The following is a 53,137-nucleotide window of genomic DNA, read 5'->3' as shown; positions in this document are numbered from 1 at the left end:
CGCGAAAGAAAACGCGGCAGAAAAAGTAACCTTGCGCGCAAAATCAATTTTGGAAGTGCGATTTTCGTTTTTTTTTCGTGCTGTCTATATACAGTGTCTATAGCTGCTCAGTTACGCCTTACGGTTGGTTACGGGTGGTTACGGTATGGTTTATAGATACTTGCCATACATAATCGTTAAATTAATAAATTTTAAAATATAATATGTAGTTAACTATAGAATTAAATTACTTAAATAGATTTGGACTGAACTTAATTACTTTTTACATTTAAAAAAAATTGCTTTTTCTGTAAAAGACGACCTCTAAGCTATAGACTAATCAGCGCATGTGGCTCACCACCCTCACCACCCACTTTTGATATGAACAAATAAGCGTACAAACCTTTTAAGCGTACAAAACGGTGGTACAAGGGTGGTACAAATATAACTTTATTCCAACATTAACATTTAATATTGTTTGTAAGGGTCATAGTTGGTACATGAATTCAAAGTCTATAATAATTCTTGAAATCATCCGCTCCAGATGCAACTCTGAGACTATCCTCACTCCTCAGACATGAGGGACTGACAACACACAATTTTGGTTAAACTTGGTTAATTTTCCTCAAACATGCACAGGTATTATAGGGTAGGGAGTTGAACAAATTAAACACATTTATAGATACGCTTATATTTATTTAATATCCTGAAAATTCAAACTTGCTGAATTTTACAAATAGATTAAACTAAATTGTTTGTAAAACTGCTGTCGAACTAGACTACTCGAGCTTAACAAAAATTCATTATAACCCAATTTACCGCCTAATATACAGAACACATACTAGAATAAAAATAATTTATTTTTGGAACTAAACCCTACGAATAGCATCAATAAATAAGATGACTTCATTGTGGATCTCTTTGGGTGAATCGATCGACGCGAGCCAAAGGGAAAAATTGAACTACATAAAAATAATATTAACAATTTTAATTATATCAAGTTAGGTATTAAATATTTACAAACACTAAGAAAATAAACCCACGACCCACAATAGATTATAGTTACACTAAAATTAAAAATATAGGTGCTACATCGCACGTTATTCGATAGAGCTTATAATAAAATTAGATAATATGAAAAAATTAGGTTATATTGCTCAATTCAGCGCTAGGCGGACAATGCTCAGACGTCAAACAAATTTGCGACATAATTTTTCCTCTATACTCGTAACTAATACTTCATAGCAAGTGTTTTAAAGATAAAATTGGAAGCCGAGGAGGTAATTACTTATAAAAATAGTAAGTAAAATGTATAATAATTTCCTCTGGCGCTAAAGTCAAATATTTTTAAATGTAAGATTAAATATGTATTATAAAAATCACCGATAATTGTATTGAAATGTAAGAAAATAAATTTCTATTGCAATTGAAAACTGAACTAAATAATTCTACACGTTTATATACGTATATATACAATATAACGATATTTATATCGGTAACCTCCATTCGTGATATACACTTATTATACCTATGATTCCTGATTATGCTTCGTATAATGCAATTTTTACTCAAACTTACGTAAAAATATAACTTATATCTAAGTTCGAACTGCACATAACCAATCTATTTCCACACGATTCTTATTCTCTTTACAGTGAGATGTCTTTACGTGTACAAAAATATCATTAATTATCATTATATTATATTATTATTTCTATCTATATTTCAGTCCCTACGCCACAGTAAGGCTAGAAAAACGCACGCAATCATGAAAAATAATTTCAAGTAAAACTTAGATCATCAATAATTAATTAAATGATAAACTATGATTTTATAATTCATTTAATATTTGTTTAATATATGAGTATCATTGATAGAAATAGCTTTAAAATCTTAATCTAGAAGCATTGGACAATAAACTAGATTTGTGGAACTTTTTAAACCTAACTAGAATTCTTAAAATACGTTACAGTATAGAATTATTTTAAATGATATATTGCTTAGTATACAAATACGTGATAAACTAAAAGTGATCAAGGTCTTCATAAAAACCTTTATTTGTGAATATTGTGTAAAAATACATTTATCGATATCGATAGCTATAATTTTAAGACTAATAAGGCTAGAGTTTATGGTCCGGGAGCCAGAAGCAGATTTTATGACCAAGTTCCTCTCAAGCGGTAATTAGTAAAATGCATCAAAGTATAGTATTATGAAGCCTCGTGAACGTCAGCTGGAGCTCGGTTGGGGGGGTGAGCGGTTGTAGCCTCCCACGCACGTAAGAAAAAAAAGTATATTCATTCATTTCCTCTCAGCTAAAAATTTGTCAAATTGTAGCTAACTCAATATCTCAACGAAAAATAATAATCAGCTGGTTACAGCATGGTGTATTATACGTCAGCTGGTGTCTCGAATATAATGAGACATTAACAAAATCATCGAGATACGTGGAATTCCATCAACATAAGTCCCCGTAAAAGTTAAGTAATAACTTTATTAATTATATATAATACTATTATTTTTTTAATAATTATAGTTAACTAATGTTCTTAGTGGGTTATTTCATATTTGTTACACTTTTAGGTAGTTATGTGAATTTGATGATATGATAGTTATTTTTAAATGCAGTTTATAATATTTGTAAAAACATGTTTACCGATGTGGCTGAATGTACGTAGTACCCCGATCATGCGCACAACTAACCACCACCAAGTACCTTATTACTGTCTATATTATGCTAGCGTGTGTTGCTTGAATTTTTAAAAATAACTATAATAATTAAAGATACGTCATTTCATCTCAGATGAAAATTTGTGAGCTGATTGTTAATATACTGATGCGATAAATAAAAAAAATCAGCTAGCAATAATTCGAGGAAAATCTAGTCAGTTGATGCATATAAATTGGCAATAGATGCTTCTGTCTAACTCCTATGTCGTATCTTTCAAAGTACCAGACGGTTTTTCCACCAACATACAGCCAGCTGACCTATATATATATCCACAGTTACATATAAGCTATTATCAGGTAAATTTTTGTTTGAGAGGAAATCACGGAAAATAATTTTATTTTTTCATGTTCGAGACACCAGCTGACGTATAATACACCATGTTGTAACCAGCTGATTATTTTTTTTCGTTGAGATATTGGGTTAGCTACAATTTGACAAATTTTTAGCTGAGAGGAAATGAATGAATGTATTTTTTTTTACTACGTGCGTGCGAGGCTACAACCGCTCACCCCCCCAACCTAGCGCCAGCTGACGTTCACGAGGCTTTATAATACTATACTCTGATGCGTCTGACGAATTATCTCTTGAGAGGAAATAATTAACCAAATTTGCACCTGGCTCCCTAACCATTAGGGGTGGATTATTTAAGAAAATTCATTTGTCATAGTTTGTTAATTATTGCTTCAACGTATCTAGAAACTATATCGTATTGGTTAGATTCTCATACTTTAATAACTCAGGCCCCGGAACCACAGACACAATAGAAAATCTATTGTGTCTTGGACCGATCGGGCCGCTTGGGGCTCAATGGGTTAAAGGCGTTATTTCTTGTTAGATGAAGACCTTAATCAAATATTTGCAAATCTAACGCCTGTTGCAGTCTTACATCTATCTATTCCAAAGTGAACAATAATAAATATTACGCAGTCATTTTATTGTAATTACATAAAGTACTCAGACTATTTTATCAACAATTTGGATTTAAGACGCATGAGAACAATCTAACATAAAATCTTTATACAATTTTAAACAATGTTACAATCACAAAAAAATCACATTTGTAAGTCACCACTGTGGATAACTATGTAACAGTGCCACAAGCGTTAATTTTACCAGAACATCCATTAGAAAAGCACATAATACGATACATACAAACATTTGTATATAATTAAATAACCCAATTATTATACACATTGAATTTTAGTTTAGAAATCCCGGGACCGGCATTTTAAGCCGTGGAGTTACTCGATAATCGTTTGAAAATACGATAAACGAAATATTTAAAGAGTCATGGATAGAACCTATATTTAATATTGTACTATAGTATTTCGGGCGGCAGCATTGTATTTAGAGCCTGTAGTGCTATTATATTGAGAATGCATATGAAAACACATCTACATACCATAAAATATGTATGAACCTTACAACTTAATGCATTTGCGAAATATTTAAAATACATAACGTCTGAAATGAAATGGCAAGACAATATTTACAAGTGGAAATAATTATAACCTAAACAATGATTTTCAGAAATATTGAAACTAAAACTACCTACATTCGATACATTTGTATCATTGTGATCATTTATCTTACAACTAAATCCTATTTTATATTTACAGTATTAATATCCATGTTTTCACTTCCGTAAACCTTAACGTATACAATTATTTTCACCATTTTCGTAATCAATTTGTTTGTCACTCTTAAAACTTTGTACAGTATTCATCTTTTCATATTTATTTATATAAAAGGAAACCACATAATTAGATATGACAACTACATACCTAAATAATAATAATCGTCAATTTTAAAATACGCAGAAACTGAGTAGATTTATATGCAAATTGATTTTACTCTTTAATTACAACACAATCGAAGAAAATATAAAATTTCATAATTTTCTGTAAATATTGTTCAACTGTTTTAATTCACTTGACCCTTGAAATAACTTATTCTTTGTACATAATATGGTATTTATAACAGGATAATTTATATGAATAATATAATTCATTCACAAGTTTATACTATACTTAAATTATTATCCTGTTAGTATGATGTACAAGGTATTTTTGCAGGAATAAGTTATTATTTCCTACTTCTTAATCTTAATTTCAATAATGAAAGATTTATCTTAATAGAAAAAAAGCTTACCAAAGATTCTACTGATTTGAAATATGATCATTGAAAATACGCAATATATTCATCATCTTCTTTGTAGGTTACGTCTGCTGATAACTATGGCTTGGCGAGGCAATGTGACGAAAATTTCAAGTTTCAGCTCCTAAAAACAAATTATTAATATTTCAACTGATGCCTTTCATTTCACATAATACTAAATACTATGTATCTAGTATTATGTGATATATATATATATCATTCATTTATATACACGTGTGAAGGTGTAAAATTAATTTATAATTGAAAATAATGTTTGACAAAAATGTTTCAAAGCATGCATGTTGTCTAGATATTAGATGTTCATATTTGTTGTGTATTTTTCGTATCTTTATATTTACCTTGTAATGTGTTAAGGAATAAACAAACATATATATTTGAAAGAAAGAAAACAAGATTTTCTTTCTTCTTATTCATAATAACACCTCAAGATATTTGATACGAATGTCTATGTATATGTTAAGGAATATGCATATATGTGGTGTGTTAATAACTCAGGCCCCGGAATCACAGACACAATAGAAAATCTATTGTGTCGTGGACCGATCAGGGCGCTTGGGGCTCAAGGGGTAATTCGAATATCTATGTCAATGTACACGTGTGTATGTATTTATGTATGTATGTGTGTACGTGTGTATGTATTTATGTATGTCTGTGTGTACGTGTGTATGTATTTATGTATGTCTGTGTGTACGTGTGTATGTATTTATGTATGTCTGTGTGTACGTGTGTATGTATTTATGTATGTCTGTGTGTACGTGTGTATGTATTTATGTATGTCTGTGTGTACGTGTGTATGTATTTATGTATGTATGTGTGTACGTGTGTATGTATTTATGTATGTATGTGTGTACGTGTGTATGTATTTATGTATGTATGTTTGTACGTGTGTATGTATTTATGTATGTATGTGTGTACGTGTGTATGTATGTATGTATGTATGTGTGCACGTGTGTATGTGTGCAGTCAGCGGGTCTCACATCACTTGGCGGCCTTCTGCTTGGGCGGCGTGGTGGGCGCGCCGCCGAGCTCCGCGGACGCGCCGATCGACACGCCCTCGCTGTCCACCTCCGTCTGGAATACACATTATTGTGTCAAGCGTTTTTCACGCTTTACCGTACCGTGCCGAGAAACAAAACAATGTCTATCGACTTTTTGCTTGCTCTGACATAAATAAATAAAAACAAAAAATTGTGTGCGTGTAGTAGTGTACACAGGTAAGAAGTGAAACTTCTTTATGACCTTATTTTTCAAAAAATAATTTACTATATGCAACTTTTCAGAAATACGTCGAATCACGCGTGGTAGGGATAAGAAAAAGATGGCGCGTAACAAAAAAATGTTACGCTAAATTTTTTTCCAACCCCGATAAGGAAGTTTCACTTTAAAAATTGCAACGCCGTGTCCCGTCCGTGCACGTCAGACATAAATCACTTCATACAAAAAGTTTAAGTACAATAATGTTTAATCGTGCCTTGGGACGGAAGGGACAAGGCCCGGCCGCGACACGGTGTAGCGTAAATCATCCTTATTATTGTGTATAAGGTGGAATTTTATAATGCCACCTGGAGAGTACTCTTCAAACTGTACGTAGCAAATTTTACTGTATAATATGAAACATTCCATAATTTTTATAAAAATTTATATTGTTATTAAAGAGACTTACCTTTTCATCTTTAGCAGTGGTGTTTTTTGGAGATCCAGTACCATTATTACTGCTATTGTTCTCTTCATTGTTTTCATTTGAATCTGTGCTTGTAGTACCTATAATAACACTAGATTTTAAAGACAAACGTTATATCGGAGATATACTAATAAAATTATAATACATATTTACTGCATGATAAAGTAGACAAAAAATAAGTTTAAACTACAATAGTACAATAGTATCGAATTAAACAAGAGTCTATACTAGATCTGTACTTCGAAACTAAGAAAAGTGCTAAAAAAAATACTTGAAAAAATACTGTCCCTCACGCCTGTACGATATATGACGAACTTGCGCATTAAAATTTTTTGTAATTTTTTTTACTTTACAATTTAATGTACCACAGCAAGATATTTTCAGATTATTATACTTTTTATATATTTTTGTATACTCACCGGCCTGTATATGCGCGCCGCGGTCGGCCTCGTGCTCGCGCAGCACCGCGTCGAGGTTGTACCGGCGGCGGTACGAGATGAAGAACGTGCGCACGTGCGCCTCCGTCTTCGTGCCCAGCATCTCCGCTATGGCTTGGAAGTCTTTGCCTGTTTAAAGCAGTTTGAATTGTTAATTCATTTCAATTTTTCACTAGGGATAAAGCCTTGCCGAGCATCTCGGCTATCGCTTGGGAGTATTTGCCTGTTTTAACGAGCATTTTTTTTTATGAATGAATGTAATTTTTAATCCTTCCCTTAAAAATAAGCTTTATCGCTCTAGCCTTCATAATATCTCCAAACATAAAAATCATATCAAAATATCACTCATTGCAATGTGAAAAAAAGAGAAACAAGAAAACACATTTTCGCATTTAAAATATTCGTAAGGATATACATACACGTAACCAAACTTATTCTACTTACTTTCACTACTATCAAAAAGCAAATAATTATGAATGGTATATAAGAGAAAATAAAATGAATTATTTATCTCGTTTTATAATGAAATATAAAACGAGATAAATTATATATTTAAAAAATATTTAGACTTGTTTTAGTGATTATTAAAGTCAACAGGAAATAAACTAAAACGTACCATATTTCCGAACAGCTGTGACGGCCATCAGCAATTCCTCATTTGTCCAGCGAGAGTTGATTTTAGCTGGTGGTTCACCAGGCCTATATTCTTCCACTCCAGTGTCGCCGACTTTGCGTTTCATCGCACTTAACTGCTGCTTATTTTGTTGTACCTACAATTACGAACGTTATTACGACGATTGCAACGCGTTGAAATAATTCTATCGAAAATAAAACCACTATGATGAAAAATAAGGATATGTGCATATCTGGATTATCCAAAATAAGAGATCGCAGCCGGGACTTAACTAGATGCATTTAAGCGGATAAACAAAAATAATAAATACAAGGCATGTGTGCAGAATATCGTAATACCTAAAGTATTAGACAATGCGAAACGACCTCTCCACACTGGTACATAATGTTAAAGGCGTAAATGTATGAGTTACTAATAGGGTTTGGCGTATCGCGTCTTACTTGTCGCTTTAGTGATATAATCTCTCTGTCCATCGACTTGAGCATCGCTTCGCCCTGGTTAACGAGGCCGGGCTGCGGCGGGTCGCCGGGCTGCGGGCCCGTCGCCATGGCGACCAGATCGTCGTGGTTGATGTAAATGCCGCGCGGCAAGCGGTGCTTGTAGCGCACCCGCTTGGAGCCCGGCCCGCGCCGCCCGGCCGGCCCGCACAGGGGCCTCATGCTGCCCGTGCGTCTGTCACATCATCGCCACGTCAACATGTTCCTGCGCCTCTCTTCACGTCGGGCCAAGCGCCCAAACCTGACCTAACCTTCTACGGAAACCAAACTGGCTACGAAAGCGAACTCTAGTGCCGCCCGTTCCCTTCACACGTCGGGGGGCGCCCGAGCTGGAGTCGTTTGGCCCGACGTGAAAAGCAGGCTCTATTTTTAATGAAAGACATGCAAAAATTTTCTATAGATTACGGGACTCATACGACGCCTCGACAAGACGCAACTTTTATTTTTATGAGAGCTTTTAATTCGGATATAAAACTGAATCGACCAACACCCGGTACGGTGTCATCGGTTCGATGTTACGTGGCCTGATTCGATGCAAAACTTGTATGCGAGGCGAATTATGAGCGCAAATTTGATTTTACAAATGAGTTTAGTTACCGACCTGGCGTGCACGAGGCATGCCTGGCAAAGTTTCTGCGAGTTGTGCGGCGTTGTCTGGGAGCAAAGAATGCCGCATACGGTACACCATTTGCCCGCACCCTCACCGCCGTCGCCCTAAACCCCAATTCAACACTTTACTATCCTCCACAATCTATAACCATGACTCCTCACATACTTCATTTAAAAACCCATTAGAATATCAAAAATATTCTGCACACATTTAGAACAAATCCAAGGGTCTGTTAAAGGAAGCATGCGGGGAAGGGTAGATAAGAAGGATAAGGATTGGAAGAACAAAAATTAAATAAGGAATGTTAATACTTATTACTTCATTACATACATATATTAGAACATTGGATTTCATGCAATACACATAATATTCAATAGTCACGAATCACGATGTGTGAGATTGTTATTGTGCACTTATTGAATGATTTGAACACACCTGCTTTATGCATGATATAGTGCAAAATAGAGGTATCACATTTCCCACATCTTGATGATTTTTTTTATAAACATGTTTAAATATTAATACATGAATATGGCTGTAGACATAGTTTGTAGATAAAAATGCAGAGCAGGTAAACTTAATGAAGCAGAATCAATAAGCCAGCGAAAAAAAAAACTAAAAATGAAATTATTTAATGAGATATTTGAACAAACACAGTATGATATCAGCAGATACTTAATATGTAAATTGTTCATATAATCATTAAAATTCAATGTAAATAAGGTCAGATAAAAAGCAATATTATAACTGGAATGATTAAAAAGAATATTCATAAATAGTAACTAAAATTTTTGTATTGAATTACTATATTATGCTGCTTAAATACAAGCAGGATATTGAGCTATCTTCTTTCAGAACAATTTCTGAATGTTTGCTGTTTAGACTTTAGGCAACATTGTAACTTACAATATACATAATATGTAAATATTATTTTAGTTCTCAGTTGAATTTTAATTTATTCTTTTATTCAGATTCAACCACATCTATAAGAAATTAAAAACATTTTGTTTTGATTATAAGAACTTTTGATAAAAAGTTTTCTTTGTTCAAATAACTAAAGCTATGTGCAAATACAATGACATACAAATTAGAATGAAAACATTGAAACAAAAAAAAGGAATTACTCATAACACTACCATGATATTTTAACAGAAAATAATGAGGATTACATGATAAAATAAAATACAAAAATTATATGGAGTATGACTTGCTTTGGGGTTGAGACGAACAATTTCAATACAATAACATCAAAATATTAATGATATCACACCAATAAATAGATAAAGTGTGGAAATGGAAGAAGACATTTAACATCCAATCAATATTATTCATACTTGTGGGAACACCCACCTCGGCTTGTTGGCCGGTGCGAAGCGAAGGCCCGCCCGACGGATGGGACTTGCCTCCGCGGACAATACCTCGGTGGTAAGTCCACTTCTGTCATCGCCAATACAAATTGTATCCATCTTATTATAATTAAATCAAAATATCTCATGATCAAACTACACTCAACCTCACATATGCAGAGTCCTAAACTACAAAAAATATTGATCAAAAAATTTACAAAAATTTTGATGAATCACTTGACACAAGATAAAAATTTCAACTTCAGGTAGATTAAAGTTTTGACAAATTGCATTAATGTTACTACATGTATTTAAAAATTAGCTCAGATGTTATCTACTCTGCATTTCTATTTACCAAACAATAGTGTTAATACAAACTATATAACATGATTATTTATTGGACAATCCAGATACACAGATTATTAAAATAATTCAGTTTCCTATAAAAACGGGTAGATTTACAAACAAAACATACAGGAAACAAGCATGATTATGGCAAAACACATACCTTTTCATCATTGTCAGAATCTTTATCTGAGCCACCAGGTTCTGAATTAGCCGTGGAATCTTTTTTACCAGTACCAGATGCTGTAGCGTTTCGCCCATCACTGACTACATCCATCAATGAAGTTCTTGCTCTTGTCTTTTTCCATGAGTAGTAGTATTTAACCAATGAGGCTATCGATTTATCTGGCAACTAATACAATTTAATTATTATAAAATATAAACTATAAATAAACATACAAATAATGTTAGATACAAACCATCTGTCGTATTCTGTGAAAACTTTTTCCATGAAACTGGAAAGCTTGCTCAAACAGGACCTTATCTTCAACTGTCCATTCATCAGGGAAAGGTGTAAAATTTGCCAAGTCCATAGATGCCCTGCTGAGATCATGCTTGTGCCAAAACAGCATACCTAGTGCTTGCTCCCCATTATATCCATATTTTTCTTTTGCTGTGGTTATGTATTCATCCACTAAAAATAATCAATTAATAATTACCCTATAATATTTTACAGAATAAGAATATTTAAATATTACTACATTTTGGAATAACTTACACTTAGTGTCAGATATATCAGACGTTGGGGACCACACCAATAAAGCTCTATCTGATATTTGATCAGGTTTTCTTTGTTCCACTGGCTCTAGCTCAGGACACACGGCCTGATAGTCTCGTCCAACTCTTATTTTCTCAGCTGCAAATGGCACTACTGCTTGGTTTTGTTTACATGATGATTGATGAGATGAAGAGCAGCATGAAGGCGAATGATGAAAGCATAAAAAATAAAGCATGATATGAGTTCGCTGTAAGTATGACGTATTATAGCGGCGCATAAATCAAGCTGTTCACTCGAGGTAAACAAGTGGTTAGTAATTTATATCTAGGAGATAGTCACTTCTGTCATGCATAAATGAAAAATTGAAGACTGTTCTTTTAAAAGACTAAGGTGGAAGTCTTACCATTTTCTTCTTCGGAACTTGAATCTGGACTTCCGTGCCCATTGGGGCTTGGTCCTCTCGAACGCTTCCCGTTACGAACATCATTATTTCTCTCAGCTAAGACCATGGTTGTCACGTTCAACACTTATTATCACAAAAATCACTTATATATTACACACTTAAAAACAACACTCATCTATTACGATGCTTTAAGTAAAAACAAAGGACAATTAATAAGAAATGCGAAGCTTCGCACTTCAATTCAAACGTGATTCAAACCACCGCATCAATACTTTGACAAACCAGCTTCGGACTGCAATGAGTCTTTTGATGGCGTCTGTAAGTTGCGCATTCACTTTTCCTAATTTGAAAAAACAATGATAAAAGTTTAATGAACATGGAAAGTCATATAATAATTTATATATGATAAAACTGAACTACTTTTACATTTTTATAGTTTTTAATACATTAGTTTTATCGAGTTACTTTTATTTTAGAATGGCAATTATTACTATACAGACGTTTATGAATGATCCGAGTTATATTCAAAATTTTAATTGCCCTGTTATTGTCCCTCAATATAAACCTAATTAATAATGGAACCACTTTATAAGTATAACTTTATCTGGTGTTCATTTTAAACATACATGTAAGTATTAAATATCAACTATTTATAATTTGATATCTTCAAAAAGTAGAGCAGTGGTGGCTCAGTGGTGAGACCTCGGACTTCGAATCGATAAGTCCGTGGTTTGAGACCAGGCGAGCGCGCAGGAAATAAATTGATTTTTCAATTTATCTGCGCATGTTGTAACATCACCACTGCTCGAACGGTGAAGGAAAACATCGTGAGGAAACCGACATGTCGAAGAATTAAAAAAAAAAAAAAAGTTCGACGACATGTGTCATCCGCCAACCCGCACTTGGCCAGCGTGGTGGATTATGGCCTGTACCCTCATAGGAGGCCCGTGTCCCAGCAGTGGGAACGTATATGGGCTGATGATGATGATGATGATCTTCAAAAATGTTGTTTTGATCTTAGTCTACCAGATGGCGTTATTTATTTTATCAGTAGAAATAATTTTCCCCGTTCAAAATAAACGATATCTCATTTATTTTATCTTACAGAAATCAAACAACGATTTCGCTGTTTTTGATGAGCAGTAGATTATAACAGCAAAGGGTACTGATTTTCTCTATTCATAAACACTTTAGCATTTATTGGGTTGAATCATATAACCACGCCTAAGGAGCGAGCGCAAGTTCACACAGCAAGTTCACTTGCGCTTCCGAACACACCAAAGTCCAAACAAGTAATATGAACACACGGCAACGCTCATTATCAAATATTAATTTGAATTTGAATTTGAATTTGAACGCGGCCTTAGAGTGATGATATCTTCTTTAATATATAAAAATCTCGTGTCACAATGTTTGTCCTCAATGGACTCCTAAACCACTTAACAGATTATAATAAAATTCGCACACCATGTGCAGTTCAATCCAACTTGAGAGATAGGATAGGTTTTATCCCGGAAATCCCTCGGGAACGGGAACTATGCGGGTTTTTCTTTGAAAACGCGGGCGAACCGCGGGCGGAAAGCTAGTAATATTATAGTTATAGCCTCTAACTTTCATCGTTAAATGCTCAGAGCAATAAACCTAGGTTTATTGCTCTGAGTTTAAATGTCTATCCTTGGTGCTATCTAACAACGAAAAAAAAAAGTGCGTTCAAACAAACAAACTCATCAGCTTTATAATATTAGTTTAGATTTCCCAAAGAGGCTTATTTAAAAGAGAAATGGATAATGCAACGGGACGAGTTAACTGGATGCCGACAGCATTAACAAAAGCCACCGATACTTCAAACCTACGGCAGTTCCAAGATTTAAAATAATGCATAATGTACTGTTAAGCTATCGGCGTTTTTCTGATGAAATACATCCGTAAACAGCACAATTTCTAACCATTTTCTACGAAAAACGATAATCACAAATCCAAAATAATAAAATTACTTTATGTTGTGCTTTAAGTCAATTTGATTAATGTTGTCCTTGCATTTTTTTTTTTTTTTTTTTTTTTAGGTGTTTCTCAATGTTAGCCTTGTGTTAGCCAGAAGGGCTTTTACATTTTAACGCGGACGCGGGGGTGAACTGAAGATTCACCCTGGTAGCGACATGCACAAGGGCGTCCCCCCTTGACGGGGATCTCGAACCTCGGCTTGGGCTGTCGCTTGAGTGGAGGACGCCAGAAGGGCCCTATTAATCGGACGGGAGTTGTCCTTGCAGAAAAATGCGGACCATTTATTTCATTTATTCATTTATTGAGACATTCATTGTACTAACAGTTAAAAAACCAAAGCATACATTGAATGATTATATACATAGTTATAAATTATAATACGTTAACAAAAATTAAAATCAAAACGAACACACTATGAACGGCCAAATACATCCAAGCACCTGCTAAAGAGGTGCAGGACAGAACTTGCACCGCCAGCAAAAATATCAATAATTGTGGCATCAGAGGCCAGCACACGATTCAGCAGATGAAAGTTATATATTATAACTTATCGTGCGGGGTGAGGTAAGTGTTTAATTTTGGCGGGAGGCGGAGAGTGTCCGTTCTGTAGCGTTTAGCTTGTGGTTTAGCTACTATTATGTATTCTGTGCTATCGGTTCAAATGTGTAGGTGTTGTGGTAGGTGTGGTGTAGGTTTGTTGACAGTAGTTTTCATACTAATTACCATGGTGTATATTATGACATTATAGCACTTCTATTTGTTTTACTGTTCTGTGCTCGCACCGCTGCATAGCAGCATTGGTAGAAACCTTAGAGCGTTTTCACATTATCCGATCGGATATCGGATATCGGACGCCGATAGCCGATATCCGATATCGGAGGGAAGTGAAATGTATGAAATATGTACCTGTCTTTCACATTGTCCGGTCCGATATCCGATATCGGAGCCAACACCGATAATATGTCAGCGGCTATTGGACGATAATGTTCAGTGTTGCCAACTCAATTTTCGAAAAGGCAGTATACCAACAGCAAAAAAGCACTAGTTTGTGTATTTTCAGTCTTTTGGCGCTAAATCTTTAAAAAAATTATTTGCTTTACGTAACAAGAAACCCTTTCTATTAAAAGAAACCTTTTTTTATTAAGAAAACACACATTTAAGTATTTATAGGCATTAAAAATACGATTTATACGGCAGCTATTTTAATTACCGTATTAAAATATACGGCAATTGGCTGAACTGAAGTAAACAAAAATATATTGCGTTCTTAAATTCAAATATCTATCTTCGAAAACATTAGTGTCTATCATCTTTATTTTAACTCATTCTGCCTCGCTCCTCCTCCTACGCTCAAGAGTTGTGCTGTTTATTGTATTGTTGTCATTGAGTGCTTTGGTTTTAACCGACTTCAAAAAAAGGAGGAGATTTCACACCGATTTTATTTTTATTTTGAATTTGCAACAAAGAATACAAAGTTTGAAAACTCTTAATTCTAAAATAATTGCAGACAATAAAATAATTTATGTATCTTTACTTATAGGAAATTACAACTATCATATTACAAATATATTTGAACGGGTTGACAATATTATTTAAGAATATTACAGTGTATTATGAAAAAGAAAAGAAAATGTGAACAAAGATTGTATCACTTAATACATTTATCACAGGTACTACATGAACTTTTATAAATGTATATTAAAGTGAAAAAATGACTAAATGACTAGGTATGTCTTGCTAAAAATACATTTAATCGATTTTGAAAGGTATTTACTATTTACTAATATATTACTAACTAGTGATTCGCCCCGGCTTCGCCCGTGGTACATATTTCGCAATAAAAGGTAGCCTATGTCCTTTCTCGGGTATCAAAATATCTCCATACCAAATTTCATGCAAATTGGTTCAGTAGTTTAGGCGTGATTGAGTAACAGACAGACAGACAGACAGAGTTACTTTCGCATTTATAATATTAGTAAGGATTTAGTAATCTAAAACTATTAACTACTACCTAGGTACTAACTAGGTTGTAGTAGGTATTGATATAAATTTATTTAATTTATAATGTGTTAACAAATACTATACAAATGACCGTTAGCAAAACTATTTAGTAAATTATAGCACATATAGCACATCTAAATATTATGCAGTAATTAATGACATCAAATCTTTTTTACATTTTACTTTTCTTTTTTTGAAGTTGTTTTTTTTTAACGTACCTAGTTATTTTTAATGTATGTACAACTATGATCTATCTAGAATTTTTTATAATTATATACCTTTTTTAGCTTTTTATCAACTGGCAATTTAGTTTAGTTTTCTCTAAAAATTCTGGCAACACTCATGATGATATCGGAACGATCTAAGAGCAATTAACCTATAGAGTTCTTATATTAAGACAGAACAAAATACATATTTTCTAATCTACTTACTCTTAGTCAATAACAGCATAAGCCAGATTGAGATAGCGATAGAGTATCTGCACTGTCTTCAAACGTAGCGCGCCGGCAGTCAGTTTGTTTTCCAACCAGCTGGTGGGCTCAGTGCGTCAAGTGTTTTTAACGAAATATTTAGAAAATATAAAGTGTACAGTGTTTCTTTTTATTTGTCAGTGTGCTAAAATAACTATTGTATGTTTAGCAACCGGCTATCACTAGTCGAATGGGAGTTTTGGATAAAAACAATGTAAAAATATCTTTCCATCGGTAAGTGATTTTCAGCAAATTGATAAATATTTATGTTTTAAACCTATTTGAAGGTTTTATCAAGCGCTTTTTTGTAATTTTATGTTGTAACTGTAACATTTACCCACTTTATGGGGTTGTGGAATATAAAATAATGAAATAATTTTTAAAAAACGTCACAATAATATCACGTTTGGCATTTTGTTTACCACCGTAGTGTTGTAACACATCTAGCGTATATTATCGATTTATGACAAAAAATCTATTTCATATTAACGTTGATTTATTTATTTTGTTTCTTATATCAGATTTATATTATGTAGTTGTTGTTGCAAATAATAGATGTAAATTTTTTACCGCAGGAAAATAAAACATACCACGTGGTTGTTTTATTTGCCTTATGTGTTTTAGTTTTCGTTCGTTGTTTATTAATTTCTCTTTCAGATTATTAATAAATTCATTTTGTTTTAGATTTCCAGAGCTAAATAAAAAATGGGTATAAAACATGAGACCTGAGTTGATTGGACGCCGCCACAATTTGCTATATTGTGTTCACTGCATTTCGAGCCTGCGTGTTATCAAGATGGATACTCTAGAAGAATTGTGCAATCTTACGCTTACGTTTTTTTTTGTTCCTGTAGTTAGATAATAAATACATTTGATTAAAGAGAGTGAATTTTTATTTTGAAAATTTTTACACATAAGTTACTTTAAATGTGTAACTATGTGAAAATTAAACGGTTGATTAAATGACAGTTCTCATAGATGAGAAACTACTATTGAAATACATACTTAATATACATGCGTTTTCAAAGAAAAACCCGCATAGTTCCCATTCCTGTTGGATTTACGGGATCAAAAGTAATTTTTCCAAATTTCATTGTAATCGGTTTAGTAGTATTCGCGTGAAAGAGTAACAAACTTTCGCTTTATTAGTAGGATGTTAGGAAAATGTTTTCACTTTTCATTAAGACTGTCCTTTTATTAACTTGTTAAAATGCTGCATGATTCCTTCATGCTGACTGTGGCTTTCTCCTCACTCCTTTAACTTTATCATCATTTCCTTCTTTATTTTAAATTACATTACAAGTTTTAAAATTTCTTTTATAATATACTAGCTTTCCGCCCGCGTTTTTAAAGAAAATCCTGCACAGTTCCCGTTCACGTGGGATTTCCGGGATAAAACCGAACCTATGTGTGTATGTACAAAATTTCATTGTAATCGGTTCCGCAGTGAAAGAGTAACATCTATTCTCACATAATTTCGCATTTATTATATACGTAGGATTAAACAAATAATGTATTCAACTGAAATTAATTATAAGTTTTGTTTTTTTATTATTTATTATTTCACGAAACCGTAAATGCAAAATACATTCACGATTTTATCGATTGAAGCACATCCCATCACTATCACCTTCTATCTATCTAAATACGTACCTATAGTAAAAATGGTGCCATGACTATGTTGAAACGTAGCTTGTTGTCTATAGCTGTCTCATTCTTTCATACGACGTTTTCTTTAGATAGAGAGAAACAAATATATGTAAATTGTATACGCTCGATACAAGTACTCTATAGGTTAATTGCTCTTAGGGAACGATTTTATCGGACAATGTGAAAGGGCAAATTGTATCCGATATCGGATATCGGCTATCGGCGTCCGATATCCGATATCGGATCGGATAATGTGAAAACGCTCTTAGGTGGAAACTGGAAACGGTCACATAATTTCATAGCATAGCTATAGCTATTACATTTTCAGAACATTGCTACATAGCACATCTGTGGTGGAAAAGCACCCTTAAAGGTATGTTACGACGGGACCTGTGGATGCAACCATTCATTTTATAAAAATGTGGCTGACAGTAAGTGCAAAGCGTTCCGTATTTTTGTTCGCGGCTTAGGTTCGCAGCACAGTTCGCAGCATAGGTTCTCAGTGTTTATCGGAACACACCGATAAGACGTCATTATGACAGTAGACAAATGACAACTTGATGTGAATGACGAATGTGTCACTGGCATTGTGGTCAAATGACAATAATGTCACACAGATAATGTCATTTCTTGAATTCTTGATTCATAATTGCTACAGAACGTGAGGGTCAAGATTTTTCGTTATTTCTTATAAATAATGTTATCAAAATAGATAAAGATAATGTCCCTCCACGTATTTAAAAAGGGCCAACAGATATGTTAGCTTTACTTATAACAATATTGATAAACATAATCGTAGAAACAATGGTGATGTCGTGAACAAAACCGCATTGTCAGGTCTTATTGTTTTGCACAAAATAGTGATAAAGTTATGTAACCTATGTTGGTTTTGTATTAGTGAATAAAACAAGGACGCAAAATGAGGACGGTCGCATTGATCAGCGGTGGCAAGGATAGCTGCTACAACATGATGCAGTGCGTTGGTGCCGGCCACACGATCGTAGCACTGGCCAACCTCCAACCTCTCCATAAAGGTTATTACTGTCACGTTCAACTATACATAATTATATATATCATATTTCATAATTTGCGTTGTCGTCATACATAAAACAACAATTATTTGCAATGTAAATAATTAGAATGATGATAACAGCTGGATCTCTATAAACGAACTACAGTACACTGACGAGATAAATGCTAATTTATCTCAATTTAATATCATAAATTGAGGTTTCATATGCATATTGTTTCATATAAATTATAAATCAACTTATTGCAAAATATGTTTTAGATGAATTGGACAGCTATATGTACCAAACAGTTGGCCACCAAGGTATTGAGCTATACGCTGAGGCTATGGATCTACCGTTGTACAGAGAGGCAATATCTGGTGTAGCTGTTGACCAAGGAAGGAATTATAAGCCAACAGATAATGATGAAGTGGAAGATCTATACAGATTACTTGCGAGGGTCAAGGTATGATCTGTTTTTAGAAGTTTTATAGACACCTTATGATTAAATATTGTCCTCTATCTATTTGTGACTGTCTTTTCTTCTTTCATTATTTTAAATACATACCACATTATGTCAGAATTAAAGTATACAAGTCTCTATTAAGTGTCAGATAGGTATTTTTTATATGTAGGACTAGCTGTGCTCCATCTTTTTACCCACAGTGCTCTGCTCTTGTTGGTCGCAGGGATATGATATATAGCCTATAGCCTTCCTCAATAATTGTGTTATCTAACACCGAAATAATTTTTCAAATCGGACCAGTAGTTCCTGACATTAGCGCATTTAAACAAACAAACTCTGCAGCTTTATAATATTAGATTTAGTTTCAAATAATAGAAGTTTATGTAATGTGTTGAATATAACACCATAATCAGGTTAGGATTAATAACACTTACATAATTGTTGCATGTTGTGTTAGAATTTGTTAAAAGGTTTACAATTTATACAAATGGACAATATATTAAAGATCTATCTATACCTGTATAATATCAGCTTCATTTTAAGCTATTGCATAGCTTCTATCGCGGGCCTTGAGCGCGGAGACCGATTCCAGAAATTGTGTAACGAAAAACCTCACGCTCCCCAACTCCAACGGGCGGAGGTGTGGCTTGAAGGCATGCTATGCAATAGCTTTACTGCGGCAGTCCCCGAGTGCCACACGTATTTTTTTTATTGTTGTATGCACTAATTGCAGAAACTAGCCCATTTATTGAGGAAGGCTAATATTCACACTAAGACCAATAGGAACAGAGCAATGTGGGTAAAACCGCAGGGAACAGTTGGTTTTTGTTGTAATTATAGAAAGAGGATGATACCTCCATATTTTTAAAAACCATGAAGTGATATAGTGACTTCTGATAAATGCTGCATATTAAATAATAACAATTATCAACATTTAATTTGAGATAAGAAACAATCACCTTATCCCCTGCTCATAAAGTTAACATGTTTAGAATTTTTTTTGTTATTTTTCTACACCTAATCACTAATAATTGTTATCACATATTATGCAACATTATTTAAATAAATAATATTAGATTAGAGGTTTTAATGTTCTTAGTAACAACATTTTTTTGCAATAATTGAAATACTTACATAAACATTACATTGGCATTTAAAAAAAATCGTTAAAAAATTCTAATTACGAGGAGGGACTTGATACACATGTTTTACAATGCTGCCTTAAAGATGTTTTTTTTTTCAAATACATATTTGATGAAATGAATACTTAGGCCGGTTGCAGAGCTTAACCGACCATCAGTGCGTACGTCAGTCGCGCTTGTCATATGTATGGAAATACGCGTGCGTATGGTCGGTCTAGCTATGAACGGGTTTATGAATTTCCATACATATGACAAGCGCGACTGACGTATGCACTGATGGTCGGTGAAGCTCTGCAACCGGCCTTATAGCATTAATGAAATTGAAAATGAAACTCATGATAACTGTGGTAGGAAATTATCTTCTGCTTGCCTACATTAAACTACATTAATAAATAGGGAATCTAACAAAACAAAAATATTGTCATAAGTATGAACATCACACTCAAAGTGACAGAAAAAAAAATGCAATGTAGATAGGGCATTTATTTTAACATAACATAAGAAAATTTAATGCTTATAGTACTCTCTCTTATATATTTTATTCTGTTTCTTAAGAGTGCACTGGATGTAAATCCTTTGCTTACATTTAATTTCTAAATCAGATTATGTTTTTAGAGTGAGATGAATATTGAAGCTGTATCATGTGGCGCTATTTTATCTGATTACCAAAGAATAAGAGTTGAAAATGTGTAAGTAAATGAGTTTCTATAAGAGTTTGTGAATTATAACTTCAAAAGGAGAAAGAATTCCTAAATATATAGAGAATTCAAATAACTAGTATTAAAAATAATAATTTTATTTATTATTTCTAACATATTTATTTAGAAAAAAAAATAAAAAAGCAAATATTTCATGATTATTTCCTTCCTGTTGTAGTTAATAATTAATTTCAATTTAAGGTGTCAAAGGCTTGGTCTTGTATCGCTTGCATATTTGTGGAGAAGGAACCAAAAAGAACTCTTGCAAGAGATGATAGCTAGTGGAATTGAAGCTATCATTATAAAGGTACTTAAAATTTGTATTGTGTATAATTTATATTATACTAGCTTACCGCCAGCGGCTTCGCCCGCTTTGTCTAAAACCTAATAAATTATATATTAAACCTTACTCTTGAATCACTCTATCTATTAAAAAAAAAACGCGTCAAAATCCGTTCCGTAGTTTTAAAGATTTAAGCATACAAAGGGACATAGAGACAGAGAAAGCGACTTTGTTTTATATTATATACTATGTAGTGATAACTTTAACTTCTCAAGTATCATAATTTGATCATAATAGATATAGTGTCTCTTGAGATACAATAATGCATTGCAATAAATGATTTTCTTTAATTCTATGATTTTATTCAACATTATAATGCTATAGGATATTCATGATTAATTAAAGTTACGAAAATGTATGTATGCAATATTGCCAACATTGCTTTTAAAGGTTGCAGCTCTCGGATTAGATCCAAGGATACACATAGGAATGACAATAAAAGATATACAACCGCATCTTCTAGTCATGCAGGAGAAGTATGGACTCAACGTGTGCGGCGAGGGTGGGGAATACGAAACATTCACCTTGGATTGTCCTCTGTTTAGGAAACGGCTAGTCATGTAAGTATTAACTTTAAAGTTAAATATACCATAATTTTGCAGTCATTATCTCAAAAGATCAGTGTGTTGACGGTTTTAGTGGAACAAAAGATGCATAAATGTTTTCATATTTACAGAGATGACAAAGAATTAGTGATACACACGGAAGATTCGGTGGCGTCAGTTGGCTATTTAAATTTAAAATTGCACCTTGAACCAAAAGAAAACTTTGATGGAACAATAAATCTACCTCCAACTGTAAAAAACTCACTTGATTTTATTAAAGATTTGAGTGATACAGTGTTTAGTGATATTAGCGATATAGACGAATCAGAGATAGACTCTATTGAAAAGTTAAAGATCGAAGAAGAGAAGAAACAGAAAGTACTCAATCCTCTTATAAGTTACGAAGGTCAGGCAGATAAGAGGGAAGAAATGGTCAGTCAAAGTGAAGACGAATTAGAAGAAGACGATTATTACTATGATGATGTGCCTGTTGAAAGTGAAAAGTTAACTGTGGTAGATCATAGATCTATTTATGGCAATAGACACGGGTGGTATTTTATTGGCGGCATTGTCGGTGAAGGCGTGGACATGGCGGTGGCTACGGATGATGCGATGAATAAATTAATTAGTAGGTAAACTTGTTCAGGAGCTTTATTATTTCATTTTAAGTTGCATCAATCTTTAATCATTATTTGAATAGTTTAATGTACCATTTCATGACTGATGACTGTAACTTTGCATATATTCATTTGAATTTTAATAACTAGTTTAATTTAATAACTAAGGATATCTAATTTTGATTTATAGTTTACATTTTGATTAACAATTCTACTGTCTTATTCTCATCTCATACCATAATAAAGGGGAATAATATTTGGTAAATAAAATAACAAGCCACAATAAAAGACATACTGCGTCTAATAGTTTTACTTTTTTTAAAAGATTTGCTTGAATCGGAAAACCTCGAGCTTCCTCACGTGTGTTCGGTGAACATATACATGCGTGACATGGAACAGTATGCGGCTCTCAACGCTGTGTACGTGAAGACCTTTGATTTCCCCAACCCGCCTACTAGGGTGTGCGTGCAGTGCCCGTTGCCTAGCGACGTGGGATTAATTATGGATGCTGTGAGTGTACTTTTGTTAATAAACATGTGTTTTTAACAAAAATTGGAGGTAGTTTAAAAAAATATGACAGTCCATTCGCGTTAATAAAATAGTGAGTCATCAATGCATTTGCAGGAAAACGCCTTTTTTCGCAGTGAAGTGAAAATTTTATAGAGATAAATAAATAGAGTCTCCAGTTACATTATGAAAGAATTTTGTTCTGCAAGTACATGCTACTACGTTAAACAAATTCCAAATCTAATTATTCGCGTACCACATGGTCGCATCGCTTCTTCCAACTATTAGCGGCTATTAACGCTATTGCGTCATCAAATACCTTATTTTTTGCGTCATCCATTTTGAATTCTTGTATTTATTGGCACCCACATAAATTTTAATATAACCCACACAAAAATTCAATTCGATTCAGTTTTCAAAGGTAAAGCGGAAGTCAAAAAATTCTTATGCTATTACTTTTGGCAGTATCATCTATTAAATAATGGTATGTCAATGAACTCCTAACGTTCTAGTTGTCTCGGGGCATGGCTAGGCTCTGCAGGCAACCATCATTAATTGTTTTCTTAACATGATTGGACCATATTACAATAAAAATATTTATATTGAAATTGTTGGAAAAATAATAAAAAAATGCTAGTTTTTTTATGATTTTTCTATTTTTACGAATTCAAAGTTTTATGGTTATATTTTTAGCGTTTATGACAAAATTAAAGTATTAAACTGTTTATTTTAGGTAGCACATAAACCTGTACCTGGCAGTACTATGGAAGGGGAGGGTGCGATGTCAAAGGAACGCGTTACGATGCATGTGCAAGGCATATCGCACTGGGCACCGGCTAATATAGGACCTTATAGTCAGGCGATTAAGGTTGGTATTACGTTTGAAACAATTAATTACTTACATTATTAACTTTGTTTCAATCTCGATAATTGCTGATATGGAACACTAATGTTGCATTTTCCTATCTTTGTTATCATTTTGTATCTATTATCAGTACAATTTATTTTTGTTAAAAATAAAGTTGCAATGTTATTGCAATAAAATCATTATGGGTCAATCAATTTTTAAAGGTCCCGATCATAATTTTCTCGTATTTTTTTTTTTACTTAATTTTCAGCATTTTACTATTTCATTTAGAAGATAATTCTTCGTAGATTAAGATTATATAAGCAGCAGTGATGTTGATTAAATACATTTGTGGATTTAACTTCACGAACCGATCTATTCACGGGAAATAATGTCCTTTGGACAACTTACACAATAGTACTTTTTTAAATGTTAAATTCCCTTAAGAATTAAAACAAATTCTTCTAATATTAAATAATAAATAATATTTTGATATTTGTTCTATTTACACCCAAAATACGAAATATTTTTATTAAAATTGAAACGAATGATGTCTTTTGAACAACCAAATAATGTTTCATATATAAAAAAGTTTCAGTAAAGCAGAAATAGTGATATTTTTTACAAAAAAACTATTAAGGCGAGGTTGTTACGTATCGTATTATTGATTTTACTTAATTAAAATGAACTGATTCTCGATAAAACTGAATGAATGAAGTATAATGTGATTTTCATATGGGGACATCTTAGTTGTAGTAGTAGCGTCTTGATTTTTGAAATGTTAAAATTACAATTAAACTAGACATAAAATCGCGTAATAAAAATGTGTTCCCGAAACAGCCGAGTAATAAACAAAACATGAACTATTTAACTGTTAAAGTATAAGTTTTATATAATTATTGTCCTAGGGACAACCAAATTGTCCATGGTACAACCACTTTGGTTGACCAAGTGACTGGTTGTCCGCGGGACATTTTTTAAATTTTGAGCCGCCAAGCAAATACTATTGTTATTTTATATATTAATCTCAGCTCACACTAAAATATAGACGAAAGCGCATCTCGTGTAGTATAATTGATAACAATGCATCAAGTACTTACGTTTTAATCACAGTTGTCTGACGGACTGACAAAAAAGCCACCCCACACTCACCAACAACGCTCGGACGACTGTTGCCGTGATTTTATACAAATCAAAGTGGCGTTTGAGCCCGACAGTTAATTATTGTGTTTAGCTTGTTGTTTAGGAATCTACCGCGCCATATGTGTTTTGGTTTCATAACTAAATTACGGTTGTCTGTGAGACCTGTGTCATGTAGGTGATTTATGGGGACAAAAGTAAAATGCCTGAAAATCGTATTATATCCAATAAAAAAAAAATGGTTTGTATGTTTGGATGTCAATAATTATGTACTGAAACAAGGAGTGTATTTGGTATTTATGGTCGTGATAGTATGTGTTCGTGATGCGAAGTTTGTTAATGCATTGTGGCATGGGGACAAATGTGATAGTACTGGAAAATTGCATTTAGTCCCTCGACAACCATGAAACAACGCACAAATTAATAAAACAAGTAAAATATTGTTCGCAATAATGCTAGAAAATATTAGAAGGAATATAATTAAAACGAATTTAACTCTTTATGATTTCATGTTTATTAATTATCCTTCAGGGACATGATCCGTACACGTCGGACCAATAAAAGTTGATCGACCCTTATATCAAATCTGAGGAATAAGGATACGGGCAAAGAAAAAAAAAACATATTTTTCTAATATAAAGTAATTTATTTGATTAGGTACACAATTTTTTTAATTATTATAAACGCATTATACACAACATGATGCAATTATACATTCAAAGCATTTACTTATATTAAACAATTTTTAAGTAATCTAATACAATATTTGTGTATTAGAATTGAAAATCACACACTAATTTTTATTTTTAATCTGAATATCTTAACTAAAATTCTAAAATTGTTAACTAATAAAACAGATCGGTGAGGTGGTCGGCACATGCGGGCAGATAGCGTTAGTGCCCGGTACGATGAAGCTGGTTGAGGGCGGTGCGCGCGCGCAGTGTGCGCTCTCCCTTAGGCACCTCACGCGGGTGCTGCGGGCGGCTCATCCTCGCGCACACATACGCAGCGTTGTACAGGTTGGTCGGTTAAGGCTGATTACATACGGCGGGTTTGGAAATTTAATAAATATTTTTTTATTAAATTTTGGATTTTGACAATAATTATTATTATAATGATGAGAATAGATTGAATATCAGGAAAATATGTTATGTTATGTTAGTAAATGAACAGGGAGGGATGTTAATTTTCTTACATTACAAATTGTATTATTTTTAGTAGTAGTATTAAAACAATCCTTTATTTTTGGCAGCCTGGAAGAGATCGCTGTTATGCGATAAGGTTGCTTTATGTGCTACGAATGTTTTCTTTTAATGTTATGATATCATTGTAAATTTTGTAATGGTGCATAAAATTGTTAAATAAACAAATAGTATAAAAATAGTTTTTGGTAACTAAATTTTTTATATTATTCTTTAAGGTAGTAAGGGGCTATCCATTAATCACGTGAGGCTCGAAAGGGGGGGGAGGGGTCCATCAAAACATCACGAAATATCACAAGGGGGAGGGGGGGTAAAGTAATATATCACGTGTATTTATTTTTCGACAAGCGCGCGATACTCAACCAAAAAGCGGCGTTACATGTATTTATTTTTAGTCAAACGCGTACAACTTGTTCGCTTATCTTTCATTATTTTTATGTCATTCGAAAACAAACTGCAATCTTTCTGTCTACCTCTGAACGTTTATTATAGTAGTCTTTAACTTACTATAATAAAATTAGATGAAATTTATACCAGTATTTTTTTATAAATAAAAAATTGATTCTTTGCAGGTACGAAAAAATACACGTGATATAGGGGGGAGGGGGGAGGGGTAGTTTTAAACCTCACCACGTATCACCAAGGGGGAGGGGGGGTCAAAAAATACCAAAAAAAAACATCACGTGATTAATGGATGGCCTCAGGGGCCATCCATTAATCACGTGATGTTTTTCTCAGGCCCCGGAACCACAGACACAATAGAAAATCTATTCTTGGACTGAAATTCGTGGACCGATCGGGCCACTTGGGGCTCAATGGGTTAATGTGCTAGTTTAGTGTTGTACACGTTCCAGAGCGTGTGCTACGTGCGTTCGGTGGGCGGTGCGCGCGAGGCGCGGCGGCAGCTGGAGCGGCGCACGGCGGGCGCGATGCTGCAGTGCGCGGTGGTGGACGGCCTGCCGCGCGCCGCCCAGCTCGAGTGGCACGCGTGGGCGCACACCGACAACAACCGGTTCGAGTGTACGCGAGTATTATTCATTCATTTTATACTAGCTTTCCGCCCGCGTTTTCAAAAAACCCGTTCCCGTAGAATTTCCGGGATAAAACCTATCCTATGTCCTTTCTCGGGTACCAAAATATCTCTATACCAAATTTCATGCATATTGTTTCAGTAGTTAAGGCGTGATTGAGTAACAGACAGACAGACAGAGTTACTTTCGCATTTATAATATTAGTATGGATTTGACTAGCTCCACGGTTTCAGCCTTCCTCGATAAATAGGCTATCCAACACTGAAAGAATTTTTCAAATCGGACCAGTAGATCTTGAGTTTAGCGCGTTCAAACAAACAAACGAACTCTTCAGCTTTATAATATTAGTATAGATTTTATAATTTTATACATATTTGATAAAAATATATGTTCTTACCACAAAACAATCTAACTTAAAATCAGGGATCTGTCACTTTAATATGTGTCTATGTGAAATACGAGAAAACCAGATTGAAGAGAACCTGCGCTTAAACTTAAACCCTTTCTAAAGTTTTTTGTGGTAAGACAGACAGATTTTACACTGTAAACGCAAACATTTAAAAAATAAATGTTCTTTCTGCATCAATCCGGCTAAGAATTTACAGGTGAAATTCACAGTTAAAAAATTTCTAAATTTATAGATGAGGAAACTGGATGCAATGTAGGTGACTATAAAGTGGCTATAACACGCAGATGGAACTACGAAAATACGGTTGCTGCTATCGTATGTTACGTTTCAACTGGTAAGTTATAGTAAATTTATTAAAATAAATATATAAAAAATAAAACAGATAGAAAATGTAAAACATGAAAGATTAAATTCAAGGAATATAATAAAAAAAGAATTAACGAAATCGGTTCAGTTGTTCTCGAGTTATGCGCTTACCAACACATTTTGCGATTCATTTTTTTTATTAGGTATAGATTTAGATAATACCCTTTTTTCTATGACGATTTTCTGGTTTGATTTTTTTTTTATTATTTAGTCAATTAATTAAATTATTGTCACGGTGAACAGTACGAATAGTCGTCAAATTCCCTACAAAAAGTTCGAAACGTCCCGTCGATATTATGTTAGTGCGCCATTTCGTACGTTTTACAGGGACTATTGCTACTGTTCATATATTTTTACTGTGGTTAAAACTCTAAGGCTGGTTGCAGAGCTAGACCGACCATCAGTGCGTACGTCAGTCGCGCTTGTCATATGTATGGAAATTCATTTAACCGTTCATAGCTAGACCGACCATACGCACGCGTATTGTCATGCGCACGTGTCATAGTCATACAATTGTTGATGCGTATCGTCAGGACCGACGGTACGCACTGATGGTCGGTCAAGCTCTGCAAGTCTGCAACCAGCCTAATCCACTGACCTGTATAACTATACGCTGGACATGCTACTGCTGTCATTTTTTGTGCCTATTTGAAAATCGCCATTTTGGCGCTGACGGCAACGGTGAGGCCAGTGAGGGGGAATGGAACTAATACTTGTGATGTAAAACAAATGGTTTATTATCGATAAAAACTTTTCTGATATCAACTACAATGATAGAAATATTACCGACACTATTTTTGATTCAGACTCAGATTATCCAGAGGTTGAACCTGTGTAAACAAAACGAAGCGACGAAATTTGTAATCTTATTAGTTCTCAGAACATTCACCGGGGGCGCTTTGAATCGGCACAGCAAATAGCTGTCATTTTGTATGGGATAGCCAGTCCAGCGTATAGTTATAGAGGTCAGTGGCCTAATCTCAATCCTCTCGGTACAGGCTCGTCCCCGTCCAGCAGCCAAGTGACCCCCGACGCCGCGTCGCTGGCGGCGCACCGCGGGCGCGCGCGCCGCGCCGCGCCCGCCGAGCTGCGCGCCGCGCTGCTCTACGCGCTCGACAAGCTGCTCAGCGACTGCCGCAGGCCCGCCGCCGCGCCCGCGCTCTCTGTTAGGATATTCTATCAGGTATATACTTGTTATATACTGTTTTTTACTGTCATCACGAGGATAACTTTTTATAAAAGATCCAGTTCATCTATTTTATATAAAATAGCTTCCGCCCACGACTTTGTACGTGCATCCCCGTTCCCGCAAGAATTTCGGGAAATCCTTTCTTAGCGGATGCCTACCGTCCTAACATCGACCTGCATGATAAATTTCAGCCCGATACGTCCAGTGGTTTGGATCGTTGATAGATCACTATATCAGTCACCTTTGAGTTTTATATATATAGATATTATTAAATTTTCTTAGCTTTTTAAGTTTCATTAACTAATAATTATTATGACGTCAATAGTTAATTCACACTTTTAGTAGATATTCTAGGGCCTATCTTAAGAAAGGAAAAAACATTATGTGTTAAATTAATTAAATTTAAGTAAATAGAAATATGGCTATCATGCGTTAAAGCGAACTAACCTTGTAATATTTTGTGTATAACAGGCAAGCAGCGCACCAGACAGCACTACGCTAACGGACGCGATGCGAGAGGCCGCAGCGAGCGCGGGCGGCGGCGCGGGCGCGCGCGTGGCGTGCAGCGCCGTGCCCGTGCGCGCGCTGCACCACGCCTACTGCTTCCTGTCCATCTGCGGCCTGCGCCTCGACGAGTGAACTAGCGCGTGCGTTGTGTAAGCCTGCTTTACACTTTGATTAGTGCGAGTGCAGGTGATTAGTGCGAGTGCAGGTGTGTAGTGCGAGTAGTGTCCAATTCAACTGCGAGTGCAGGTGATTAGTGGGAGTGCAGGTCAATGGTGCAATTCGCGACGCTACACACTACGCTAAACACTAAACACTCGTGTCCAGACGTGTTTAGGCAGGCACACTGCGAGTGAGGGGGAAGGGAGGGCGCGCGGGACGTGGCTTTACACTTTGATTAGTGCGAGTGCAGGTGTGTAGTGCGAGTAGTGTCCAATTCACTGCGAGTGCAGGTGATTAATGCGAGTGCAGGTGTGTAGTGCGAGTAGTGTCCAATTCACTGCGAGTGCAGGTGATTAATGCGAGTGCAGGTGTGTAGTGCGAGTAGTGTCCAATTCTTATTTAGTTCATGTTTTAGATACTCCTGCACAAATTTATAGGTTGTGTCTTCGGTCCACTTTGCCATTTTGTACAACAACAAGCGTCTGACGCTACACGCTAAACGCTAAACACCACTAAACACTAAAGACTCCTGTCCAGACGTGTTTAGTGGCAGGCACGCTGCGAGTGAGGGGGGAGGGAGGGCGCGCGGGACGTGGCTACTCGCAGTCACTCGCAAAAAAATAGAACACGCTTCTATTCACTTTACTACACAGCCTACTAATCACTTGCACTAATCAGTCGCTGGCCACACCTAGTCACTAATCACCTGCACTAATAACCTGCACTCGCACTAATCAAAGTGAAAACCAGGCTTAACTAGCAGTAGGGATGCGCACAGAGCGCGCAGTACGGCCAAATGTAACGCGAAGCGGCTCGGTCAAAGGCACACTCGTTATTAATTAATTTTTATGTTTCTCCATTATTGCCTTATGATAATTATAATATTAAATATTAATATAAAAAATAACAGCTGTCACATTTTAAAGGAATTTATGAATTCCGGAGTGATATTTGAATCACTCCAGAATTCAATCATGCAGTATAAAATAGACTATATAGTATATACCCTCTAACCTCCAGACCCAAAAAATTTAGCATTAAATAAGCTCCGCTGCACCGTGATGCGGAGACAAACAAAGTATATTTCGCATTTATAATATTACTAATGTTGCGTATTTTTTTTGTCTTGCTAACTAATAACTATACATTTTCTCTGTCCACAGGTACCCCAAAAAGAATTTGAATGCAGATGCTTTATCGCCGTTTTAATATATTTGCTGAATATTTTCAGTGTTTATAAGATTTTGTTAATTATGCTAAACGAGTTTACTGTATTTAAGTCAAAATATATAAATTATTTTTATTGCATACCCTCTTTTATTTGTACAACTTTAATAAGTAATTAATTTATTTACCCGTGGTCTATGTTACACTCGAAAGTCGACGTAAAATTTAATGGATCGATATGTCCTTTTACTATTTCACCGTTTACAAACGCTCGTCATTTTGTTATAACCACATAATTTTCATAGAGAAAAAAAACAAGTACATATTGCATAAATTAGAAATTTTCATATTTTGTTTTTCTCTAAAGTCAAAACTTAAAACATTTTTTTAGTAAGGCAACACAAGTAACTATTGTATTTAAATAAGTTGCCGTATAGGGTCACAACAACCATACGTCTAAACAACCATAGTCAATCGATTAATGTTATTGAAATAATATAATATTCAAAGGGACAATAATTTTTAAGGCATTTTTTAAAAGTAATTTTGAATGCTCCCTTAAAATTTGTAACGCTTTTGTAGACCACAGTTCTGTATAATAAACACAATTTAGAATTCCATGTTGCTTACCCGTTAGGAATCACCCACAGGAATCACCGTACTTTTGAACACCATTTCATCAGTAAAGTCAAGTAAAGAGACATGAATTAATGATGGTGACGAAATAAATTTATTTTTCAATTCTGTATTTATGTTCCTGAGCACTTTTATTATTAGAGCATCTCCATTGTATTTTATTTTACCATTTAATGCATACATACTATTATTATTTTCATTTTTCAAAGATTTATTTAGTTAGGTACTCAATAACAAAGATTTCTTCTACAAGCACTTTTGAATCATAGTTTTAACATTTACCACCGATTCGGAAAGCAGTATCTATGGAGAATAACCGGCAAGAAACTTGATTGTTACTCTCAACTTACAAAAAACAGTATCATTAATGTCCGAGGTTAGGTTAGGTTAGTAGTTTTGGCGTGAAACCCAGACAACATTTTCATGTTTATATTTTAATGCTCTAGCTATCAAATTAATGTAAATAGTAAATTCTGACCTATTGAACTAGATGAGTAGGAAGATATGAATAGAATCGTAGGTCTTATAATAATAGTAGTAGTTCGTAATCTTAATTGAAATGGCTAAAATGTGTGTCAGTCGACTTCTAAAATCCTAGTTCTTTGTTATGTTCTTTCTCAGGGTGTAAAGATTGTCTGTGCCAAATTTCATCAAAATCGGTTGAGAGGTTTAAGCGGGAAAGCGACAGACAGACAGTTACTTTCGCATTTATAATAGTAGGGCTGACATTTTTGAATCTCCTCATTAGAAAATAGATTTGATTATATCTGGTTGTCGTGGTAGTTAGGTATGAGTAAAAAAAATTTACTATCGTTTTTATGTTAGGACATAGATGGGAATCTTAGCTTGATCACCTAAGTTTTTCTTTTATATTCCTATGAAAAATTATATAATGTGACATTAAATTACTTGAAAAAATAAGAATTAATATTTAATTGAAGTGGGATTTTGGATAAAAAATATCCGATGCTTACCCTCTGTGAGTGCTAAATTTCATGAAAATCGGTTAAGTAGTATTTGCGTGACATACAAACCTATGATACAAACTTTCGCATTTATAATATTAGAAGGATTTATGGTGACTGACAAATGTAATAAGGTATCGGGATAGGAATAAGGAGGAAATATTGGAGTGTGATATAAATAAAACTACGTTTCAAATTAAATTTACTTTATTTTTTTACAAAATTGACCGAACAGTGCGAGATTTCTAGAACGTTTACACTTGCATTAAGTAGACATAAAGTTTTAATTATTTCTCTTACAAGTAAGTCTTAATACACCTGTGTCGATAAAGCAATACAAATCCTGGCGGGCTTCCAACCCGGCCTATTCGTATCGTATAAAAGATACATGATTTCATGAAATAATTTGTGGACATAATTCTTATTTGTCACTAAATTATGATTAATAATAACGAAAGCAACTATAACTAAACATGATACAATTACACTTAGACAGTATTAGTGTTTACCTGATCTATATATCTAATACAATGTATAATACATTGGGGAGAATTGCACGCAGCAGTGGTTAAAAGATAGCTTAACAAGGTTATAAGTACAGAAAACATTGAAAAACCTTACGTATACTGCGACCAGTGCGTTAAAACAATTGAGTCTTGAATGATGAGCTCCGCCCTGAACATCCGCCCACTATACGAATATAAATACTTTCAAAATAATATAATCTGATAAATAACGTTTTCAACTTTATATCTATATATTTAACACAGAATCCGTCAGGGCGAGGTTAAATAAGGTAGCCTATGTTTTGTACTTTGAAATTAAGACAAAGTGCTCACTAATAAACTAAATGGTATTCGGTTAATATAGGATATACTGAAACTTATATGTTTGATATCATGTTGTATAGTATATACTTTATAATAATAATAATATATTAGAAGTGTAAAAAATATCAAAAATGGGGCTTTTCTCAACCAGTTTGCACTTCATCTTACGCAAGTAAATAAAAAAATTGTCACTGAAAAAAGCCTTGATTTACAAAAAGAAAGAACTAAACTAAACGAAAAATAAAAACACAATATTATAATCTATATATTGTATAACCAACAGTGTCCTTAACAATAATATAAATGAGTACTATGAGTGGGATCAATTTCGATAAATCGATTAAAATTAAATTCAGTAAAGACATCACAGTATCTAATTATAGAGGCCAAACTTATTTTCGATTCTCCAATAAATTTCATGTAATATAAAATCGGCTATAAGATTGTATACAAATGTATCCACATAAAGTATAACTAAAATAAATACCTTACAATGAAGAACTAAAAAAATACTCTATGAATAACCTATTTCGTAAACAAAATGCGCACTGTCTTGTGTAGATTAACCAATTTTCCAAACGTCGCATCGGAAATGCATAAAAAGGCAGATTTACAATGTATTTAGATTTCGTCTGCGGAGAATATTCTATAAACGAATCTCAAGTCACACACGTATTCGGCTCGACATCGATATCATAACAAAATAACAGCACACTATTCAATCTCTCGTACCCTACGATCCATTAAGATAAATAACGCACGAGGACGCATACACGATCTGTCTCGCAGCAAACATTAAAAAACTATTAATATTAAAAATAGTATGATTGCCCAGCTACCCATATAGTGAAGTTAGTATTAAATTACTGTACATATACGTTAGTGACCTTTTCACTACATCTATTTAACCACATAATCGAGTCGCGGGCTCGGCGGCCCGCGGTCTCACCTCGTCACTATTCGATACATCTCACATAGCCTACGGTTAAAAGTTATATTAATCAGATTTATGCAACAGTTTCCTTACAACCGTACCGAAGCGAATAAGATATAGACCTACGACATCTAGATATATTACAGGGGGAGGCCTCGGGCGCTCAGTCGCCGACGCCGTCCAGCGGGTCGCTGGCGTCGTCGGCGTTGTCCGACGCGTCGTCGTCGTCGGGGGCCCCGGGCGGGCGCGCGGGGGGCCCGGGGGCCTCGGGCCGCGGGGGCCCCGGGGCGCGCGCGCCCTGCAGGCACTTCTGCATGTACTGGCGGTGCGCGTACTTGTTGAAGCGGCGCTTGGCCATGAAGAGCGTGGCGATGGTGCGCGGCGCCAGGCGCACGGCGGCGGCGCGCGACGTGATGCCGCCGCGCCGGCACTCGCCGCACGTGTAGTCCAGCACGTGCAGGCTGGCGCCCGACCGCCTAACGCAGTCTGCGGGAGGGCACGCATGTACGCCACCGCCGACCGCCCCGACCTGCCCACCTTCACCCCACGCATATTTCACATCAGCCCCAAAATAGAATGATCCTTTTGACTGTCTTTAGCGACATTTAATACGAGATTTGAAAGTTGGCTGTTGTATACAAATATGCGTAGGCAATGTGAAGTTCGACGATTCGGGGCGTCTCGGCGGTGATCGCAAGGCACACACAAAACATCAACTGTATCTTTCTATTGGAGCGCATCGTTTCGACTTTCGATTTCGGCTTCGTCTAAGCACGAGGCGGAATAAATATTCACTGTGTATTTTACATCATGCTTTCACTTTTACGTTCGTAAACAAATTCTAACACATAATTTGAAGCGTCCTAGGTATTTCGAGAATCGTACTATAGGTATTGCGTAACCATCGTGACGAATGTCGCTCTCGAGTGGCGCTCATGGAAATGAAGAAGTCATGACAGCGAAACATAAAAAGCGTACGGACAAAAAGCTCCATGACATTCCAATACAGTTGCACATCGTAATATCCATGCATAATGCTCACATTCACATCAAGCTACAGGCGAATCCAATAATTTATAAAAAATGGCTCAAATGGACACATCATGCGTTTGTAAGTTTAGCGTAATGAATTTGAATACAAAGTAGTGACGGCCAATTAAAATCTTACGAAACCCTCAAGACGTCATACTTTATATTCAAACATAGGTCCTGCGCTCACTGACGTAATACAACGCCACATAACTCGCCAGAAACGTTCCATACCGCACACATTTCGGAAAATTAAATACAGTTTCCAGTCGAGTTATGCGTGTCGGTGACGTCAGCGAGGGGCGGGGGGCAGGGCGTGCGGGTGGTGTGGGCGGGTGTTGCTACGCGTGCACGACGTACCTTGATGCAGTTGCCTATCGCAGAGCTTACAAATGACGAGCTGCATGGTCCCCTTGGGCCCGATGAAGGAGCGCTCGCACAGCGGGCAGTAGCGACCGATGCGGTACGCCCTACGCACACACACGTACGACACACACACGGACCACACGCGCACGCGCACCGGAACAGAAACACGACAATCGACATTAGTATCGCGCACGCGCCCGACACGTACGCACGCGCGCTTTGTTACTTTCCTTCGGGCTCGCGGGCACGAGCCCACACGGACGGTGCTCGTTATTCATTTCGAACCCACTCAAAACGAAATTATTCAAGGGACAAGATAAACAGTGGAAAATATACAACATTCAAGACAGAATAATTAATTGAATCGTGAAAGAAACATAATCATGCATTCCCACTTGAAATAACGAAAAATCAAGTGCGTATCATAAGAAATGAAATAACTCATACTAAAGGGGAAAATAATTGAAAGTAATTTGAAAGAATCGCCAATTGTTTAGAAGGAAAGTAACAAAGACGAGTTAGTTAGCTAAATGAACACTGATGATATTATATGCCCGGGTTAGTGGTATGATGTTTTTTTTTTTTTTTGTTAGCTCGTTAGCGGTAATTCTGACCCTCATGTCGATAATCAACTCTGAAGTTTACGTCACTTCCATACCTATTGGGGTGTCAACATTTAAACAAAAATATCCCACATTTAAAAAAATATCAGTAAACTTTTTGGTGTATACTATTTTGATTTATGCATTTGTAATTAAAGTAAATAGAATATTACTGATATTTCTTTAAGATTTAATTGCTCTTATAACTACAGTATTACATAGAACAACTTTGAGTGAGCAAACAACCTCCAATTATGAAAAATATGAGAAAACTTAGAATTAAAGATGAGTAGCATGCAACTTATCGCTAATCCCTTATTCTACCAAATATTTACTACACGACTACGTAATTAGACTCGTAAACTAAAAGCTCACAAAAATAGTATTATTTAGTAGAATTAGGGCGGCAAAGGGATTGTGCTTGTCGCATCGGATCTCAGAAAGTATGCGGGGTATATCAATGCTACGACATAATCAACCAGAAATATAAGCGAATGTCGACAGAGTGAATAAATACATAACAGAAATGGCACAGCCTGTGTTAGTCAACATCGAACACGCAATGAGATGAGAACAATGACTACCAAGACCAGTTATAAAAAACACATAAATCATTTGAATGATTTAAGAAAAAAGTGTGTACTTTTAACATCCGCGTTCCTCGTCGCTTCGACGGTAACGCATTGGGTTCACATTTTGACGTGGCCCCTCTTGGATTTACTTGAAAAATAACGTGAAATTATTTTAATTGGCGTCATAGTACATATATAGAAAATATGTTATTTGTGGTCGTCATAATAAGTATTGTTATTTTATTATGTGCTGTGCTAATTCTTGCAAATGAAGATCATGGTATCCGTAATTACAAACCCCCTTCTCAAGAAGTGTAGTTACAACTAGTGCATTAGGATATTAGCTGTACAGACTACAAATTTTTAATCTAGCCCTCTTACAGTAGTGGTAGTAGTAGTTATTTTAAATTAATCATAAACTTGGGGGAAATTGTAAATATGTAGAGTTTATAAATATTCATTATTTGTATTTAAAATTAATTCTATATCATGTAAATGGTAACTTATCATATTATGATGATCAGTTATTATAAGTTTCAATTATATTAAACAGAATTTATAGTACTATTATAAAAAAGGTAGGTATAGAACAATGTAAAATACAAACCTGACATTCCACATTTCAAATAGATCTGCTTATAGAGACTCGATATTTGACTCCGCAGGCCAATAATAGTAGAGATGAGGACATACAAACCATTTTTGCAATCAGCATAAAGATTTTTCCAAACACCTTTCTATGTACCCTGATTCATGTTAAACTCTTAGGTAAGTAAACTTCAAGAGCTTATTACTTTCGTCATTATAGTCTGTCCACTATAAGAATTGCCTTTTGACAGCTCGACGGGTGATACCAGAAGTGATGTCCAAAATATTATCGATTGTGATCATAAATCGAATCAGGTACGTAAATAATAATTACAACGTAAACGTAATAATAAGATATGTAGGTAATTATAATAAGACCACATATCGATGCATTTTATGTTAAAATTAAACTAAACTAATATTTTATTATTTATTGGTTTCTATCTTAAAATTTTGTTGTCTTTATGTTTAAATTACATAACATAATAGAAGAGTTTTTCTGTATCGGATATATTTTACAGAGTATTGCTATTGATTATTATAATCTATCGAAACATCATTGAATAATTCTGTGTAGACATCACTAAGTGGGCGGGGCCTGTCCATGAAGTACAATATTACTTGTATGAAATTTTAACCTAAACAATACAATCCTACATAGGCGTGATGCTGTCAAAAAGCAAATAATATAGAGTATAACAAATGTCAAATACTGATTACCTTAAAACAGGCGTTATTATAGCATATCTCGTATACAATAAGTTGATTAACTTCCCCAGTACTGCAGCTCTAAAAGACCACGTGCTTTAAATGCTACAAAAACATAACTTACGTATACCTTACACGAGAGAACAATACATTTCAAATAAGAATCTGAAAATATTGTAACATATTTACTGCCAAAATTGTACAATATAGATTTGTATGGTTCGTCAAAATAACGCATATCAATAGTCTAAATAAAAAAAACGCGAATATTTTTCTTTCTGTTTATATTTTTGACAGATGAATGTCATTGACGTACATTCTCATTTGAAATGCATTGTACATCTATTACACCGTCGAACGCGCCGCCGCTGAACATAAAGGCGCGTTCACACGCACTGCCTAACCTAACATAACGCAATCACGCGCGGTGAGCTATGCGTACAGACCTGGCGCAGGGCTCGCACAGCGAGTGCGAGTAGAGCTTGTGGCCGCCGGGCCCGCGGCGCGTCTGGTGGTGCCAGTGCGGGCTGCCGGGCCCCCGCGCGGTCACCGAGCCCTGCGCGGGGCCCGCCGGCCCGCCGCCCGCCGCGCCCGGCCCGCCGCCCGGCCCGCCGCCCGGCCCGCTGGGCGACCGCGCGCCGCACGACTTGCACACCGCGCACTCCACGCAGTGCCAGCGACCTGCAAATGATATGAGTTAGTGTATAAATTGCATTTGTAATTACACCTCCTGAATACATCGGTCAATAATCCAGTAGGTAGAATATCTAAAGTTAAACGACTAAGGGCCGATTTTTCAATGCTTGGATAAAACTTATCCGTCCAATAAAGTATTACATGATAATATTAAAATATCCCGTAAACTGTCAAATACGGGCAATTAGAATACGTTTTTAAAATGGTAGATTTATACATTTTTATTCGATGAATAAATTTTAACCAAGGATTGAAAAATCGGACCTAAATAATTTAATAATATCATGGAATCATAAACATACACAAAGTAGAACACAAGTAAGTTGTAAATAATTAAAAACTGTCGGCTAAATTTTTATATTATTTATTTATTTGATTTGGTAATAAATGAAAAGATGTACATTTTATATATTTTGAGAAAATTAGCATGCATAGCAAGATTATTAATTACGACTTTCATGATAAGAATCTAAAAACTAATTACTAAAAAAGACCACATAAATAAGTACTTCAAAGTGTGAAAAGTATAAATAAAAAAATAGTTTATTTGGAAACAATACATAAATTCAAAACAATTTAGACACGACGATCGCCTCAACTAGGAATACAGTGGTGAACGTTTAATTATGGCGGATGACTAACTCATCGTGTTAGGTGTTTCCAATTAAACGTCCACCACTGTATACCTGTGCTAATTTATGAAAAAAAAAAAAAAAAAAAAAACTATATCCAAAGTTGTACAATAACAAGTGAGCATACCGTCGGGCACGCGGTCGAGCCCCACGCAGTAGATGTGGAAGCCGCGGTCGCACAGGTCGCAGAAGAGCATCTTGTCGTCGTCGGCGGGCCGCGCGCACGCGCAGCACGTCTTGCACTCGGCGCACTGCCACGCGTACTCGCGGCACTTGCGGATCGTGTCCGCGCTCAGCTCCACGCACGACGGGTGCACTGTGCACGAATAATAGTTAAATAAAATATGCAAATACAGGAACGACTACTGTACTGTGTACAAATTTTGTTTTATTTATTATGCTATCTATACATAAATGATAAAATCGTAGGAAAGTCAAAACTGTACATTGATTTTTTTTTTAATAATATTTGGGGCGTGATCTACAGATACCGAAGCCAAAAAAATAGTTTTTAGTATTTTTGTTTGTTTGTCTGTATGTATGTCCGGGCTAATCTCAAAAAGTACTGCGTGGATTTACTTTAAATAAAATTAAATTAAATTTGGTACAGAGATAGTTAGTCCATGTTGTCAGACACACAATATTTATCTCTAATTTCATTTAAAGAGCGAATACCAATATAAAATATAATAAATTTAGTCCAATCTTAAGATGGAACATAAAATATGTCAATGATATTAATTGTCTTATGAAACGACAAATTAAAAAAATCTGACAATCGTCAGAACAGCTCTGTAATTGATAAAAAAAAATTCCAAAACAACACTAATTTATAAAAAGTAAAATAAAACAGCACTAACACTTAGCGTTGCAATTCGCGCACACGAGGAACCGTTCGTGCGTGGTGCGTCTATTAGCTTCTATACGCAGCTTGCACGCGCGGCACGTGTCCGCCTCGCTGTCCTCCGCGACGGGAGCGGCGTCCGCGTCGCTTGTGCGCTTCACTTTCGTCAGCTTCTTGCGCTGGAATTTTAATATATTTTTATTTTTAATGCATAAGCACTATAATAGTTAAATATGACAGTTATACTGCAACATACTTCATGATTGATTTTTTTTTCAATTCCTTATTTATTTTAGTTATATTTACCACTTTTTACTGCCTAAATTATAGTATCATGATACTCATAAAATTATTTTATGATTTTAGGTACTACAAACAAGTATCTGTAAGTATATTGTTATGAAATGATAAGAAACTAATATCAATCTTACACATAAATGATATTATGTACCTTTTATAAAAATAAATAAAATAAATGCTTATATTTATCTAATTGTGCATACCTTTTGATGTCGATGTGTGTCCTCGCTGTCATCAGAGGAGGAGGCCCAGTCGGGCTCCGATTCAGAGGAGGAGACCGCGGGCGAAGGCGCTGCGGCGGGAGCGCGTAATGCCGTGTTTAGAGGGAAGTATCTAGTGTACAAATAATATTTGTTTAAAATTTGATGTGTCAGACGTTAAAGGAGGAAAAACGTATGTTTCTGGAATTATAAAAAAAGCTCGTATTTATATTACTTAATTGATATAGGAAACGAACTTCATATAATACTTGAAGAAAATCCGCTGTTCTTATTGTTAATAAAAATTTTGACGATCTGACAATTTTTTTCAAGACTGAATTAATACCTCACCACTGGGGAAAAAAACCTAAAACTAACTTCTTATATGATATTGATTATTATTTTTAAACATTAATATGAAATTATTTAATCAATTTAGCTTATAGTTATAACATTAATTTATGATAACCATTTACTTTTTATATGAATTTAGTATTTATTAGCTTGACAAAACTGCCACTTCTCATAAAATAATTTTGTTGTATACATACATTATCTGAATAAAGAAGTTGTGAAATTAGCTATAAATTTAATAAAATTAAAATACAATGGAATTCAAACAAAAATGGCATATCAGAAGAAAGTTCGTTAAAAATATATTTGGCAGCAATTCAAAATTGAATGCTTATAATTTTTTTGAATTCCAAATTTATTTTATGACAAAAAATTCCAGCAAAGTCATTGCACAGGTTGTAAATTGTCGATGTTCACACCAAAAGTGTTATATGAAATAATCGCAAAATCGCTATATGCTAGTTAACTGCAGCTGTCTTTATTGCAGCTACTCCATAACTATATATAACTAGCGGTCCGCCCCGGCTTCGCCCGTGGTACATATTCACGTTTTCTCTACATAAGAACCATCCTCGTACTTCAAGGAATATAATAAAAAAAGAATTAAAGAAATCGGTTCAGCTGTTCTAAAGTTATGCGCTTACCAACACATTTTGCGATTCATTTTTATATTATAGATAGTGTGGTTTCACTAACAGATCCTAATAGCTTGCTGTATAATCACGTTCAGTTACTTCGAGATGCAGAGCTGTGACTTGTGCTGTCACTATCTCCAACAACTAACATATACTGTTCTTTGCCAGTATTTATATCTATTGCAGATTATTTGCTGTATAGTGCCAATGGGATGTCAATACTCTCTGTACTCACTGCACCTACTCTGCTGTGTAGAGCCAATGGGATGCATTCACTGCAGCAGCTGAAGGCTATAATGTCGCAAAATGTTACAGCTCTATTGTAGAATACTCGTTGCAGCTGGACGGAGCTGTAGAGTTGTAACATGCCATAGCTATATAGTAGAGTACTGTAGCTGGTCCGCGATGTAGAGTTACCAGTATAGTCACTGCAAATGCTCCGAGGTGTAGAGCTATTAGGTGTGTGGGTCTATAGTCATCGCAATGTGTTATATTGTAGAGTACTCACTGCAGCTGCTGCGAGGTGTAGAGCCGGTAGGTGTGCTGGTACTGGCCGGGCAGCAGCGCGAGCGGGTAGAAGCCGTGCGGTGGCGCCACGCGCACGGGCGGGCCGGCGGGCGGGCCGGCTGGCGGGCCGGCTGGCAGGCCGGCTGGCGGGCCGGCGGGCGGGGCCGCGCGCCGCCGCTGTACCGTCAGCGACTGCAGGTCCACGCACGCGGGCCGCCGCAGCGCGTTCAGGCGCGCGTTCCACTCGCTCGCCGACGCTATCGCTGCTGCCGCCATGTCCTGAATAATACATTTGGTTTTAAATAAAGTATAAAGGAAATATTTAATTATTTGTTATATTACACTTTATTATAGTAAAATAATTTAATAACAAGAAACAATAAAAAATAAACAATATGACCACCAGAAAGATGTAGCAAAATTGGCGGCCTTATCACTAAACAGTGTTCTCTGCCAGGCAACCATGGAGAGAAAGGTAAAAAAGCGCGTAAAAATATTTAGTAATAATTTTTTTTAATGATTTAACTCAATAAATACCGATTTTGCGATTCATTCGTCAGCAGAAAGCATTGAGTACAATATGCAATTAGACTTACAATCACAAGTAAAACATATCGAAAGCAAAATACTGTAGACGTGGTCTATTACACAGACTTTTCAACTGCCCTTTGAATAAAAAGCCATGAACTATCCAAATAACATCTATTCAATCTTAAAAAGGATTAAGTGTCATATTTCAGGTATGTGTATTTTTACGGATTCGGATCGGAAAACGAGAGATAAATTGTATTCATTTAATTTTATGAATAATTTTGAATAAATTTTTATTAATCTATAACCATGGCCATTGCTATCAATTAATAATGTCGCTTTCCGACGTCTGTGTGTTTTAATGCTTTGATCTTTAAAATTACGCAACAGATTTTGATGGTTTTTCTAATAAATATAGTGTTTCTAGGTCTTCTTGGTGGAAGGCATATAAGTTTTTTATTTTTATTTTAACTAGTTTTATATAAAACACAAGCTATACCTGTCTAGTCTTTTCCGGATCGATTTTCGGCAACTCCGGTTTACTGTCCATCGATTTAGAATCAGCCTTCATCTCAATCCTGTCCTTGACTTCCGTCTTCACTTCCTCGGGCTCCGGAGCGGGCTCCGCTAGTTGTTTCTCCCGTTGATACGATCTGTATTCTTCGTATTTATGTGGGTAGTCTGATAGCATAATGTCGAGTACTTCACTCGCGTCGACTGCTGTTATGCCTGTAAAATATTGGTTGATTAAATGTTTATTTTAATTTTTCATTGACTACAATTCGATATGCATTATGGGATCTGAATTATTATTTATCAAATATAAATTGTAAACAATACTTTTTTCATTATTAAATGTTATATACAGTAAAAAGACATTACAAAAATGCTTTAGTTTATACTTCAATGCAAATATACAATTTGTTATAAAACTATTTAACATTAACCATTTTAGAACTAATGACATGGATTTCCACACACTAATTATATTTGTGATGCGATCTTTCCATCAATTATGGAAAGTTTCTATTAGGTTTATATTAGCAATCATTATTTTATATTTAAAATATTCACCTAAATCACATAGCGCCTCACTGACTAGGCCTTGCCGTAGCACATAGTCCCTCTCCTGGCCAGTGATCGTCCGCCGTTTTAGTTCGGGATAACGTCGCTTGAAACTCTTTACGCTCAAAAACATAGCGACTTGTTCTTGTATCATCATAACCTGTAAAGAGAAATGATAAATTTTTAATTCCCATTAAAATATATTTTTTGTTATTTTTTTATATTAGTATTTAAAGCAGATTTTATCTTTCAATAGCTACATAATTTATATGATTTAGAAACAACAAATAAAAGTGTAATTTATATGATTTCGTAATCTGTCTGGTAGCAAACACAAAATTGAGTAGACTCAAGACAATTTAGTCACAATTTTTTACCGTCGTTAATCTTACTAGGATTATAGTAGAGCCATTTTAATAGGCAACATTTGACAGTTCAACAAAATTCAACAACGTAACCTAGTAACGACGACATAGAATAACATGATATTTCGTTTTGTTAGAACTGCACATTTGCTTAACTTTTTTAAATTACGATTACATATTTATAATAATAATGACCGATACAAGTAATTTTAAGATTTCATTTTACTGATAAACCATTATAAACATAATAAACAATTTCTGAATTGAAGAACTGACGTCGCTACAATTTTGTGTCAATAAACCTTTTTTCTTTTTAAATACCAGAGATGTTACTCTAAAAATCGAAATCTGACATCTAGAATCGAATGCATTGATAACTTGTGAATAAAAATCATCATAAATAAATAAATTCGATTGACAAATGTTTCAAATCCGTATCGATTAATTCACTTTAATCGATGTTTTTATACAAGTTACATCTCTTCGAAGATAAAATTGATAGACGTCAAATGTTGCCTATTAAATTGGCTCGACTATAGCAATTACTAAGTTTTTTTTGACGTGACAACGTCTTATAAATTGGTTTGCCGGGTGACACTTCAAGAAACTGCGTTACGCTCCGCTCACGTTATGCGCTCACAATGAGAGCGAGTGAGAGGCACGCGTCCCTTCCACTCGGGCATGGTTAGCCCGCCTAAGAGCGAGAGAGACAGACATAAAAAGTCGTTGTCACGTAAAACTTTCGCCCGTATACCGACTTTACAGGCAACCAATTTTTTAATAATCAATATTTGTATTTAAAAAAACCTAATTAAATTTTAAAGAATAATGTAATTTTTTTATGAAAAACATAATTACCTGATGATCAGCATCTGATTGTTCAGGTGGGGGCCAAGTGTACTCTTTAACATCTTCTGCTGACCATACTTTATTACTGAAAAGGAAACATAAACAGATAAATATAAAACTGTTAAATAACACGATTATGTTTTACTTCTTTAAACTTATAAATGTTTGTGAAAGCTTTGAGAAATTCAAGAGTATTTCATATTTCTTACCTATCAAAGAGATCTGCAAATTTAGATTTCTTCATTTTACTACTTTCATTTGTTGAACTTTTAACAGAGCTCTGCGAATCTTCATCAAGTAAATGTGATGGTCTGAAAGATATTATAGAAGAATACATTAGTTTAAGCATTTCATTAGTAAGGTTTTAATAATTATGGACCGTCAAGCAATAAAATATGTTCATTAGAAATTAATTCATATTTACTCACTTAGCAGGGGTAGCATTATCATCCATCATGCAAGTTTCCTCTTCAAACAATTGCACTGTTGTAGTAGCAGGACCGCATACTCTTCCATAAATTCCCATGGTTTCCTTCAATAAAAAAAATATATTGCTTAAATTTCTAATAAAGAAAAGTATTATTTAATATTTTTTTATAATAAACTTATTTTGTTTAACAACTATTTTAGGTTTACCTTCATATACATAGCGCCCCTGCCCCCTCCCCGCCCCCGGCCTCTGCCCCGCGGCGTGCGCGGCGACGCCCTGCCTCTGCCCCCTCTGCTGCCTCGCCCTCCTCGACCGCGACCGCGAAATTCACTAATCACCTCAGGCGATTTCGCAAAGGGATTCTCCATTCTCGGAAGCGTCGTTTCCAATACGACTTTCAATTCTGGAGTTTCACCACCGAAAAACTGCATGTCACTCGTAGAAGAATTTCGTCTCCTACTCGATAGTGGTGTTAAACACGTGGATGGCATTTTGTCCAAAGCCTCCGTCATACGCGGCAATTTTATTCTAGAGCTTGTCGGGTCTATTTCTTCAGGTTTTTGCTCGGATGCAAAAAAATTATTTGCAGTTTCGACGATCGGCTCCGGTTCGGGAGCGGGATTGGACTCTGGCTCTACGCGACGTCCCCGTCCACGCCCCCTTCCACGAGGCTTAACTAATATCACTGGTCTATCTCTGTAATGTAAAATTATTTGTTTAGTGAAATTTGTCCAAATTATATCTCCATAGCATGATGTGGTTGTTTATAATAATTAAACAAACAAATATTACATGTAAAATATTTGAGTTCTTTTTTTATTATTATAGACATAATACAACTATCATTGATCAAAAAAAATGTATAAAATAGCAATCAGTCAGATCAAAGATAAAATTTTAAAATAGTACCTTGATAGCCTCAAAGATCTTTGCGGCCTCTCTTCAAGTGCTGGTGTAGGTAATGTGATAGGTTTAGCTCCTTCAGAAACAGGTAACTTTCTTGGACGACCCCGTTTCTTGGGCTGAGGTGTGACTTCAACAATTGTTGGAATACTTTGGTCAGTATTTGTAAAGTCTGTGGCCGGTTTTAGGTTTCCTACTTCTAGTGGATCTTGAGATAATGGATCAGGAGTTATATTAAAATCTCGAGATTCAACATTCTCATGAAAAATAGTTTCCCTAATCTCAGAGCAGTTTTGGTCTATTGGTGATATTTCCACTCTTACAGTTGGATTGCTATCTAATGAAGTCCCAGATTTAAGTTCTGGACTGACACTTTGTTTTCTTTCTGAATGATTGAGGGGCACCACTTTCAGCTGTTTGGATTGTAAATTAGATAAAATATTATGCAACTTTGAGCTACCATTCTTAGAACAATTTTCATTATTAAGAAGAGAATGATTGACTATTTTGGATTGCTTCACTTCTAAAGAATTTGTAGGAGGTGAAACCTGTCCTGATTTGGCCACTACAGGTGTAATTGATAATGATTTATTTGACAATAATTGACCTAATTTTAGTCTCTTCGTATCAAGCACTGATAACTCGGATTCTTTTGGTGATGGTGGACTTGGAAGAGTCTCTGTATTTGATGGCCTCTTTCCAATAGTGCGTTTATTAAAAGGGGATTTTTCTGGACTTTGTACAACCCTTGAGCTCCTTAATCTTTTACCTACAACTACATTCGGTGTTTCTGTTTCATTTTTTTTTCTACTATTTAACACAGATCTCCTTTTGGTCACCGTACTGTCGGATATACCAGCAGTTTTACTATCACTCTTAAGCATTTCCTCAGTAATAATTTTTGCAGAAGCACCATGATCAGTCTTATTTATTTTCAATATAATCCTTGGAGAATCTTGATCAGAGCTTTGATTTATTTTATCTGATATGTTAATTTCCAATGGCTTTGTTACACTTTCATTCATTTCTTTACATAAATCTTGCATTGGACGAACTTTTAATAAGTTAGGGCCAGAAATAATTTCTTTTATATTTTCAGTACTTGGACTTAAATCTCTTTTATTATGTTTGGATTCTGAAGTTTTATTAGTTTCCTTTGTAGAGGAAGTGTCATTAATTGAAGATTTCAGGCCTTCATTTGTCTTGGAAGATATGCAATTTGTTAAATTAATTTTACCATCAACATTTTGTGCACTATCATCATTTTTATGACTTTCTAGAAGTTTTTTAAGAAGTGTACAATTGTTTTTGTTAGACATGGGTTTTCCTCTTTGATTAATTGGTGATATTGGTCCTCCCGACACTGTATGGTGTGATTCACTTGATAAGTCATTGATGCATTTGTCATCTGTGACAGTTTTTACATTTTGTTTTTTAATATCAACAGTAAGGGGTGAGGAAGGCTTATCTTCTTTGGATGTGCATTCCTCATTTTTACTCTCTTCATTCTTATGTGTTAATACCCTGTCAATATTGTCCTTATTTTCAGAATTGCTAATTGATTTCAATTCTTTTTCCCTGTTTACAATAACTGCAGGTTGATTGTGGATTTCATATTGACTATGATTACTGTCATTGAGAATTGCATTCTTTTTTGTTTCAGGTACATCTTTTAAGGAATCAGTTTCAGGATTTAATACTGGTTTAATATTTATCTTACTAATTGCAGGTATGTTTTCATTTATATTATTTAAATGTTCACTGTCATTTTTATTTATATGGTATTGTGTGTCACTACTACCAGAGTCAGTCCTTGCTTTTCGATTTATTCTCATCAGTAGAGGAGGATTCTTAACAGATGTGTCTTCACAGTAATCAACTTTCTGTTTAATATCTTCAGGTTTGATAATTGGCTTAATATTTATTTTTGTCACAACCGGTATATTTTGATTTCTCAATTCAGGGCTGCTGGTACGTTCTTTTTTAGGTGATAATGGCAGTGGATAATCAGGTTTAACTAATGGTTTAATATTTAGTTTGGTAATAACAGGTATGTTATCTTCTTTCTGGACACAAAACTCTTCCTTTTCATTTGGTTTACATATGGGTTTAATATTAATTTTTGTTACAATTGGTATATGGTCATTATTTTCATCACTTGAGGTTCCTGTTTCAGAGGAATGATTTTCTGATTCTTTAGAAATGTCATCCTCTGATGGCTTGACAATAGGTTTTATATTGAGTTTAGTCACAATAGGTATACTTTCATCGGATTTTACATCATCACAGTCTGTTTCTTTTGGTGAATTATCTTCAGGACTTTTAATAGGCTTTATATTTAATTTTGTTACTTTTGGTATATCCTCTTCACTTAAATCAATTTTATTAGGGTCCACTATAGGCTTTATATTTATTTTTGAAACTACAGGAACTTTATCATCATTTTTATTACATACATCTACACTATTTTCAGGTTTTATAATTGGTTTTATATTTAATTTCGTTATTACAGGTATGTTTTCTAAATTTTCTGATAAGGTTTTTTTGGGAGTTTTACATACCATTTCATTTTCAGGTTTTGTAATTGGTTTTATAGTTATTTTAGGCACATGAGAAAAGTCTTTCAAATCTGAATTAGATGAATCTGTAGAAATTTTCAGTTTGGGTATTGGCGGAGTTTCTGAACTTTCTGATGTATTTTCTCTATTTATACTATCAGGTGGCTTAAGTGGTTTTATTGTGAGTTTGGGACTTAATGGTTGACCATCTGATATTGGAACTGATTTTATTGTCAATTTAGGTACTTTTTCCAATAGATTTTCTTCTGATTGACATATGACAACTTTTAACTTTGAAGGTGATTCTCTTCCCTCTTCATTACTATTTTGAATGCCTTTAATAGTAAGTTTTGGAATGTTCGGCTCAGTATAGAACTTTCCTTCAGTTTCAGTACCTGGCTTTCCCAGTTTAATTGTTACTCGAGGTACAACATCCTGTGGACCTTGATCTGAAGCAGATGCTTGATCAGACGTACTTGCACTGTCATCATTTTCAGAGTATTCTGATTCAGAAATTTCACTACTGCTTGACTTCCGATGTAGTTCATTAATTCTTTCAGGTGGTTTTAATAGTGGTTTTATATTTAACTTTGTTATACTTGGAATTGAAACTTTTTCATTGCATACATTCTCAGTGTCCTGTTCAGTAGGAGCTTTGAGTGGTTTTATTGTCAATTTAGGTATTGGAGATTTTGGGTCATCACTTGATTTATTATTAACTTTTATAGTTAACTTTGGTACAGTTTTCTCTGATTCTGTACTTTGTTGCACTTCATTGTCTGTATTTATATTATTATTACTGCTTTCCTTGTTTAATTCTTCACCAACAGCCTGCTTTGGACTACTTTCTATTTCTGGCTCAGTTTCATTTCTAGCTGGCAGCTCAGAAAGCACTGATGGTGATGATTGGTCATGTTCTTCATTAATAATTTCCTGTTCAATAGGTACTTCAGATACTAATAAACTTGGAGTCATAGAACAATTTTCTTGATTATCACTGATAACCTCACTTTGTTCAATATTTTGTACTGAAGCAGTACTAATAGCATTTTCATTTGATTGTAAGTCAATATTTGGAGTTGATTCAATCGTAACATCAATGGGGATTATGTCTTTTTGGTTTGTTGCACTCTCTGTTGATGTTGATTGACACTGTTCACTTTCCGTAATAGATGATTGTTTATCAAATTCTAAATTATCTGTATGATTAACTTGAGGATTAATTTTCTGCCTAATAAGTCTAATTTTTTTAGGAGGACTCGTTGAAGTTTCTGCTTTGCAGATACTTATTTCACTTACATTTCTAATCTCTTCTGACTTAACACTATCCTGTACAGTAGACACAGCATCTGATGAACTTGACACATCCTTAGTTATGCACTCACTTGATTGTTCGGGTGCTTCGGTACTAATACTTGAATCAACCGTGGACGACACAGTCGAGTCTGGCCGGCTAAGAGCAGGTCGTACTAAACGCCTTCTTAAAGGTGACCGAGTCACAGCTTCTACACTATGAGTCTTTTCACTTACACTAATGTCACTTGATGTAGATTCTGCACTTTCAACCACAACTTTATCCCTACTATCACTTGATGTCACACACTTAACTGTCCTCTCACAAGGTCCATTTTCACTATCTGATACAGATTGTTCAGTCTTATTTACACTGCTTGTAGGAATATTTGGCAAGGGGCTACTGGGCATCTTTTCTGAACTTGATGCCTCTTCATTGTCAACAGGAGATATTGTATTAACTGGGCAAACAGGTGAATTGGGTTTGGGTAATTCACAGGTTACTGTCAAATTGTCACTTTCATTATTTTCAGTACAGTCTGTACTAATCACAGGACTATCAACACTACAACTCTGAGTTTCTTCAACAGTAGCAGGAGCTACTTGCTTCGTCTCCAATATTATTGAGCTATCTTCGGTTTGAATAACTTCAGTGTCGGTTTTTCGGTCTTCTTGATGCACAGGTAAACTTTTAGCGTCTGTATCCAATAACAATGGTAATCGCTTTGGTGCTCCGGGCCCATCAACGATCTCATCGATCATATCCAAAATCGCTTCGGTACTTGTGTTGACATCTTGCGTCGAAGGTGAAGGAACGCTGTCGCCATCGAAATTATCCTCGGACATCGCGGGGGTTTGACACGATGTTCTAGTTTCAAACGTATCTTGTTGAAAACTACTAGTTGCATTGACGTCCTCAAGCTGTCCGAGATCTTTTTCCCGCGCCGATTCGCGGCGGGAAGCGTTTGTTGCGGTGCCCGCATCTTCTTCTGAACTCTCCATTATCTACTGTTTAGCGACGCTGTCATATCTGAAATATAAAACGTCCGCAAGATGATATTTACGTTACATACGAGTAACCTGACGACATGAGAGCTTGACAAACCACAGGCACCATTCTAATTCACCATAACGCTACGAAAATATGTTCACGGATCCATGGTGTAGATTAATGTACATACACATGTAGTTTATTCTCATATTCACGACGTTTACGTGTCGCCTGAGTAGACAGGGGGTCTTGAAAACTATCCATTCAACAGCGTAAACCGGCAAACAAAAAGCTTGTATACGCCATTTTTAAAACCAAAGACATGGCAGGTTTGAGGTATAAGCCAATAAAAAATATCTTATTCGGACAATTCGGCCATTGTCGTGTTGGTAAACTGCATGCTGCCCATAGATCGCTCCACTCGAGCTTTTAGCTTGTAAAAGAGTAATAAATATGCCTTTCAACATGTGGTAAAACGAGTAGGATAATATTCAAGTAGAAGACAAAATTATTACTAATGGCAACAAAATGAAAGCGTGCTTAGTCTGTTTTGTTTTTATTTTCCCCTATTTTACGTGTAATTTTTATAGAAATTATATTTAATTTACGGAGAATAACTTGCGAACTATGTATATAATCATTCAGATCAAATAGCTCTACATTATTGGGTAAAATTCAATAAAAACAAGAGCAAACAGACAAAATATGTGCACAACATCAAACATGGCAATATAGCAACATGAAGCAATAAATTGGACAACTTTAATCTCCATTCAATCCCAAATATATTACTTAATACTTTGATACATTTTTGTGTACCTTAATTAATGTCATATAACATATTCGCAGAAATGCAAAGAATACGATTAGCGCAGAGTTTGGATAATGCCTATTTTTGATGATTTAAAGTAATCTAAGAAAGTAATTGTCTTTATAAATTAGCTAAATTTGTGTTGAAAGCCGATACTCCAACTTTATATTGATCCAATCTAAGGGTCCAATCAATATAAAGTTGTCTTTATAAATTAGCTAAATTTGTGTTGAAATCTGTGGTTGAAATCAAAATTATTATTAACGTGAAACTTGAAAGACTCTTCAATGCACAATATACTGAATTAAGTTTTGTTTTATATATTAAAAGCTAAAATATTTTTAAGCTATTGCATAGCTTCTATTGCGGGCCTTGAGCGCGGAGAGCGAATCCAGAAATTCCGTAACGAAAAAAACCTCACGCTCCCCACTCCGACGGACACGGAGGTGTGGCTTGAAGTCTAAGGGCGTATTCAGAAAGAAAGCTTGAAACTTATAAGCGCATATAAGCGCCTATCGGCACTTGTCAGGCGCCATATAAAATTTGTTTTGGTCTGCTTCAACCTGCTTCCTTTGTGTAGAACGAACTAGCGTTGACAAGCGCCGATAAGCGCTTATAAGTTTCAAGCTTTCTTTCTGAATACGCCCTAAGGCTTGAAAGCATGCTATGCAATAGCTTTACCGCGGCAGTCCCCAAGTGCCACACGTCTTTTTTTCGTTCTTCCTTGTATAGTTCCTTGGTGGCTCCTTGTTATTATACCTACATAAACAAAAAATAAGTGGATAGTGAATAAATATAACTTGACAAGAACTTGACAATCTAGACGTGATCTAGACGTTTCTTCTATGGCTGTATTTTATACCAGTGCAAACTTAGCACCCCATCTATGGAATTTTGGGTCGAAAATGACCTTGATC

General features: G+C 35.2%; 3 protein-coding genes across 14 annotated transcripts; 1 reads left to right on the top strand and 2 right to left on the bottom strand.

Moving 5' to 3' along the window:
* Nucleotides 1-3,344: 3,344 nt before the first annotated feature.
* Nucleotides 3,345-11,841, bottom strand: LOC123697262 (REST corepressor 1). Of its 3 annotated transcripts, none has more exons than XM_045643719.1 (12): nucleotides 11,560-11,841; nucleotides 11,157-11,309; nucleotides 10,858-11,072; nucleotides 10,602-10,790; nucleotides 10,098-10,184; nucleotides 8,739-8,851; nucleotides 8,081-8,312; nucleotides 7,623-7,776; nucleotides 6,989-7,135; nucleotides 6,552-6,649; nucleotides 5,866-5,959; nucleotides 3,345-4,991 (listed from the first exon to the last, which is right to left on the bottom strand). In XM_045643719.1, the coding sequence occupies exons 1-11, from the start codon at nucleotides 11,663-11,665 to the stop codon at nucleotides 5,867-5,869; spliced, it is 1,587 nt and encodes a 528-aa protein (XP_045499675.1). In that variant the 5' UTR covers nucleotides 11,666-11,841; the 3' UTR covers nucleotides 3,345-4,991; nucleotide 5,866. The 3 variants fall into 3 exon arrangements, with proteins under 3 accessions (XP_045499675.1, XP_045499676.1, XP_045499677.1); XM_045643720.1 differs by having other exon boundaries at nucleotides 11,157-11,294; XM_045643721.1 differs by lacking the exon at nucleotides 10,098-10,184.
* Nucleotides 11,842-18,304: 6,463 nt separating this feature from the next.
* LOC123697247 (diphthine--ammonia ligase) lies at nucleotides 18,305-31,167 on the top strand. Of its 6 annotated transcripts, none has more exons than XR_006752215.1 (14): nucleotides 18,305-18,715; nucleotides 18,973-19,157; nucleotides 20,915-20,988; nucleotides 21,199-21,304; nucleotides 21,731-21,900; nucleotides 22,017-22,513; nucleotides 22,828-23,012; nucleotides 23,743-23,877; nucleotides 25,854-26,015; nucleotides 27,053-27,218; nucleotides 27,871-27,972; nucleotides 29,003-29,187; nucleotides 29,665-29,886; nucleotides 31,023-31,167. XR_006752215.1 is itself a non-coding variant. In XM_045643696.1 (14 exons), exons 1-13 carry the CDS (start codon nucleotides 18,601-18,603, stop codon nucleotides 29,830-29,832), a joined length of 2,250 nt encoding a protein of 749 aa, XP_045499652.1. In that variant the 5' UTR covers nucleotides 18,305-18,600; the 3' UTR covers nucleotides 29,833-29,840; nucleotides 31,023-31,167. The 6 variants fall into 6 exon arrangements, 3 of the variants coding, with proteins under 3 accessions (XP_045499652.1, XP_045499653.1, XP_045499651.1); XR_006752217.1 differs by having other exon boundaries at nucleotides 29,665-30,149; nucleotides 30,228-31,167; XR_006752216.1 differs by having other exon boundaries at nucleotides 29,665-30,168; nucleotides 30,228-31,167.
* Nucleotides 31,168-32,816: 1,649 nt separating this feature from the next.
* Nucleotides 32,817-51,883, bottom strand: LOC123697109. Of its 5 annotated transcripts, none has more exons than XM_045643503.1 (14): nucleotides 46,574-51,883; nucleotides 45,871-46,360; nucleotides 45,663-45,766; nucleotides 45,444-45,545; nucleotides 45,244-45,319; nucleotides 44,030-44,180; nucleotides 43,455-43,684; nucleotides 42,426-42,703; nucleotides 40,932-41,061; nucleotides 40,445-40,607; nucleotides 39,712-39,900; nucleotides 38,703-38,937; nucleotides 35,781-35,890; nucleotides 32,817-34,877 (listed from the first exon to the last, which is right to left on the bottom strand). In XM_045643503.1, the coding sequence occupies exons 1-14, from the start codon at nucleotides 51,418-51,420 to the stop codon at nucleotides 34,555-34,557; spliced, it is 7,428 nt and encodes a 2,475-aa protein (XP_045499459.1). In that variant the 5' UTR covers nucleotides 51,421-51,883; the 3' UTR covers nucleotides 32,817-34,554. The 5 variants fall into 5 exon arrangements, with proteins under 5 accessions (XP_045499459.1, XP_045499461.1, XP_045499463.1 ...); XM_045643505.1 differs by lacking the exon at nucleotides 35,781-35,890 and adding an exon at nucleotides 37,032-37,108 and having other exon boundaries at nucleotides 34,771-34,877; XM_045643506.1 differs by lacking the exon at nucleotides 32,817-34,877 and adding an exon at nucleotides 37,032-37,108 and having other exon boundaries at nucleotides 35,873-35,890.
* Between the last annotated feature and the right edge of the window lie 1,254 nt (nucleotides 51,884-53,137).

The sequence above is a fragment of the Colias croceus genome, chromosome 14, assembly GCF_905220415.1.
Source record: "Colias croceus chromosome 14, ilColCroc2.1".
In the NCBI taxonomy this organism is placed as follows: Eukaryota; Metazoa; Arthropoda; class Insecta; order Lepidoptera; family Pieridae; genus Colias; species Colias croceus.
The sequence above is the reverse complement of the archived record's forward strand: the minus strand, read 5'-3'. Positions and strand labels throughout refer to the sequence as shown.

What these genes read in the sequence shown, in the direction of transcription:
- LOC123697262 (XM_045643719.1), bottom strand. Translation starts at nt 11,665, where the DNA reads ATGGTCTTAGCTGAGAGAAATAATGATGTTCGTAACGGGAAGCGTTCG. An exon ending in TTATATCACTAAAGCGACAA is followed by an intron (nt 7,777 to 8,080) that starts GTAAGACGCGAT and finishes TCGTAATTGTAG; the next exon opens with GTACAACAAAATAAGCAGCA. An exon ending in CCACTGCTAAAGATGAAAAG is followed by an intron (nt 5,960 to 6,551) that starts GTAAGTCTCTTT and finishes TGTGTATTCCAG; the next exon opens with ACGGAGGTGGACAGCGAGGG.
- LOC123697247 (XM_045643696.1), top strand. Translation starts at nt 18,601, where the DNA reads ATGAGGACGGTCGCATTGATCAGCGGTGGCAAGGATAGCTGCTACAAC. An exon ending in CTTATAGTCAGGCGATTAAG is followed by an intron (nt 23,878 to 25,853) that starts GTTGGTATTACG and finishes CTAATAAAACAG; the next exon opens with ATCGGTGAGGTGGTCGGCAC. An exon ending in CTGTTAGGATATTCTATCAG is followed by an intron (nt 29,188 to 29,664) that starts GTATATACTTGT and finishes TGTGTATAACAG; the next exon opens with GCAAGCAGCGCACCAGACAG.
- LOC123697109 (XM_045643503.1), bottom strand. Translation starts at nt 51,420, where the DNA reads ATGGAGAGTTCAGAAGAAGATGCGGGCACCGCAACAAACGCTTCCCGC. An exon ending in ATCCGGAAAAGACTAGACAG is followed by an intron (nt 42,704 to 43,454) that starts GTATAGCTTGTG and finishes TGTATTATTCAG; the next exon opens with GACATGGCGGCAGCAGCGAT. An exon ending in TACACCTCGCAGCAGCTGCA is followed by an intron (nt 41,062 to 42,425) that starts GTGAGTACTCTA and finishes TTTGTACACTAG; the next exon opens with ATACTTCCCTCTAAACACGG.